Source organism: Gymnogyps californianus, chromosome 1, assembly GCF_018139145.2.
Source record: "Gymnogyps californianus isolate 813 chromosome 1, ASM1813914v2, whole genome shotgun sequence".
In the NCBI taxonomy this organism is placed as follows: Eukaryota; Metazoa; Chordata; class Aves; order Accipitriformes; family Cathartidae; genus Gymnogyps; species Gymnogyps californianus.
The window spans coordinates 64,710,801-64,782,889 of record NC_059471.1 but is presented as its reverse complement, the minus strand read 5'-3'; the positions used below and the strand labels follow the sequence as shown (position 1 = coordinate 64,782,889).

At 43.0% G+C, this 72,089-nt stretch overlaps 1 protein-coding gene across 1 annotated transcript; it reads left to right on the top strand.

Moving 5' to 3' along the window:
* The first annotated feature begins 28,173 nt into the window (after positions 1-28,173).
* IRS2 (insulin receptor substrate 2) lies at positions 28,174-57,458 on the top strand. The gene is given in 4 exon segments (XM_050905923.1): positions 28,174-28,255; positions 28,258-30,155; positions 30,158-31,751; positions 57,293-57,458. Coding segments are annotated over 4 exon segments (3,531 nt in total). The 5' UTR covers positions 28,174-28,221; the 3' UTR covers positions 57,298-57,458.
* Positions 57,459-72,089: the final 14,631 nt, after the last annotated feature.

The following is a 72,089-nucleotide window of genomic DNA, read 5'->3' as shown; positions in this document are numbered from 1 at the left end:
AGAGAAATGTTTTCTTATGCAGCTAACTGTAACTGAAATTCACGATGCAGCAGCTATAAATCAAAACTAAGTAAAGAATTTTGTTTAGTGTGTAGACATTTTTCTCATGCTTCAGGGCCTTAATACTGATTTCTTTTATGCTGACCTTTGCTCTTGTCAATTGGCTCTTCTGTCAGTATCTGCCAGTTTTCTGTAACCGTTCATGCCACATATACTGTCCTTTCTGCTATATTTTCCAGCTGTTCCACAGTGTGTTTCTTTCTCCTCCTCAACTCTCCTTCTCTGAAAGCCTTGAGGAAGCATCTGAATAAAACTCCAAGCTAAGAATAAGTTAACTGCACCTTTTTTTTGGTCTCCTGAAAAGACTCAGAATTTCTATCGTGTGTTCATTTAACTTGCTTCCTCTGCTTTTTTTGTCCCGTTTTTTGTTTTCCTCTGTTTCAAACCAGTCCATGTTAAGGTTTATTACTTTTTACTTAATGAGCTAAAATGTTGAGACAGATATGTTGAGGACTTCAAGAAATCTGCACTGAATTTTGTGCATAGGTGAATTATGTTTTTTCAGTGAAAACCAGGTGAAAGACAGCAGCCTTATTTAATTTGATAGGGATTTCTCCTGAAACAGTCAGAAAATGTTCCAGTTTTCGCCATCCTCCCAAACAGAACTATGTGAAGTACTTTTTTATTTTCCTGTTTTGAGCCAAAGTATGTTCTGAGTTGCCAAACAGGAGAATCAGCGTACAACTAATATTATTCCAAAGTAGATTGCTGAGTGACATTTTGAATTATATATTCCCACTATTGTGCCTAACCCCCTTCCAGTCTCTAATTGTGGGTCCCTTTTTGTGCATGTTAAGTAGTTTTTCATCCTGACTGAATTCTAATTTTATCTGAACCTTTGCAAGTATGTATGCTAATTATATAAAAAAAATCATTTTGCATTCATTTTGAAACTAGAACATGTTTTCAACAAAATGTTTCCATTTCATAAATGTGAAATTGCAACTACTCCTAGCTTTGTCACTCAAAAAGATTTTTTAATGTTATATTTTTAATATATTTATGAGATACACATTAAATTTATCACTTGTTTTCTGTAGTTTATAGTAGCCTTCTTGTTAATAAGACAAAAATAACCTAAAAAATAGATGTATATATTTCTAATACAAGTTACAGAATAAAATACAAGACAAAATGAATATAACTTTTTTATTCTAGAGTAATTTTAAGGAATCTTTTTGCAAAAATAGTCATAGTGCTCCTTTTATTAATTTATTGGAGCTATGAGATGTAATTCTATTTTAATTTTATATATTTAAAATGATCCCAGTCTACTTCTGATTACACACATCATAGTAGGTATTATTTTAAAATGAAAGGAGCTGCAAAGAAGATAGCTTTCTAATTATTTCTTACCTAGCACTGAAAAGGAAGGACAATGAAATACAAATGATCATTTGAAGATTTAAGTGCTTAGTTATTAAATGATTGAAAGTGTAAAGGAGATGATAACTAATTTTAAAGTCAATTTGAAATGTAATTCCCCATTATGCCATCAGCGATCCAGGCATACTATGATTTACCAATGAAAAATTCAGCCTCACATTAGGAAAGAGAAGACCTATGTCATTAGTCGCTACACCTCATTTGCATTGGTTTTCAACAGAGATAACTTGATGCAAGTTGGATGGAGTGCATTGTTTTGAACAATTCATAAGTTGTTTAACTTTATTACAGAGGTATAACAATAAAAAAAAAGCTGTTGATGAATGCATTATCTTTCAATCTGAGTTAAGAAATTTAGGTCTTGCTATTGCTACAGTTCTTTTGTAACTAAACTTCACCTAAAATTCTCTTGTAATGAGAATTCACAGTATTCATCATAGAAAACATAAATACTGCAATGTCTTCCCAGTGAAATGGGACAATGTGCTGCAATTCACCATTTCATGAAATCAAACAACTATCAATCAATCAGGACGATTGGAAAAATAAGGGTCTGGAACAATATTCTAATAGGGATAAGTTGGATTAATAACCTAAACTGTTTTGAAGAAGAATGCCAATGTAAAATGGGTGATAGTGTTACCTGAGAATCGTGATGAGGTTTTTGTGATGGTAGAGGATCCTGACAAGAAGACCCAGGCAGGTTCTCCACTCCCATGTTTATACTGCCAGTTTTTACAGTGAGGAAAATTAACTCAAACACATGTACTCAAGTAGACTATATGTTATAAAAGTTTCTAAGCCACAGAACAAACAGTGTTAAGCACAACAATGACTAATAGATGAGAATCTGAACAGTGTTCAGAGAGTAAAATAGTAATTAAAACCTATTTAAACGTTTTCCTTGTGAAGTAATGGTACCTTTGAGCAATATATTATTGATTTAATATACTTTTGGCCAGCCTTATTCAGGGCCAAAAGGACAAGCCTAACTCCTAACTTGGCTACTCCTGTCATGAAATTCTGATCTATCAATGCTAAAGAAGTACTCTCCTGGCACCAGATATGCTAGACAGAAGAATTACCAATATAATTAGGAACTCAATATTGATCTGAGAGTAGTTTAACAATTGTTAATTGTATAAGCTAATTGCTGACAATTAGCATAAAGCCAGCACACATGCATAAAAGTCAGCCTGAATCCCATTTCGTTTTTTCTGAGTAGTTCAACAGTTATGATCATGGGCCCATAACTGATGTAAATCACATCTCCTTCACTGAGTGATATAATAAAGGGAAGGTATAGTATTTATTATTGTGGAACAATGTCATAAATATTCCAAGACTTAGAATATTTAGAATTCTAGTAATTTTTGGAAAATTTTACAAGTTCTCTAATTGTTACATTGGAAAGCATAGGGCTTATAAAAAGCAACTTGAATACAGAGTCATCTTTTAAAAAGTGTTCAAAAGAACTTTTAACCACAGGCAGAACAGATTTCTTTGAACACAAAGTCACTAATCAGTCATTCTGTTGGGGTGGTGATCTAAGACTGCTCTGTTCACAAAAGTGGTGATTTTGTCCTGACAATGCATTCACGTCTTCTCCTCCGATCCAGCTGAAACACAACCTTTTATTTTTGGTAAGCTCAGTATTTAGTGAGATCAGCAAACTGATCCATGTCACTTTGTGTGCCAGCGTGGCAGGGGCAGCAGGCACATGTGGCCAAAGGTGAGGAGGAAGAACTTGCTCCATCAGTCGCCATGACTTTTCAAACTGGCTTAAACTGGTTATGATACTGTGCCTTTGATGTGGTAACAGCCACTTTCTCTAATCGTGTGAGGAGTTTCAAACTTGAGTTTTGATGTATCAGTGAGCCCTTCTCCTGAAGGTAATGGGATCTCTGCCAGAAGAGTCTTTTATTCATCTTCATAGACTGCCAATTCATGGACTGAACTGAAATAAATTAATTGATTGAAACCTACCTGGTAGTTTTAAGAAGGTTTGGGGTTTTTTTTGTCTGCCTGTGTTCTAAGGAATGCTGCCCCTGATTTCTCTGAAGCAACACCTGGTAAGGACCCCTAGCTAAAAGTTTCCCCCTCTCCTAAATGTGAAGAGAAGAAATATGTGATGTTCCTATCCAGGGAACTTGGGGAGGAGCACTCAATCTTCATAATGAAGAAGGGAGAAACCACCTGAAACATGTTAAATATGTCAGCTCTGAGGTGGCCACTCTCTAGTCAACAGAGTAACCACGGATGGCCTACAGAAACCGTTTTCTCGTAGCAGTGGTCATTTCCCTAGTGTTTCCCAGTCAAAACATATTGTGTAATGGAAACAAGGCTTGTTGTACTTCACGTTGTATCAGCTGACTCCTTGGGAAGAAGATACTAACGTATCTTCCGCTATGTCTCCGATGCACGGCTTCACATTGCTATGGTTACACTGAGAGCAGAGTACCAGACCCACATTCTGGCTTGGGTATGGCTGCACCAACTGCAATAGCAGTAGCTGTGTTTACACAGTATCGCTTGGAAAAAGTATGTGATATCAGCCGAAAATGCAAAATAGCAGCAAATAAAAGAATTAAACAAAATTAAAATTGACATTTTCTAGAGGCTCTCATCTAGTTCATCTTCCCTGGCAATTTAATCCATCCTGTTCATATATTATCTTTCCCAGTAAGAAGTGTTACCCGAGTTGCCAATTTACTCTTAATTCTAGACTGTACAAATCCATTCTGACTTGTCTAAGGTTGCACTTAGAACTGAACTGTATACCTATTGCCCTTAGGCCAAGATAATTCAAACTGGTTTATCTGCACCAGTATAAGTACGTCCTACATACAAGCTCCACTCTCTAGCAAAAGCAGAGAGCGGAGCTTGCACACTAACTGTGCAATGTGACTTAGGACCTCTACACAATCACGTGATGTCCATTTGATCCTGTTCTTGCCATTAGAAAATTTAGAGGGATGACAAGTGAATTCTAGCATTTAAAGAGGCTGTCACCTGTAGCTGTTTGGTCATCCACCCCTCCTTTTTCCCCTGACCAAGGTTACAACCGCCTCAGGAGAATGGCAACAGAGAACATGTGAATGATCCTCAGCCGGTTTACAGCAGAGTCAGTGAGCTCAGCATAAATTTTTGATACAGGTGGACTTAAAATAAGCTGTCAGGTTTTGGACTGACATGGTAACGTGTGGACTCGCATTTGATCCACCTAACTCCCGGCTGGGAGCTGGTTTTCTGGCTGAGCAGTTGTTGCACAGGTCACGACACTGCTTATAATGGACTTTGTTTTGCAAACAGCAGCACACTCTGATAATGTTTTAATCTCCTGGATCCTCAGTATCCTCTCAGGAGAGCACCCCACTGTTTTCGCTCATTACCTCCTTTAATCTTTCTTAGGTAAAACTGGCTTGGTTAACAAAACTTGCCAATACATGGCTATGGATGATAGTAATTTCAGACACCACAGACAGACCTGGAAGACGATGCGTGTCCACAAGATAAGGTCTTAAACTGGGGAGCAAGAGTGACCAACATTGGGCAAGATAGAGCATTTCCCAGATGCAGTTCTCCATTCCCACCTTTACTGCGAGGTGACTAAGTTATGAATGAAGTTGCTAATGGCCATGAATTAAAGATCTGCATACCAGCGCTGGTTTATTTTGACAGGCCTAAAACTTTGGGGTTATGGCTGCTTCCCGAAAAGCCTAGCCCATCTTGCAGTGGAGTGAGTAAACTCAAAAGAGGGGAGAAAGCTAGACCAAAATAGATGACTGTGAGCAGGAAACATTACAGCCACGCCAGCATAAGCCATTCTTGCTCCTGAGTCAGAGTTCTGTGTGAGCATGAGTCAAATCCCTTAATTGTGGCAGCACAACCACGGAAGATTTCTAGCTATAGCACCTTATTGGGGCTCCTAAGCAAAGCCTAAAGTAGGAAAAAAATATGTATTTAAAAATTAAACAGCTGGTAGAACTGAACCTTTTCAAACAGGAGTAAAACCAGGTTAACATCTAGAAAAACTGTTACCTTACAGGTATGCTTTAGTGAGGAAAACTATCTGAGGACTTTTGTTTAAAAACAGTCACCTTCCTGTATGTAACCTTTTTTACTTTCCCATACTTCGTACTGCTGGAAAATTCCTCAAGTTCTTTAAAAAAAAAAGCATCAAAATGTGCCTGGATACTGACTTGTCACTCAGTGATTGTAGTCATTTCAGACATACGCACACAGAGAGAATTGCATATGTAAAATCTACTCAAGCTAGCATGATGAGCAGAAAACCAAAAAAAGAATGGTGTGAAAAAAGAAGGGATGGAAGAAATGTAGTGATTTTAGTAGGCATGCACTGACTGTGTATTTTCTGTAAAATATGAAGGGATAACTTTTTCTGGTGACTGTGGGTCACCTAAACTTGAATGAGTTTTTCATATTCTTGTGATTCTGTTTTCCATATGCAAAACTGACAGTTCTTAAAATATATGTAAATAAGTGTTATTTACAAAGACAGTCCGCTCATAGACGTAATGAATCCAAATAGATTTAGCCTTAGCTCAGTTGAGTGTTATTTTCCAAGCTCCTCTCTTCGCATGCAAGAGTCTTGCATTTAGAACAGGCTGCCTGAGGTCATAGACAGGATTTAACGAGTGCAAGCCTGCTTAAGGAGGCCGATTTGAACTGAGTGGATACAGAGCCTTATTTATGACACAAACATAATCTGAATGAAATTGGTTTATGTCTTGTTCGTGTTTAAGAGTACTGTGCTACCCTTATGCAATATTTGCATTGGAAAATAAGAGATTTGCATGGGAGTGAATCACTAAAATTATTCACAAGGCATTACAGGATTTTACAGTGGATCTTTCATAAGGGAATCAGGATGGATACTGTGGCACTGACTTCCAAATAAAATTTGGATGCTATGTGTGAAATTTTGTTAATTTCTTTTCGTAAAAAGACTGTCTCACCATCATTTTGAATTTAAAATATAAAATCTTTTACCTTTTAAATAACACCTTTTGCTCCAGAACACTTGCTACCTGTCTATCTGCATCATGGTGTTAGTGCAGGCATTGAACATGGAGAAACGATTTAGGCAGAATGAGAAAGCAGCATTTGGAGCACATAAGGTCATCTCTTGAATAGGAGGATTTTCTGCTAGCAGCTGCCACTGCTGAATCTGACCAGTGACTGGAAGGCATCATGCCAGAAGCTAGGACTTAAAAAGATCTTCAGGGTGGGGAGAACAAAATTGAAATGGAGAGGAGCTGATCAGCTTTTTTTCTACTTTTAAAGATAGGTCAGGGAGGTGAGTGAGGCAATGATTGATGGGGTTGGCACTTCTCAGTTTGTCTACGGGGGAAAGCTGCACTGAGGTAAATTTAATTAGCTTTGAAGCCAGTCTAGTTACTGTAGTGCATGTCCATGTTATGTACCTTCTTGGAATAGGAGGAGGTTTTTCATTTTCAACCTGTCGGTAATATATTCAAGATAAATGGGAAAAATCATTCTTACTCTGTCATAGAAGTGTACACATGAAAGTTTGCTCTGGTGCAAAGTTAGGACCAAATCCATGCCAGGAAAGATTTGTCAGAATAGCCTTCCCAGCAAGCCCTCTTAAGACAGGGAGAGCCTGTATGAGCAAGAAAAGTGCTTTACCTATGTAACATACACCAGTCCAAAAGTGCAAAATAAGCTGTACCACTTCTGTGCCATGGCAAGTGGGTTTCCCCTCGGGCTTTTACCAGTATAAAAAGGATGCAAGACAAAGCACCTCACTGGCCATTTGTACAGCTGCCAAGGGTATTTGTTACGCCAACCTCTATGTCTGCTTAAATTCACATCTACCTTATTTTATACTATGCCATTCTCAAGACTAGTGCTGCATAAAGCCACCATCAGCCACACTAATGCAATGTTGTGTCTATACCACAGCTACTAATCATGTTCTAATGCAATAGTGAACACATAGAAGAACATAGGTAACACATGGTTTTGCAGAGATACCCTAATGGAGATGACTCTATTGATTTGGACTTTTCTTTGCTGCTAAAAAGATTAACTAATTTATTTTTTTTAACCTCAGAGAAACCAACATGCGTCAGCTCTCCTGTGCTAAAAACATAGTCAAGATAAGGTGCTTTAATTTTGTACTGAGGTGAATTTTCCAAGGTCAGTCCCAGGCAAGAGGGCAGGGCTGACCTTGCTGAACTAACCTTGTGGTAAAACTAAAGTATCCAGCACTTGGCTGTGTTTCCAGTTTGGTATATCTGACATATATTAGTGATTTTTATACAAAAATATTGTATCTTTTTTTTAGCAGCAAAGACCTAGTCTTTATAATCTCCTTTTGTGTTACTCAGAAGCAATTCTGTAGTCCACCCTCCACACAGCACAAAGCTTATCAGAGAGACCTAAATTCTACATACAACAGAAATTTGCTGTGGACATCTGTATCTACAAGTCCTCTGAAACAGGGAGCAGTCTGTCCAGAGTGTTTCATTATCTTCGGTGATGCAATTTGCATTTGGAATAATCATGTCTACGCAGTGCTCTGGAATCGCTATGTCTACACAGCTGTTACAACACTACTGCTTTGCATTCTTGGAAGATTCCACGGCTTATTGCTTTGCCCCTCTGGTTTTTTCCATGCTGCTCATTGTGAAAGATCCCACCAGAAGGCAGTGGAGCATTTCCTACGATTTCTCTCGTTTCATCACAACGTTCGAAGTGAGCTCCATTTTCAAAGGATTGTTGGGCATCAGGCAAGAAGCACTGAAGACCACTGGGAGGTTCCTGGTGCTATTTGTATATCTTCAGGGACAGGGACATGTGCACAGCTGAAGCTGAGCAGAGACAACTGACTAAACTAATGCATGAAAAGGTGATGCTCAGTAGTGATGCAGAACAGGGACAGCCAGTAATTTCAACAGGGTTTGGGAATATTAACTTTCAAGAGCCTTAAATGGAGAAATTGCCCCCCGACTGTAAGAATGGAACAAGTCATAAGAATTTCTCTTGGCACAGTGAAATATACTCATCCATTTTCATCTGAAGGCTCGCCGTTCTCATTTGGTAACCATTTCTGCAGAGAGAAATCCACAGGAAAAATGGTCAGGATTATTGTGAAGGAGTTATGTGCAACAACTAAAAAACTGTCTGGCTTATATGAGCCGGCAACGCACAGGCATTTATTGATGAGTTTAAGTATTTGAAGGTAGCTAATTGTGTTTAGGTCATTAATGTGACCAATAAGGCTATTCTCACTTCATATGATACCTAACAGAAGGCAGCATTTTTCTATGATGTAGCAAAGACAGATGATCACCATGGGAGACTTACTAATATTAGAATGATGTGATGGGTATGTCTGAGAAATCTACGTTCTTATAAATGCTGGGCTATTTAATGCTATTTTTTTTCTTTAAGGGCAAATATAGAAAACAATAGTGCTATGATTATTCTTGTCTGTTCGAAAGACATAGCATACCCATACACCCATGGTTCCCCTGTTTATAAAGCCTTTCACTGGATGCTTAACTAAAGAAAGACTCATTTATACCCAACCAAGTGGGGTGATTTTAGATTGTGCATTAACAATACTCAAAAACTGCATGCTTGATTGGCAATACCTGCCTCATGTGAGAATTATTTCCTCTGTCTTATGCACATTCTTTCACAGCAAAGTAAACAGAGAAACACTGAGACATTTTGAGTAGCAAAAAAGGTAGTGATGGTGCACTCCTCCGTCTGATCAGGAAGACAACAGTCAGGGATGCCCTACAATTCAAATGTGAAATGAGTGCAGATTTGTGAACAAAATGGATGCCCTCTTAGGGCAGGAGTAGGGAAATTCATATACATGAAGGGTTTTAATATATCATACACAGGGATTTTATTGAATTCTGCAAAGCTTTTTATATAATCAAGCAATGTTACGAAAATCATTTCAGCAGATGTAAGTTAGTTAGGGCAAGAGAGCAGGGGAAAATATTCTGTGGAACTGTAGAAATACAGTATCCCTTTGGGCAGATGAATGAGTTTACGGGGTCTCACACTATGCACATTTTATTTGTTGCTTTGCAATGTGCAATGTGGAAGGACAAACTTGTACCTGCAAACTGCTGTTAAAAGGTGCTACCTCAGTAGATATGTTGTTAGAGGAAGGCTGACGGAATCAGAAAGCGGGGTTTTGTCTTTGAAAAAAGCGTATTTAGACTTACCTGTCTCCTACAAAAGCTGTTTCTGAAGGGTCATGACCATTTTCCTCTACTCTCTCTCCTCTTACTCATGCTAAATCTAACTTTCTTTCCATTTCTCCATCTTTTTATCACTCTGTTGTGTTGTGTACACAAAATCAGTAAACATGCCATCCTTTGATTTCCCTTCTTTCTTGCGTAGATTGGACAGGTGTTCATCCAGTGCAGGCACCTGCGGCCATGGTTGCTGCAATGTGGCATGGGTGGGAAAGATAAAAAGGAACAGGTAGTCATTGTCCAAGAAATAGCCTCTGTGCCAAGAATAATAAAATATTGCTCTTTCCTTAATTGCGCAATATCCATTCCAAAATAGAGTACTACCTTTGCTGAAGATTTCTTTTCTAATACCCGTAGGTCAGTATAAAGTCATCTGTTAAATAAACAGAATTCTGCAGTCACCAAAGATAAAAAATACTGAGAGTCTCTGTAGTTATTAAAATATTTGTGCAGTCAGAGTAGGGTGACTTATTTTGTAACAACTCAGTCCAAAGCTGAAGGCATAATGAAAATAAGCCAGCAAATTTATTCTATCATTTTTTTTTATCCTGTACCTGCTGTTACAATAAACTTGTCTTCCACTTATTAGGCCACACAGGGTTGCCCCATTGGATATGTATGACTCCGAGGTAAATGGTAGAATGGGAGAGAAAGGTAACAATGGTGAAGGGCTGTTCAGCAAACTTCATCTGAGAGTTGTTTTACATTCACAAGAAGTGGGACTGAGGCTCGTACATTGAGGCACTTTAGTGTTCAACTCCAAAGTTAAGTAAGTGCTTTGCTTCTGCTGTGGGTTCTTCAGAAAAGAAAATTCAGTGTCAACTGTCATTAACCAATAGTGAAGTTAGACACTAGCTATTCAAGGAAGATGACATTAGTATGGAGGCCATATCTGTTACAGAGTCAGAGATGGATGGGAATCTTGCTATCCATCAGGACACATAAATTCAAGAACTGCTGTGAATTTGTGGTGAAGTCTACCCACAGTCAGCTCAGCTAGGAATATGTCATTTGGGTCAAGGAACCAAAAGTGATCAGATGATACCATGATGCACATAATACCTCTTGAATGCTCCTAACTATGAAAGGTAGGAGCACTCCAGCTAATCCTGGAGGCCATATAGATGTGCAAAAGTCTTCTTGAAGACTGTGTGTAAAATGGTGATGCATATGTATTTTGTAACCTTTGACAAAGCTTCTATTATGGTAGAAAAGCTGTATATTAGATATGAAGGAATGTGTCTTTATAAGATGTGGCCATGCATTAATTCTTAAATGTATTAGTTCTTACCATCCTCATTGGAAGAGGCAGTATGATCATAACCAGATAAGCACATGAAGGCTCCAGTGTAAGTATAGCCAATACTGAGAGAATCAGGAGTCAGTAGCTAGCTGTATAAAAAAAAGAATGCTGTACTTTATAAATGCATCAACAAATTCAATTACTTTTGAGATCTACACCATTCAGATAGGTGGGTAGCCCTTGGCATAATGCTTTATGCTTCAAAAGATATCAGAGGTATTCAAGCATTTGGCATAGCTGCATGACTTGTAACAAATGATACACGTCTTAAGACGCGTTGCTTGCTTCAAGTCCTTGGTTGTTAGAGACACATTCACAAGAAGAACCTCTGATGCTGTGCATGGTTAAGCCTTTGGGGCATTCATTTAAAGGCCTGCATGCCATGATTTCCTGTCTATGGTGACAGGTAGTGAGAAAGTTTTGGCTTGTCCACAGGTTTTGTTGGCATAGCCCGCATAAAAAGAGGGAAACTGGTCAATATTGCAAATGCCTTAAATAAATTATTTTATTTGAAATGTTTTTCAATCCCTAGAGCAGACAAGCAAATATCATCAATAGGAAAGGTATTTTATAACACTTGAATTTCACTTAAACAATGTTTGCAATGTATTGTTATTTCTAGAGGTCTCCTACTTGATGATCCAGGAAGAGTACTCTTTGTTCAAATTACAGGCTTAATAGCTGCACTGATGATTATCAAAAGTATTTCAGTAAGGCCAAGAATGAATTTAAAAACCTGTGTTGCAAAAAAACAGTTTCTTTTGAGGATTTCCTGTCTCTCTCACTAGAGCAGAATTCTCAAATGCAAAAGAAGTTCTTCACCCACTAGCAAAAGTCTTTTTGAAGCAATCTGTGTACCCACCTAGCTATTTGCACCAAGTCAGCATGTTGAAATCTTTTGCCAAATTGATGATTGGTAGGTTAAGATGAGTTTTTTGAAATCAGCTTCAACACATCCCTTCAGATAGCTCTCTTACAGATCGTCCATGCCATTATGGTTTTACTGTAGAAGGAAACATTCATTTTAAACTTTAAGTTTTGAACACATTTTAAATCCTTAAAAACTTACAGATTAACATTTTCAAGTGTAGTAAAAACAAAAAAATAATATTTAGGTAAAGCAAATAAAAAGAGATTAAATGAATTTAATTAATAGCTACCTGAATTAGAGAATGCTGTCTTGATTTATTTAGTCTGATTCATTCAACATACAGCAACCTTAAATATCTACTTATAATCATTACTTCAATGTAAAGCTGTTTAGTTAAGAACTTTAAGTTCTTTCATCAAATTTAACTAAAAATAATAAAAAAACCCTCATAGAATCACAGTCTAGCTTGCAATTTTGGTAAAGAAAAAGAAGGGTTTTAAATAATTTTTGTATCTTGAAGATTCAGAGGCTCAGCTGCTTCTTTTCCTCATGATTATATAACCAACTATTATTTTTCAGTTAGGAAAGAAAAATGCAGTATGGATGGCCAGATGTAGAAGTCTGCAGTGCAAAGAACTGGATCAGGACTAATCACCCTAGGCTCCTTTTATTGTCTGTGGGAAAAAAAAAAAGGAAACAAAAAAAGAGAGAAAAAGCACTTTAAGGCATGATTCATACCATCCTAATGTAGGCATCTAAAATAGGTCAGACTCATTGAGCCTTAAAATGTCTGTTTTTCTCTATGGACAGAGGCATGGTCACCCTAGGGAATCACTAGCTTAGATGTGGATATCTATGTTATCAAGTAAGGTGAGATGATTTCCACCCCATGTAACTTTTGTGACCAAGAACAAATATCTATACAGAAAGAAACATTGCCTCTATAAAAAGGCTTCTAATACAATATGTGCTAAAGCTCTTGTTCCATGTTCCCTACAATGCCCTAGATCCTCTAAAACTTAAAGATTGAAATTTCTATCACAAAGGAAAACATGTTATAATACTGCATTATCCTTCATTCTGACCTGTGAAAGTGATTGCTCACTAAACTTAAAACTAACACTTGCCAAGAACTACATAGCAGTGTTCTAATTAAAGATGTGCACGCAGAATTCAGTGCTGATTAGTATGTGTATTATAATTAGTGCATACAGCAGTACATCAGTATATTAGTGTATATATACATATATGTGTATATACATATACTAATAGAATGCTTAAAAGACAATTATAGATAATGATTGTAGTTAAGAAAAACTGAAATCCAACAGACAGTCATATAAATTAATAAATTTAATACATTAATAAATGCAGTATATTGGTACAGAAACTAAATATATCTATGAAAATGTAGGGATAAAGACAATAAGAACATGTCTTTTTTTTACTCTGAGTTCTGTAGGACTATTCAGGACAATAGAAATCCTAGTGATGACATAGTTCCATTGCTAGCTGTGGAAAAGAAAAAGCATTCATTGAATATTTCTGTTTTGCATTTAGAAAGGAAAATAGGGTCTGCATTGCCAAATTATCATCTATTCTGGCATTCTCCTAAGTGGACGGTAAAGAGCATCTATTAATTTTTTTTTAATTGGCAGGACCAGATAACTTGATTTAAAGCTTTTAAAAGGAATCTTGTACTGCTGCTCATTGGCAAAAAGCTTTGGCATACTGGAGAAGTCCAACAGGCCTGGAAAAATCTAATGCCGTGTTGCTATTTCAACAGCGTAAACAGGATGACCAGGGTAACTATAGATGAGTTAACTTGACCTTGGTTCCGTGTGAAAGAATGGAACAGCTGATATGGGACCCTGTCCATAAGGAAATAAAAAATGGTAACATAATTACTGCCAGTCAACATGACTTTATGCAAAACAGGTTAAGTTAAACAAACTGCATCGTACTTTTATGAGATAAGAATTTTGATTATTTGATTTGTTTAATAAAGGTAACTATGTTGACAAAACAATGTCTTTCAGTCTTCTGTTAAGCACTGATACCACATGACACCCTGATTAAAATATTAGCACCAGAACAAAACCAAGAAAACATATATTAAATGAGACTAATCTGTATAACCCAGAAATTCAATCTGTAATAGTTAACTAAAACTTACCAAGTGTTGCCAGTGTGGTGCTACAGAGATCCTTTCATGTCTGAGACACTGTTATTCAATGCTTTTACCTATGGCATGAGAAAAAAAACATAAACTAAATTCTAGTAATACCTCTAAATTATGCAAATGACAAAAGAAGGAGAGAAATTATGAGGACAGATTACAAGCAGGAAGTGATTTAGACAACTTTCTAGCTAAGCAGAAACAATATGGGTATTAATATTGCCAATTAAAGGCTATCTATTTTGGGAGGAGGACATATAGATTACACTTGCAGGACTGAGGAGTGTAATGGCTCTAAAAAAAATGGGAAGGCAATGGTTGATGGTCAATTTTTTAGTGTAAAACAGCATGAAGTTGACTAATGTGATCCACAGTTTTACTCTGGAAGGGGTCAGAGATGGTCTTCTAATGGGTATGGTGGTCAGACCAAATTAAGCTCTCCATAGAGAAAGGCAGAAGCAATGAAAGCTACCACCCTACAAACACACATTACCCTGTTTTGGACTATATGAACAGAGCAATTTCTCTAGGATATATTGCAAACACAGTGGATGGAGAAATGGTTAGCAGGGGTTAAGTACATCTGCATAAATAAGGCACAGAAGAACAGCAGGGAGTTTTTCCTTGCCATGTTCGGGAAACAAGACTTTGGCTACATTATTTGTAAATAAGATTGCACAACTTTGCTAGCCCTTGTGGTGTCTTTGTTTTTGTTTTGGGTTTTTTGATTTTAGTAAGCAGAAAGCAGGTCCCAGAGTGAATCAAGAAGCTCGAGACAGTGCTGAAATTTTTGCGATATTTAGTGGGAAACCCGTCCTGACCAGTGTCCTGCTTATGTTCCTGTCTCCTCGTCCCCAGAGATTTGCTGTGTAAGAGGTGGAATGCTCCCCTGGTCCCCTCTGGGGCAGACATCATTGGCATGGGAGGACAGAGCTGTCTGTCCACCCCCCACCCCACCCCCAATTCCCCCCTCTTCCTCCGGTCTGCCTTCTTCAGGAGCATCAGAGAAAGACACTAATTTTCCACTCCTTTTCCCCTTCCTGGAATGCTTTAAAAGCGAAAGATGATAAAGAATCTCTGTAGGTCTCACCCCACTCTTGTAGTTTGGAAAGGAGAAAGCATATACAAAAGCAGTTTGATGCTGACTTGAGAAGCTATACCAGATTGCATGCAGCCAGCCCCAGGACCCTGGTCTCTTAGTCTTCCCCAGTCTCCAGGGCTAGGGTTTCAGATGGAAACCAGGGAGCAAGAAAAGGGGCCACTCAGTGTTTAGGTTTCATTTCTGTATGGAGCCAAACCTGAAGTTTGAAGAAACTGCTTGGGATTTGCTAACCTGGTAGGGTTAGGTAGGCTGCTGTAGGGAAGCAGAGATGAATCTGAAGAGAAATAAGTGGGGAGATGCATATCTGTTGGTATTACTCAGTGCCTGTGGGTAAGACAGTAGTAATGGCTGATGCTGTGATGGGGAATCAGACTGGTGCATCAGGTCATGTTGTGAGGCAGCAGCCCTCATGCTGCCCTGCAACATGGGCATATACCCCACACACCTAAGGGTGCAAAGTATCTTTGGTGACTCACTACCTTACGGTCCTGCAGCCTTTCCTCTCTGATCTGACACATAATCCTATATCTGATCAGTAAAACCAGGGGTTTGTCAATCAGCTGCATCTAGTACATCAGCTCATGGAGCAGAAGAGCCTGCAGCAAAACTGGGTGAGATGTGGGCCAAATGGAGAAAAGTGTCAGGCAGGAGCAAGAGTACAAATCTCATGGTTAATGCATGAGATCTGGCAGGCTGGGAAGGGAGAGGCAAATGTGGGGCAGGACTGATATCGGGGCTGGGAGACTGCAGGAGTCAAAAAATCACCTAATCTAATAATCACTGAAATTCGTATGGAATGTGAAGATCAATATAGATGAAAAGGGATAAAATGGATAGGTTATAAATAAAGGACTGATGAATAACATCCCTGCCCCTCAGCATCTTCACCACCACACTAAGGACACTGTGGACTTCTGTTTTTAATCCCTCTTCTAAATAGCCTGTAATTCTGCCCTTTCTAAAACAATGACCCAACAGCTGGTGTCTTCCTTCTTTCTCTACCATCATCAACAGACTGTCTGTGAGGAGGGAGAGGGAAAAAATGAAATGTCTCCATTTTGCTCCCCCCCGGCTTCCCTTGCTGGCTAAGCGTCTGTCCCACAGTTGTCACACAGTACTCGGAGAGCAATGAGCAACTTTAAAGTACAAATGTCTTCCAGTTTTCTAATTTTCAGCAAAATCATCAGGGTTTTGCCCCATAATGCCTAAAATGTTTCCTGAAGTTTTCTGATAAATTCCAAAGTGGTCACATTGTATCCAGAAAGGCAAGCAATCAAATGCGTATATTCATCTGGGCCATCTAAAAGAGAGGGGGCAAGTGTAAGCTAGTTCTCTGGAGTACCTTTACAGCAAACGGAGAGGGACAGTTATTTTCTAATGGAAACATGTCATACCTTTTTTAGGCCACTGTTTTGTGATCATTAATACCAGAGCTGCACACAAATGAACATAAGAGATACTAAACATATCTTGAACACTTCTTTTAAAATAAGAAGTTGAATGTTTTTGTTAAGTGAGCAGAGCACACAACATTGAGTTCATGCTGGCATTAGGGTTTTATGCTGCCTACAGAAGCTCTAAAGATGCCCTAACTGGCATGAAGGTGAGTGCTGAGAGTGGATGGTATCTGACCGGGCATAAACTTCCTGGTACAAAGTTAATGTCTTAATTCTTTGTAAAAAATTTGAATTAGTAGCTGCAGTTGTACAAATCAACACCTGCATCATATTACCCCCTCCAATATTAACAGGAACATAAACCCAGATTCACTACATTGTGAATATACTCACTGTTAGACTTCAGATCTACCTCAAGAAAGGATGAATAACTCTCCCTTCATCACTTTGGAGGAGCTCTAGAGGCTAAAATGCATTAGTCATCCAACTCTTAGATAGCTATGCTTAGCTGAGATGAACACCACTTCACCAAGTATGCAGGGAGATTCAATGCAGCTGAGTTTACAGCATCTCTTCACTTATCCCATCAGTTATGGATGTAACTTAATGGCCACTTGAGGCCTGTATAGGAAGACTTAAATATTGTAATCTAGTTCAATCACAAGTTGTTTGTGCTGCAGAGGACATCAGATCACTGAACTCTCTACAGTTTGCTTTAAAATCCATGCTTCTGTAACAAATTCAACTCGAATTGTGAATATCTATTCTTAAGTGACTCGTTAAGCCTGAGAAAAAGTACAAAATTTATCCAAGTAAACCAATAAAATACAATGTACTTGTTGAGAGAAAATAGGTCTTGTGGATTGTGATGGTTTTCTACAGATACAACATCACTTCTGGAAATGCAGAGTACAGCTGCTGCATTTACATAAAATACCCCTGGTCTATACAGCACTAAAAAAAATTATAATGAGGGACAGAGATTAATTTACTGAAACTAATGACCTTGAGAAAAAATATTGTCGATTCTGTGGGGTTGTTTTCAAAAAGAAGGGAGCCTCATCAATTGTTGTGTGTTCCTGAGTCTTGCTGAAACAATTCAGAGAGAATGTTTGTAAGATTTTAAGATTTTTTAAATTATTGAAATCCAACTGGAGGCAAGATATCTGTTTAAAGTAATATGTTAATTTGATGTGTGTGTGCAGCGTGGCTACAAAGTTGAACCTGCACATGGAAAAAACAAATCAAAATTAATTATAGACAGCCTTCGAAAGTGAGAAACGGAACAACCTACTTTCTTTTCCCCAACTGAAAGTAAAAAAACAACTAAAATCAACAAGTCATTAAATTGGGTTGTAAAATTATTTCAGTATTATCAGTCTAAAGGATTGGTAATGTAAGGATGTCTGAGTGTGAATGTTTTGGGGAGTGTGATTTTTAACTTGTTGGTATTTCTTTAAATATAGCCAACACAGGAGGGTGGCAGACAACTGTTGTTTTTAAACTTGATTATCCTGCAAAAATATCTAGATCACTTACCCACAGGCATTTTTCAGCAAATGTTCAATTAACAACTTGACAGCCAACCATTGACTTTAAAACTATCTGATCTTTCCACAATCAATAAATCGCATCTGCGTAATTTATACCGCTGCAATGCAGTTACATGTTTAGCACATTTGTTGTGCTTAGGCATTTCTAAACAAAGCAAAGAAGGTAATTTTGTCACAAAGAGGGACACCTTCTCAGAAAATCGTTGCAGAGAAAACTGTTGGGTAGATACATCGGCTGGGAAAGGTAAACCAAAGGCCAAACGACAGTGCAGCCCAGGGATCTCTCACCAGGTCCAAGTCAGTTAGGACAGAAGAATTTTCTGTTAGCAAACCAACTCAGAATGCTTTGTACCAGAAATGAAAGGCCCTTTCAGCTCACTGGAGGGTGTAAGAAAAAGATAGCCCAAGAAGGCTTCATCTCTGAGGCTTCTTCCAGGTCCTTATACAACTCTAGCTGAAGAAACAGTTTGCTTTGGTTTGGTCACCATGAGGTAAGGGACTGAATCTTAGCTCACTGATCCACTTCCATGGCAGCTGCTTTCAAGAGATGACAGCCAACGCTTGCAACATCTGAGTTTGGAGTTATTCACCTTGAAAAAATCTGCTTCCGTAGCCTCGAAAGATTTTACAAGTCAGCAAAAAGTCTCTCAAAAGAGAAGCATGTAGGAATGAAGTGAGGCACCCAGAAACATTCCCTTACTGTATGATTAAATGCAACAGATGAAATTAAAAACATGTTCATTTGCCATGATTACCTCATTCTCTCCTGTTACGAATGCTGTTCCTTTGCTTAATCAGCAGTTTAACTGAAAGCACATTCTTCACTTGTATTTGATTTTGTGGTCTGCCACTACAGTAATGAAAATGTAATGTTCACATGAATATTTTATTAACATTAAGTGACCATTTTGTTTTGTGTCCATGAGCACTCAGCAGAACATGCATGAATCTTTCTTTTTTCTTTTTGTGGAAATTACTTGACAGTAATTTTTTTAGCAAGTTATTATTATTATTTAGACATATAAATTGCCTCCCATCACGGTAGTGCTTGCCACAACAAGGATCTCGGAGATACCCACTCCTCCTTCTTCTGCCCCACAATCCAGCCATCCATGACAGAGTCTGTACCAGTGGGTGCGGTGTTTGAGCCGTGATGCCCACCAACTGGGAGGTTTTTTTCAACCTCTCTTGTAGGCACATGAAACTGCATAAATTTCAAGTGCCAGCAGTTTTGTACTCACTTTGTTGTGATGCTTAATCTTTCTGAAATTAATAGTTGCATCTAAGCTGTATGTCTGAAAAAATATGCTTCCAAAAATATATTGAAAAAGATACTCCACCTCTTCCTTCAGCACACGTGTTGCTTTTTGTGCTTTCCCCGTGCATATGAGCCCACCAAAATATGGAAGGTTGACACTTTGCAGCTCTTCTTTAAATGCTGAGCATGCCTGCAGTGCCCATCAGTTAGGCAACTGGCAAGCTGAAGCCACTGCTTGTCAGCCACCCCGTTCATGGGACTGCAGAATCGCCTTTCTCCCATTTGACTCCCCACATCAGCAATCTTCCTCAACTCATTGTATATGTACAATATATACATTAAACAAAACAGAAGGAGGCCCACCGTTACTTACTCATCTACACAATGTCTAGCACAATGGGAGCCTGAGGCTCCAGTGAGTTTCCCAGACGCTGTCTAAATAATGCAGATAGATGACAATTCTCCTTGAAAGCAGTCAGCCCATTCTGAGGGCAAGCCTTCCTCATTTTGTTCGCATAAAACTTCCACTGAAGGGGTACATCGAAAAAAGCAGGCAAGATTTTCCTCTGTAGTGACTCTATTTCCCCAAACGTCTCTTTATCTCCCTGGTGGTCTTGTGCGTGCACAAATTAGAGCAGCAAATGTTTTGCACGAGTAAGAATTGCACCACTAGCTTATCCCAAACAGTAAGAGTAAGCGACGATTCATAATCATAGTTTTATACTCTTTATTTTGCACAACCAAATAAGTCGACAGAAAAAGAAAAAAAAAAAAGAGAGAAGACTGTTTTTTTCCCCTTCAGCAGTAATAATCCCGGGGCTATTTATAAGGTGTATATATCATAGAAATCCAATAAAACAGGACTGGAAGTAAACATGAGATCATCTAGACTATCACACTGCCCTGAGTCAGGACAACTGTACTTGTGTCATTCCCGATAAATATTTGCACAGCTTAAAATGCTCCAGTGATGGGGACTCTATAAAAATCCCTTGACAATCTACTCCAGGACTGCATTACCCCTGCTGTTAGGAAAATTGTCCTGATGTCAAGACAAATGATGGAGGAAGTTAGGCTCCCTTCTAAAGTTTAAAAAAAAAAAAAAAAAGCTGGGAGAAAAAGAGTTACTACCTAAAGCAGATGCAAAGGCCATCTGAAACAAAGACAAATAGCCAAATGAATTGTAGGGCAGAGGGGAAAGCTGAATGCCTGGGATTGTTTTGCTGGGGAACAGCCTCCAAGAGTAGTAAGAAACAAACAGAAAGAGAGGCTGGAGTAACCTGCCTAGTGAAAAAAGTAAATGAATAGATTTTCAAACAGAATGCCACCTGGAAAGAAACAGTTGGAAAAAGCAGACACAAAAACCCCCCTCTTCTGTCGGGAGTCCTATTGAGTTTGGGCAAATAGGCCTTTGCAAATTTTATGTAAATATTGCATCAAAGAAATATTGAATTCTATCATCGGTCTCTTCTTGAACAGAAATACCTTGAAGGACCCTAGATCTTGGCTATCCATGCAGGTCAGGAAGGTACCTTACAAAATCTCTTTTAAAATAAAAAAAGAAAAAAAAAGGACATTGTTTTCAATGATTCTTAGATATTTACATGTTCTTCTCACACGCAAGAGGGGTATAAACTTCATCTATTGTTTGAAAATATTTGGCTCTACAGCTTCGTGAACCCTTGTTTTCTAAAACGCGATTGGTTATATTCTATCCGGCTTTTTTCTTTAAATAAACAACAGTATTTTTTTAAATTCGTGGTGACTCCAGACGGAACAAAAGAGACCATTCCCCCCCCCCCCCAAAACAAAAACAAAACCAAAAACAACCAACCAAAAAAATACAATTTAAAAACTATTTGCTGATACCCGCCTCTCAGAAGAGCGCCTACGGGAGGGCGGGAACTACTGCCTGTCCCCGCTCCCGACACCCCCGTTTCACTTTCCCGCCCGCCCGAGCAGGGGCGCCCCCGGAGCCGGGCGGACTGCGCCGCCGGCCCCGCTCCGCTCCGCTCCGCTCCGCACCGCCCGGCGCAGGCCCCGGCACCCCGCGGGGCGCCGGCCGCGCCGCTGCCAGCGGGTGGCAGCACGCACCAGCGCGGCGCCCGCCCCTCGCGGAGGCGGCGGGGGGGAATTGGGGGGGGGGGGGGGGAGCGGGGCGCACCCCGGGGCTCCCCCCCCGTGGCGGCGGGGAGCGCTGCGCCTCCTCCATCGCCGCCGACGCGTTTGGGAGGCGGGAATGGGAAGGAAAACAAAAAACAAACAAACAAACGAACCACCCACCCCCCCCCCCAAACCAAACAAAACGCCAAAACAAAAAACCCCCGAACCAAAATAAAACCCGCAACCAACAACAAAAAAAAGATGTTCCAGGAAGAAAATCCTGGTGATGGCGACGCGCTGACGCAACTCAGCCCCCAGTGCGTAATTTTCGCACCGGCAGCGTAGCGGCGGGAGCGGGGCGGGAGCTGGTGCCCCCCCCGCCTCGCCCGGGATTGCCCCCGGGAGGTTTAACAAAGACAATGATCAATGATTTCCACGCGAGACAGCAAACGCGCGGAGCCCACCGGGAGGTAGTTCCGGAGGCTCCCCCCTCCGCCTGGCGGGGGGGGTGGGGGTGGGGGGGTGGAGGGCTGGCTCGAAGACCCCCCGCCTAGCCCGAGCCAGCAGCCCGGAGCACCGGCCCGCCTCGGGACACGCTGCTGAATCAAGGCGTGTTCCCCAAACGGCCTTTTTTGGGTACACCTGCCCCATGAAGAAGAATCGTTTCCCTGTTCAGACCACAGGAACTTTCCTCAGTGTTTCCTCCAAAATACTGCCAGCCTATCGGCCTGCTTGGGGACTGCGGGGTTCTGAACCTGCCACTTGAAATACAGATTTTGAGGAAGAAATGATGTAAACGCAGAAGAATATCCACGTCTTTGTCAAAAAATAATAAAGTGGAAATAAGGAATGCTCCGGATTTTCCTCAGCTTTATTCCCGTCCCATATAAGGATGTACAAGCTAATAACATCGACGTTGTTTCCGTATATATTTAAAATAATTAATAAAAGTATTATTAGTTTCAAGAATTACTGAATATGCACAAAGTTGCATAACTGTAACCCCAATTTATTTAACCTGGAATTCTCTAGAAATCCGTGGGTGCAATATTCACTCAGGCAAGTAATCTTTACTTAAGAAAGAAGTATTTTCCACATCTATGATTTCTGAATATCTCTCCCTCATGTACAAAGCCACCCATAATTGTTTTCACAGGACCAGGGGAAAAAAAAAAAAAGGGCAGAAAATTGGCAGCCCCAATTTAAGGGGGTAGGGCAACTATATCCCTTAGCATTACTCTTGCTATAGAGGGATAAAGCATGCTGTTAGGAGTTACTAAACAAGTAGCGTCAACAAACTATTTTATAAAACTATCTGGAAAGATGGCCTGTCCTCCCTTCCAAATAACACAGACTTCACAACTGGGTAGTAGCGCAGTCATGGTACATTAGCACTCAAAGGAGCTGAGGAAGGTTAGAGAGAAAGAAGTTGATGGGAGTTCATGTCCTCTTACAGTAAGGTTATGAAATGTATAACCAGAATGACACTGTATCAGATGTATGCAAATAAATGCACAAGGGAATAAACTGACTTCACCTGTTTATGTAGAAGTTCAAGGACATCAAAATATAAATCACTCTATTTTGTTGGAACAGATAACTGTACTCTTGATAATGTAAGAAAGTGTTGCTGACGCACATAATCTTTCGCTACACTTTTTTCCCATGGCTTCACTACCATCAGCACTGCGATCCTGGCAACAGGTAGAAGGCAACGGCCAAGCCAAACATCAAGCACATCCCTTTCAACTGTTACTCCTTATCCTGAAATTGAAAGATATTTCAAAATGAGATTTAGACTAAGAACAAACAAAAAGATTTTTTCAAAGGATGGGACAAATTTTGAAATTCAACCTACTCATGTATCCAGCCTCTCAGAAAGTGTTTTGTGAGCAGCCTGGCTGTGACTTTGGGCAGTATTTAAATACAGCTACATATTCACAGGGCCTGGTCCTCCAATCTCCCTAACGTGGGAAAAAAAACCACCAAAAAAATAACTGGATCCTGGGTGTGCTGGGCTTGCAGAATCAGGCTTCCACATGTAACTAAAAACAGTTGCATGCCCCTAGAGGTAATACTTTTATCTGACGATTTAACTACTATTCAGGGAAACAGTCTTCCCAAGTAAAACTCAGTGATGGCTTGAGAAGTTCACTGCTTGCAAAATGTACTGTTGCTGGCCACTGTTTATCATCTATCCATATAGTTCAGTGACCAAAACACGGAGTTTAAATACATTAATACATAAATGAAATAATCACACTTTTTTTTTTTTTTTTTTTTTGACATATAGCTAAGGAACCTCAAGTACTTGAAGCATGGAAACATGAAATCAGTAGGGCTCTGTGCCGGCAAAACTGTATTTGCAATATCTAAACTAAACTTCACCATTTTCATAAGCAAGGTCTATAATTTTCTAGGCATGTCTCTGCCAGTTTAGGGTGGACAGAGGTAACATTTTATGACTGACATAACTGACGGCAAATGCCCCTCACATAGTATATTTTGATAAATCTGACCATTACCCAGCACAGTTTATTTTTCTTGGAGGAAAAAGGAGATGGCTGGAGCAAGGTATGCTGGCAACACATAGTTCAACAGGCAGGAAAGATGCTAACATTAGCACTATTTTGATGGTCTACTTTGTATATTACCAAAGCATTCCCAGCAGAGACCTCAAACTAGAAGATAAACGTGGTGAAATAGCGATGGGGCAGGTTGATATGACAGGAGAAAAGGAATGGGAGAGGTAAAACGAGATCATTTTTTCTTTCATCATGATGGAATTATTCTGTGGAGATGATTTAAGCAAACATCCTCTGGCAAATATATTGCAGTTACTGAAGATGCTGCTGTCCCTATTTGTCCACCCCTGCGTTCTGCCTGAAATTACTCGGTGGAACAAGAAAGCACGTGCTATGCTTCAACCATCCAAATTCACAGCCCACTGTATCACTGAAAACCCACTTATTTCAGAAAACAAAGCTAGTATGCTACACGACACACGGGAATAGCTGAAGCATAAGACATGCCAGCCCGTAGAAACAGTGACCTGTAGCTGAGAGGTGGGACGGACAAGTGGTGTTAGTGCATTTATTTTAATTAAATGCCCCTGTAATTACACTGAAATGACCAGGAAAATTTTCTGGTAGGGATATAGTTTTGAAAAGCAATTCAGAAGAGTTCAGAGAAAACTCTGAATGAGAGAGATCACCTATGTAAACTGGGGTCATTCGTTCTGGAGTGTTGGTCATGAAACAATAGTACTTTTTAACTTTAATTTTATGCACACCTGAGTCCCATTTCTTGTGCTCTGTACCCCAGTTATGCACTAAAAAACAAACCCCAAACATAACTATGGCAAAAATAATACTTCTTATGAATTGGCCACTGCTAAAAATGAACTGCTAAAGATGCTCCTTATATCAATGCCAATACAGAAATAAAAAGTACAAACTTCAACCTTGAATTCTAGTCTATTCTAATGTCTTTGTCATAGAAATTGTTTTCAGACTTAGTTCTGCTGCTACAGCCAGTATATCAAATGTGTATTGCCCACACAGTCAAGAATAACATATATGGAAATATCAAGTAGATGAATTAATATTCATCTTTTTTACATGCCAGACCTAAGAATGCTTGCTGAAGGTCACCAAGCATATTTCATAAATATCTGGAAAAATCTTTCCAAATTTCCAAGGGGTTTCCAGACAAAAGGCTCCTCTTGGTGTTTATGGGCCCAGATCGCTCAGAGTGGCAAGAAATTGTTCAGATAACTAACTCCCCTTATGTCTTCAGTAGTCTGAGTACAGCAGATAGTCTGGCCAGTTAGTCATAGGCAGAAAAACCGCTATTCCTGAGTTTTCATATGAAACTTTCCTCACTGAGATCTGTTATGCAACCATTACATATAACGTAAATTTACAATTACCTATTCTATGCATTTTTCCAGATACATAAATCAAAGAACATCACCAGGACAGTAAAGATTGTTAAGCATCGTCTTCTGCGAGGAGTCGCACAGGTACAGAAAGGTCACAGGTACCTTGCCCAAGGTTACGCACGGAATCAGCTGCACGTTGCAGGCGCTCTTTTCTTGCTCCTGAGGAGAGGTCGGTGCCTCAGATCTCCAATTACTTCTCTCCCCCCGCCCCCCCTTAAAAAAAAACAAACCAAAAAACCCCAGGTAACTACTACCTTGTATGTAAATGTTAAGATTTCCCCGTAAGACGAAGGGAGAGGTCTTTCTTCAAAAGTTGCTTTATTGCAGCGTACCGGTATTTACAGTGAAGTGGTCTTTTCCAATCACGCCCCCTCCCTCCCTCCCAGTTACAGCTGTTGATTTCTAAATGGGTTATTATGACCCAAACCGCGGAGAATTTCGGGCAGGAGAGAGCGGAGCGGAGCCGGGCAGCGGCAGCGAAACGTGCGGGCTGCGGGCGGCCCCGCCGCCTCCGCCGGGAACACGGGGAGCCCCCGGCCCCGGCCCCGGCCCCGCACGGCGGCAGCTGGAGGCTCCGCATCACCGTCGTCTTTTTTTTCTCCCCCCCCCCCCCCCCCCCCCCCCCCCCCCCCGCTTTACACGCAAAGCCGGCTGCTTCAGCTTCGTCGCAGGCCGACAAATGAAAGCATGTCCCGACGGCATTCAGGGGAGAGAAAGGAAAGGGGGGATGGATGTTTGCGTGACCCCAGCCTCACTTTTCCTCCCGGGCATGTGCAAAGGGAGGCTTCCCCAAGCCGCTCTCGGGGCGGGAGGGGATGGGGCTGCGACTAGGAACAGGCTGGGCTGGACGTTTTCAGCACAGCCTTTTCCTTTCATCCCCCGACTTTTATTATTGCCGCCCTCCCCGCACCACGCTGCGCTCAGCGCCGCACGCTTCGTGAGGAGCCGCGACTGCCCTCACCGAGGGGCGGTAGCCGGGCATCCCTGCCCCGCAGCCCCCTCCCGGGCCCCCTGCGCTCCCCCTTCCTTCCCCCGCTCCCGCCGCACACAAAAAAATGGGGACTGGCGAGCCCCCCCCCCCCCCCTCCCGCCGACCACCCCGGCCGGGGCCCCTTCCCCGCCCGCCGCCGGAGCACGCCCGCCGTCCCCCCCCCCCCGCGGCGGCGAGTCGCGCCCCCTCCCCTCCGCCATTCACCTCCCTCCGGCGGCAGGGAGAGAAAGGCGCCCGTTGATCCCCGGGCGCGGCGGGCACGGCCGGCCCGGTGACTAACGTGCGGGTCCCCGGTAAACAAGCGAGACGCCTCGCGCCCCGCACGGCGAGCCCCCGCCCCGCGGGAGGGACCCGCGGAGACCCCGCACGCCGCGTAAAGGAGCGCGGGTGCCGGCGGGGGGGGAGCGGGCAGCTCGGCGGTGGGGGAAGGCTGGGGGCCGCGCTCCCCCCTCCGCCGCTCGTTGCTTGATTGCCGTGATCCCCCGGCGGAGCCGGGTTCGTTTCCAGAGGAAACGCGGACGCTGCCCTTATTCACCGCTAACGCGAAACGCCCGGATAAATGATTTAATTAAAACCGAGTAACAGCGCCCACCCACCCCCCCCCAGGTGGCATTTCCTCGCCGCACGTCAATAGCCGCTGCGGGGGGGCGGGAGCGGCGGCAGCAGCGGGTGGGGGACGGCGACTCCCCGAGTGTTTCGGGGCGGGGGAGCGAAATGGTGGCGCGTGAGGTGGGGGGGCCGTGGGGGCGGCCACGCACGCCGTGCCGCGTGGGCGCGGGCTGACACACCAGGTGGAGGAGTGCGCGTGCGGCGGAGGGGGCTGGTGGAGGGGGGTGGGAGCCGCCGTGCGTGCGTGTGCGAGGAGGGCTGACGCACACACGCGTGTGTGTGGGTGCGCGGGGGGGAGGCTGGCGCACACGCACGCCCGGAAGCTCCGCTCCGGGGGCGGGGGGCCCGCGGCAGGCGGGTCGGCAGCACCTGATGGCCGCGGCGAGCTACGCCGGTGCCCCCTCCGGCCCCGTGTCCCGCCCGCCCGGGTCTACGATGGATGGCGAGGGACAGCACCGGGGCTCGCCGGGTGTACGGGCTCTCCGCACCGTGCCCGCGCCCCCGGCACGCTCCGGGCTGTGTGCGCGGAGAGCAGCGGCGGGGGGAGGGGGGGGGGCTAGGGGGAGGGGGGGGAGGCGGGTCCCGCTGCGCCTGAGGGGAGCCGGAGGCTGTGGGCGGGAACGCGCCCGCCGCGGAGGGGTGGGAGGAGGGTGGGGGGCGAGGCTCCCGTCGCCCAGCGGCGCCGCGCCGCCTCGCACCCGAGGGCCCGCCCCGCCGTCCCATTGGCGGGCGGAGCCGTCCTTCGCGCGGCGCGGCGGCCAATGCGGGGCGGTGCCGCCGGCGGCCGCGCTCCGCCCCGTCTCGGTGTGTGAGCGTCTCGGTAAGGCGGCGGTCACGTGTTGTTTTGCTCTTTAGTTGGGGCACTCGGTGCGCGATGTGTTACTTACGGCGAAACTCCCGCCGGCGCCGGCAGCAGCCGCGGCGGCACCAGCAGCGGCAGCAGCGGCCGGGGAGCGGCAGCGGCGCCGCCGGTACCCGAGCCGGGGAGGACGCCGGGCGGCCGCCGGCAGCACCCGCTGCCTAGAGGCGACGGCGGAGGACCCCGCTGCGGCTCCGGGCAGCCGCGCTCTCCCTGCGGAGGAATAACTTTATTTTACCCGCTTCTCCCCTCCCTCTCTTTTTGCCGCGGCGCTCGGCGGCGGCGGCGGCGGCGGCAGCAGCGAGAGGAGCCGGGCGGCGCTCCCGCCGCGGGGTCGGGGATGGCGAGCCCCGCCGTGCTGGGGCTGCTGCCCCCCTGAGCTCCCCGCCCGGCCCCAACCTGAACAACAACAACAACAACAACCAGGGCGTGAGGAAGTGCGGGTACCTGCGCAAGCAGAAGCACGGCCACAAGCGCTTCTTCGTGCTGCGGGGCCCGGGCGGCGGGGAGGAGGCGGCGGGCGCGGGGGGCGCCCGGCTGGAGTACTACGAGAGCGAGAAGAAATGGAGGAACAAGTCCGGGGCGCCCAAGCGGGTGATCGCCCTGGACTCCTGCCTCAACATCAACAAGCGGGCGGACGCCAAGCACAAGTACCTCATCGCCCTCTACACCAAGGACGAGTACTTCGCCGTGGCGGCCGAGAACGAGCAGGAGCAGGAGGGCTGGTACCGGGCTTTCACCGACCTGCTCAACGAGGGCAAGGCGGCCTGCCAGGGGTCCCCCCACCGCCACCTCGCCTCCCCCTTCTCCACCTCCTGCAGCGCGGCCGCCGCCTCCCTGGCCGCCGCCGGCGAGGACCTCAACTACGGGCTGATCACCCCGGCCGCCGCTGCCTACCGGGAGGTCTGGCAGGTGACGCTGAAGCCTAAGGGCTTGGGGCAGAGCAAAAACCTCACTGGGGTCCACCGGCTCTGCCTCTCGGCCCGCACCATTGGCTTCGTGCGCCTCAACTGCGAGCTGCCCTCGGTCACGCTGCAGCTGATGAACATCCGCCGCTGCGGCCACTCCGACAGCTTCTTCTTCATCGAGGTGGGGCGCTCGGCGGCCACCGGCCCCGGCGAGCTCTGGATGCAGGCGGACGACTCGGTGGTGGCCCAGAACATCCACGAGACCATCCTGGAGGCCATGAAGGCGCTGAAGGAGCTGTACGAGTTCCGGCCCCGCAGCAAGAGCCAGTCGTCGTCCTCCTCCTCCTCCGGGGGGGCCGCCGGGCCCGGCGGCAGCGGCGCCTCTGCCACCCACCCCATCACCGTGCCCGGCCGCCGGCACCATCACCTGGTCAACCTGCCTCCCAGCCAGACCGGCCTCCTCCGCCGCTCCCGCACCGACAGCCTCGCCGCCGGCGCCGGCACCAAGTGCACGCCGTGCCGGGTGCGGACGGCCAGCGAGGGCGACGGCTGCCGGGTGGGCTCGGTGGCCGGCAGCCCCATGAGCCCGGGCCCCGTGCGGACCCCCCTCAGCCGCTCGCACACGCTTAGCAGCGGCGGCGGGGGCCGACAGGCGGGGAAGCTGCTGCCAGTGCTGGCCGGCGGCGGCGGCTTGCAGAGCAGCCGCTCCATGTCCATGCCCGCCTCCCACTCGCCCCCCTCCGCCACCAGCCCCATCAGCCTCTCCTCCAGCAGCGGCCTCGGCTCCGAGCCTGCCCACCCGCATCACCCGCAGCGCCCGTCCAGCGGCAGCGCCTCCGTCTCCGGCTCCCCCAGCGACGCCGGCTTCATGTCCTTCGACGAGTACGGCTCCAGCCCGGGCGGCGACCTGCGGCCCTTCTCCTCCTCCTCCACCGCCAGCAACCGCAGCAACACCCCCGAGTCGGTGGCCGAGACCCCCCCGGTGCGGGACCCCGGGGGCGGCACCGACCTCTACGGCTACATGGCGATGGAGCGGCCCCCGAGCGGCCGCCTCTGCTACCGGCCCTGCCCCGACGCCGCGGCCGACAGGGGCCATCGGAAGCGGACCTACTCCCTGACCACCCCGTGCCGGCAGCGGCCCGCCCCGCCGCAGGTCTCCTCCGCCTCCCTCGACGAGTACACGCTGATGCGCGCCACTTTCGCCGGCAGCGCCGGCCGCCTCTTCCCCTCCTGCCAAGCCGGGGCTTCCCCCAAAGTGACCTACACCCCCTACCCCGAGGACTACGGGGACATCGAGATCGGCTCGCACCGCAGCTCCGGCAGCAGCAGCACCAACCTGGGGCCGCCGGCAGGGGGGGAGGAGGAGGAGGAGGAGGCGGGGGGGGAGATGACGACGGCTACATGCCCATGACCCCCGGCGTGGCCGCAGCCTTAGGGCAGGGAAGCCGGGGCAGCGATGACTACATGCCCATGAGCCCCACCAGCGTGTCTGCCCCCAAGCAGATCCTGCAGCCCCGGGCGGGGGTGGGTGGCGGGTCCCCCGGGAACAGGAGCATCTACAAGGCCAGCTCACCCGGGGAGAGCTCCCCTGACGATAGCGGGTACATGCGGATGTGGTGCGGCTCCAAGCTGTCTGTGGAGAGCTCGGACGGGAGGCTGAGTAACGGCGACTATATCAATATGTCCCCTCGGGACCCACAGCATGGGCCCCAGGCTCCCTCCCTCACCCCCCCAGACTTCTTTTTTGCCCCTTCAGGGCACGGGTCCAGCGAGCCCCCCAAGCCCGGCTGCTATTCATACAGCTCCTTACCCCGCTCCTACAAGAGCCAGGGCCTGGCAAAGGACAGCGACCAGTACGTCTTCATGAACTCCCCGGGGAGGATGATCCCGGAGGAGGCGGTGTGCGGAGCGGGCCAGTCGCCCGCCGGCACCTTCGCCCCCTCCAGCCACACGGTGCCTTCGCCCCTGCGGCACAGCCGGACCGAGAGCTTCCTGAGCCAGCGGTGCCAGCGGGCGGCCCGGCCCAGCCGCCTCTCTTTGGAGACCTTGCGGACGATGCTGCCCAGCATGAACGAGCACCCTCTGCCGCCCGAGCCCAAGAGCCCCGGTGAATACATCAACATCGACTTTGGGGATGCTGCTGTCTATTCTCCCCCCTCGCTGCCCGCTGACAGCCCAGCCTCTTCGCTGGGGTCGGGCACAGGGCAGAGGCGCTCCCCTCTCTCTGACTACATGAACATTGACTTTGGGTCACAGTCGCCCTCCCAGTCGGGCACGGTCTCGGTGGGATCCCTGGAAGCGCTCTCACCAGGCTCTTCCTCCAGCACCAGCCAGCCCGACGGGCGCTACCTGAAGGCGGCTGTGGGGGTGGCTTGTTCCTCCAGCCCGTCTGATGGTGGGGATTACACTGAGATGACCTTTGGCATGGCCACCACCCCACCCCAACCCATCGTTCAGAAGCCAGAAAGTGCCCGGGTCAACAGCCCCGCGGCTGGGGTGAAGAGGCTCACCCTCTCTGGGGTGGAGGCTTTCATTCTCTCCAGCCCTCCCCCAGACCCGAACCGAGGGGCCAAGGTCATCCGGGCGGATCCCCAGGGGCGCAGGAGGCACAGCTCGGAAACTTTCTCCTCCACCACCACTGTGACCCCCGTGTCCCCCTCCTTCGCGCACAACCCCAAACGGCACAACTCGGCCTCGGTGGAGAACGTGTCCCTCAGGAAAAGTGAAGGCCTGGAGGAGGAGCAGGGTAGCAGCCCCATGTGCCGGGAGACCTCAGCTGGCTTCCAGAACGGCCTCAACTACATCGCCATCGATGTGGTGGATGGGACCCTGGCAAACTGTGACAAAGCCAGGTCAAAAGCCAGGCACGTCCTGAATGGAGGCATCAACGGAGTGGAGATGAGCGCCTATGCCAGCATAGACTTTCTGTCTCACAACCTGAAAGAAGCGAGTGCTGTGAAAGGTGAGTAGCTATGTCTGACAGTGCCTGCCACGCGTTTTTGTGCATAGTGTTTGCTTCTCACTGCGGGGTTGTGTTTTGTTGAGTAGAGCGCTGTCCCTCCTTGCTTTCTTAAAAATCTCTCTTCCCCCGACACGTCCTGTAATAAACAGTCTTGGAGGAACTCGCTGGCTTTCTGTATGAGAAAAAGTTTAATTTTGGGATATTTCTTCACGTTTGAATTCTACTGTGCTATTATTGTGAGTGTATACTTCTGGGTACCCCAATAGAAACTGTTTACACAGTTACTATGTTTGAGCTGTACTTCAGAGTTTTCTTACGTAAGATTTTGGAAAGTGTTTGGAAAATGTGACCAAAATAGTTTATGTTAATGCAGCTTCTAAATACTATTTAAAAATGTAAAATGATTGAGTTAAAAAACAGGATTGTTGGACTAAGGACGTCAGATTACAAAAAAATCCTTGGCTCTCTAGCTGGGAAGGTCAGTCATACCAAAATGAGAAGGATAAATTTAATGTCTTGGTTTTGAAATGTCTTATCTCTTGCAAAAGTTTAACAGTAAATCATGGTGAGCATGGAATGTGAATTAAAAAAAAAAAAAATTCTTTCCAGGAGTCGCTATATGCATGAGCTGTTGCGTGTTGTATTGCACATTTTACTTAAAGGCCCACCCTATGGTGGCGTGTAACTGTGTTCCAGCTGGCAGCTCAGTCCCAGCACGAATGACCAGTTGGTTGGCTTGCTTTTATATGGATTGCAAATGCTGGGTGTTCAAAGACAAAAGCAAACTGAAGAAATCTGAAACTTAAGGTGAGAGAGAATTTAGGTTTTAATTATGTAGCTGTTCCTTTGTTGAGGTGCTAGTTATGCTGTTGGGGGGGGGGAAGAAACAAAGAAATACAGACCCCCCTGCCCCCCAAATAGCAACCCGCCTCCTCTTAGCAAGTGAGAATTTGTACACAACTGGGGGCTGGTTGAGGAGGGCACAGAACAGCCAGTCTATCAAGGATTAAAAGTTACTGATGAGTGAGATACCATAGGGATTCTCTTTGCTCTTGAATTTATGTGAGACATGGTACTTTAAACCTGTATGCATGTATAGCTGTAATACATGTTTACGGGCCTAGCTTGGTGAAATGACGTACCACGGAAAAGTAGTTGCTTGGAGGTGAACAGGTATTGCTTCTGTATTCACAGTGCTGATAGAGGTCATCAATAATAAGCAAACAGCGACAGTTTGTAAGAGCCACTTGCAGTTATTTTTTCTTCTGTTTTCTTAGTAGGTAGTTGATTTTGAAGAAGAAAATATTTTCTCTTTTGATAGGAAGTACAGGAAGATGGAAAAGATGAGAGATCCACCGTTTGCGGAGCAAGCTTTGCGCCTAATTAAGACGAGAGGATTGTTCAATGAAATGTCAGAGTTTGAAAGGATGAACGCTTATTCTGAATGACTGGAAGGGTTGAGGGCAGAGCGTTATTTGTCTGTTGCTTGTAGTTTTGCTGGGGTCGTTTTCAGGATCCCTGTGGCTTGACCTAGACCGGTGCGGATGCTGCAGTTAACCTCTCTCCTTGCCCAGCCGTGGGATTGCGGTCCCGGCCACCAACAAACTGTCGCGCCCCTTGCTTTGCAAAGTGACTTTTCACAGAAACGAGGAGTTTTTCGTGAGCCACCTACAGCCCCAACTGCAAACCAAGCCCCATGTTGGGAAAGAGCTATTTCCACGACATTCCCCAAACTGCTGACCCTAAGGCGGCCGGGAGCGGGAGCGGGGGGTGGGGGGGAAGGGATGCAGGGGGAGGGGAACGGGCACCAGTTACTGAGAAAACCTGGAGTGGATGGGAGCACGGTCACCATCCAGGAGAAAAGGGGGAATGAAAGAGCCGGTCGGTCAGATAAGCAGGGGGAGCCGACTGCTGTCCTTCCCATCCAGTAAACAAAAGGAGAATGCAATAAACATAGCCATGTTAATTTGGTACATGGCGTACAGAGGAGAGGGTTCCGTTCTGCTATATATTTGTCAAAGGGTGGTTTGCCTTATTTTAATATTTAATCTGCATGCGTATTTGTTTTTCCTCTTTCCCGTAAGCTTTTAAACGCAGACCACATCGAGAAGTGGTGCGGGGAGGCTCGTTGAGATTTACTCTCTCTGTAGGAGGCAAGGCTGTCTTCTCCACCACCCTGCTTCCCTGAGAAGCGTGCACGCCTGCTGGGCGCACTCAGGGTTGCGGGGCTCGGGGATTAATGTAGCCAATATCAGGCCAAGGCGGTAAGGAAAAACCTCACATGAGCATCATCAGTCAGCAGCCTGCAGGGTTGGGTACCAAAAACGGGGTTTCAGGTTAATTGCACTTGTGGCAGGCAAACTGGAAAAGTCATAGCATGGGGAAGGAGAAATGTATCACAAAGGACTTTTATCAGTGTAAGTCCAACTTTTGCACATTTCCTAGTTTCTGTTTTGGTTTTCGTTGGGATTTCACACCGAAGTTTGTTTACAGAAGGACTTCTGCCTGCACTGTTTAAAAAGATCACCAAGTATTGTGCCAGTGTATTTGAATTTCAAACATTGTGATTGGGAGACTACTAAGAATTTCATGTTTTACAGAGAAACACATGCAATTTAAAGAAAACTGTATTTTGAGTGTAAGCAAGATTATTTTAACACAGTAGTAATTCAGGTAGATTTGAGAGAATCTAATTTTGTAAAAATTAATGGTTTGCACAAGAGATAGCTTATATATGATCAGCATTGTTTACTTAGTTGTTTGCACCTTTTTCAAATTTTGTTTTTAACTATATTAGCAAAGTGAGGAGCTTTACTTCTGCAAAAACCAAGAGAGGTTTCTAGCAATTTTAAAACAATGGAGAATCCACACATATTTAATACTTAGAACAGGAGAATCTCAGAGATACAGGGTATACAAACAGGCTCCTTGTAGTTACCTTCTCAGTAAATTAGTATTTCGATTTGTGTAAAATACATGTAAAAAAACCCCAGTTTGGATTCTTCCTGAAGGTCTGTAGCAGTAGATGTGTTTTCCTGTGGGTAAGTGTTTTAAGGGAAATTACTTGTATCATTTAAAGGTGGCTGGTTTTCACGTGTAGCTTGTCTCTCTGCTATCAGTAACTTGCCTCTGCTGCTGTAGAGAGTGCTGTGCTTTTGGAAATCTCCATCCATATTATCCTGTCGTGGCAAGTGCATCCACAGCTGCTGTCAAAACAGAAAAATTAAAAGGTTGCTTGAAATTATCGGTTCGTTTGGTTTTACTGTGTTCTGAAAGTGTGCAAATATTTAAGAATTGGAGAAACACTTGCCTTCATCTGATATGTAAATAAAATAATACTGTTACTGGTTGGTTAAAACTTGTTACTTGCTGATAATTAGCATTTGTTCTTAAATTATGACCGCTTTTTTGCTTAAAAATGTATGAACTGTATATGGTTTTCATTATTTATGGAGACATTTACACTCATTTTTCTCATATAGTGTAAATTCCTTATTCCAGGATATTTATGACAGGTTACAGCCAATAAAGATGTGACTTTTTATGGTGGACCTTAGTTCTGTTGAAGTCAAATGGGGTTTTTCTCTCTGTTTTGGTGGGGTTAAGATTTCACCCTTTGTGTGTAATGAAATTCTTAAGTAAAATTCCCATTAAATTTAGTGGGTGTGTAATAGGGAATTTTGCTTAATTGAAAACACCAGACTTGGGTGGGTTATCTTTAATTTTGTTTTCCATTAACAGAATGCTCTGTAACTTGTAAATGTTTCTAGTAGTTGGTCTAGTTTTCTAAAATTGAACAGATACTATGTGTAATGGTGCGACAAAACCTGAGGGTTGTTTTCCTCCTGTGTTAGTTTCTTTTGTCTTGATTTATTTAAAGAAGTCATCATCTGTAATGCATCTACTTAAGATTGTAGTAAGGTGATTTTTGATAATAATGACCCCCCACCCCCACCTTGTCAATTAGCTTTTACTTTTGTGAGGGTTTTATGATTGCACCTAAACAATAAAAAGCCTATCTTAAGAAATCTCTTCCTGTGTCTTTCTAATGGCATTTTAGATAATTGAAGAAATAACCCTTGTTTCCTTTTTCTTTGGGATTACTTTGCACAATGAATTATATTAAGTTCCCCCCCAATATGCCAACTGCCATAAAGTTTTGGTTCTCAGAGCAGCATGATAATGTTTAATTGTCTCTTTAACAAAGCTTGTATTCATTTTAAAATGACTTAAAAGTATTAAAATAACTATATGCTGTGTTAGAAATCTATACATCTTCTAAAGTCTTTTTTTGAATAAATTAGTTGTAGTGGTTTCTCTTACTGATAAGTTCTCTGAGAACATCAAAATTAACAGCAGAAAGAACTGAACTACTTTTAATACCTTACATAGTTGATTTTTTTTTAACCTCTTACGCTTAGAATTAAAAATTTGAGGTTTTCTTTTACAACCTCTAGAAACTCACTTGTCTCTCAGATTGCATTTTACAGCTGACCAAACCAAAATGGTTAGGTCTGAACCTAGCAGTGCCACTCGTGAAACACAAAATGTAAACTGAAGTTATCTAAGATTAAATGAAGACTTTGATATTTTAAATTATGTTGATTATACGGATGTCAGCTTTTTACAAGCAGATAGAATATTAAAATGCGTAACATTTATTAGACTTTTATTTTTGCTTTATACTTTAAATTATGTTTAGCTGTACTGCTCATAGAAAGAATGTCATGGTTACTTTGAGTCATTTAAGATAAATTGTTACAGAGCAAGTTGAATGGTGGGTTTGTTCTAAAATGAACCAGTACAGTCATTGCTCAAGGCAGAGGAAATGCTTAGGTTGATGATTGCTTCTGATTACTTGATTTCTTTCAAGATAGCTACAGAGACTAACGTTTGCTTGTAAGTAAAATGGATAAAGGAATGTTTGAACAGAAAGAGTATTAGGACATGTTTTATATGGTGGGTTGTTTGGTTTTTTTTTTTTTTAATAAGGAATGAATAACATGGGTTTCTTTACACTTGATTTACTATAATTTTTAAATAGCATTAATTACATTGGAATGCTGAAGTGGTTTAAAAGTTGAAACACAGCAAGCATCCACAGAAAAATTAAGCTAGAGTTAGTGTGTGTAATCTAACTTTCCTCCCTATTCAGCAGTTAAATGGCAACATAGGTACATCCAGGTATTTTCTGTTTATATCAGATTTTTTCTAAAGCACCATTAATACGTTTCTTTTTAAAGTAATAAACACAAAGAAATGGCTCTATCTGGGGTCTTTTTTTTCCCAATTTGTTGAGGTATAGTATGCTTTTATACTGGTCATCCATATGTTTTCTCTTTGTGTCTAGGTGTGTTGTGTATTAGTCATGATATACTTCAGCAGAGTTTGTGGAAGTTTTAATGTTATGTTGGTGCAGTGTGTATAATAGCAATTTAAAGTGAGTATAGCAACTGATTTGATAAATTGGGACGTGTAATTATGAGGGTTTCACAACTCTGTTTTTTTGTTGTAGTTTCTTAACAATGTTTGCTTAGAAGCAATCTGTGTATACATGGAAATCAATAGCATCCCTTGAGTTTTTAGAAGATAGTGTAGTGACCCCAAAGTTCAGATATGTTTTGTTTGTGTGTCTGTTGTCTGGCGTGTAGTTATTTTTAAAGTTTTTGTGCATATGTGTGTAGGGGGTCAAGAGTGGCAGCCTCGAAAAGCCAAGTTGAGCTGAGTAGTCCCCTTGCTGCCAGCTGTTGAAAAGGCTGGTTTTCCTCCCGCAGCCTTTCCAAAGGAAAACTTTTCTTGTTTTTTTACACTTGTGTTTTTCTCAACTGCCTTTAGCTGTCCAGCATGTGGGCATCTTGGGTTAGTCAGTCCGCCAGGCGCTCTTGAGAACCAGCAGCAGTAAACAGAGCCAGCAAGGGTGACTGCTCCCACGTCTTTTAAATGCAAGTTACAAAGTAGCACAAGTTTTCCCTTGCATCTCTGTCAGCTGTAGCGGAAAGCAGGATTACTGGTTTAGATGGTGTTTGCAGTTTCCACACTAATTTAGGTAGGATGAATCCCTTAGTTGTAGGGTTTTAAGTGTTTGCATTTAAAGCAAGCTTTTAAGGCTTAGGTATTATAAGCCTGATCCAAACCACAGAGAAATCAATGTAAAGATTGCTTACGTCTTTACAGAGGCTCATCTAAAAAATACACTTCACGGAGTATTAAAGTGCTAACACATATAGTAACATTTGAGGCTCACTCAAAGACAGCAGTAGTGTGTAATCTCCTCTGTGTTGCCACTGAAACAGTAACGAATAACTTCCCTGAAGAATAGGTATGATCACAGCGACTAGTCTGGTAAGTGCATGCACATTGGCATGGAGTTATGCCATTGCTTGGTAGCTGAGGTGAAAAATGCGTCACTAAACCAGCACTGTTTAGGAAAGATGTTCAATCTGACCATGATAAATCACTTTGGAAATCGATTTAAAAGACCAAAGACAATACTCAGAGTTCTGTTACTATCCAGGTTTTTTTTATTTTCAAAAAAATTTTTTCAAAACAGATGTTCTCTTTTTTTTTAATCAGTGATGATGGCCCAAAATTGTGTATAGGTGTATCAAAAATGGTTATTAAAAAAATCCAGTTCTTGCGCACAGTGAAGGGCAATACACTGGAAAGAGGTACGTTACAAGTTAACAGTGGGGAAATACTTTCCAAAATAAACATCTTTGATACTAGGGTGGTTTTTTGTTTGTTTTCAAATCCAGATTTGCTTGTCTCAGTTAAATAAAAGTTATTTTAGAGTGTGTTTTTAATCACAGAAATAGTTAAGAGGAAAAAAACCAACCCAAGCCCAAGACCTAAGCCCCCACCTCTGATGGCAACATCTACATTGCAGAAGAGTAATGCAATAGCTTGATTCCATAGATTAGGAATGATTCAGTGTTTTGTTTACATTATTTGTCAATCTCTTCAGCATCCTAGAGGAGAACACTTCCTTCCTGGCAGATGGCAGCCCCAGGGCCATGCACCTGCCATTACAAGCACTACGCACTAGTAATCTACCCCAGCATCGCTGTTGACAAGAGGCTAATGATTGGAGACTGTCTGCCTGACAGCCTAAACAAAATAGGAACATATTTGTCCTTCAGTGAGGGTCTGAGAGATCTTAGGAAGGACAGTCAGGACGGTACACTGAAGAATTATAATGGAATTTAATTTAGACGTTTTTGGTAGTGTTTGCAGTGCGAACCACTTTTAAGATAATGATGCTGCAGAAAGCGAACGATGTCTCAAAGAAGGGATTTTCTGTTTCTCCGGCGGAGCGATAGCCGACTTTATATAAATAGCTCTGTGTCGATGGGAGGAAGGCTTGCGTGATTTAGCTGGCTGTGCCACAGACCTCTGCAGCAGAGTCTGCCCTCGCTAGAAGTGGGGGGTCGGACGTACTTGCGCAGGGCTCTGTCTTGTGCTGGTAAATGGGGCCAAAGTGGTGTTAGAAAGTCAGAATGTCTCTTTAATTGTTTGAGTGGTGAGTTTGGTGCTTGCATAATGCATTCCCGTTTCAATCATTTGATTTGTAATATTATATGTTTTTATTATGTCATTAGATCAGGATCTATTATTTTATCTTTTGTTTATTTCTCTTATGCGTTTATGTGTGTTTGCTTTTCCTCTTTGAAACGAGCGTGGGTGACGTTTCTAGGGGACGCTACCCAAGGCGAGGGTATCTTTGAAGTAGGCCAGGATGTTCTTTGCTAAATTTAAAAACTACCCAAATATTAACCAGAGTTTCTAGAGTATTAAGCAGGATTACATGACGCACGGATTAGACATTGTTGAGCAGCTTGTTTTTGTTTGAAGGGGTCAGAAATGGAGGCACTGGGGCTTTAGTGTGATGCCAAAATAGCAAACTTGCTGATACCAGAAACAGCAGAAGTTTCTTAGAAACAGTAGAGCACAGTGGAGAATTTTCCAAGCCTTTCGAATTAGTAAAATTTGTTTGATATGTGCTGTGATGATGAGTGTAAGGTATGAAACTCATTGTTCCATTGGATCTCAGTTTCCCAATGTGTTTCACAAATACTTTAAAGTAGACTGAGAACAACACTGTAAGTGCGACTTGAGGCGGAGGACTTTGCTTCTCTTCAGTCAAAGACAAATCAATAAATCATTCCAGTAACAGTGGGAAAATCACGTCAATGAAATAAGATCTAAGCAGTTTTAGATTTGCCTCTTGTGTTGTGTCCTCCCAGGCAGTATATTATTTAAAACCAGTGTTTAAGACAGTCTTAATGTCCAGTTTAACCCCTCATTAAATTGGGTAGCATTGTCGAACTAACGTATGGAATGAGAATTCAGAAGACTTTTTTTCTTTGGGTCTAGGCTTTTGCTCACCAGAAGTCACAAGACTGATGGAACAAGACATCTGACAGTCTTTTGGGGGAGAGTGAGGCTTAACTCTTACGTAGGAGACAGTGGTGTTGAACAGTTGCTCAAGAACAAGAAAACAATAATGATGCTGGCATAGCCTGCCTTTACTGATGGAGATAACTGAGGCTATAGAAAGTTATTTGCAATAACTGGTAATGCTACATTTTAGTGTTATTTAAAAGAAATTAGAATAGAATTGACAAATGGATGCAAACCTCATTGGTTTTCTGGTTAATGCAAAACCCCTTTACATCACCAAGTTGACTGCTTCAACTATTGTGGTCTCTCCAGTGCTTGAATTATTGAGAAGTTACGGTGTGAATTTCTTCTGTAGTCTTTTTACCAGTTTCTCTGATACTGATTTTTTTCAAAAACTCCAATGAGTGGTTTTAGTTTACTTTAAAAGGCAGACCAAATGTCAGGTGACTTGTCTAACAAAAATTTTCACTGATACCCAAAAAAGACTTCTTGCGAGGGAATTATGAGATTTGGATCTGGAAGGTGGAGGTAAAATTCTCCTGTAAGGCAGTTGCACTCGGTTGTGTTGTAACATCATTCGTTTGTGCAACATAAACATTTGGAAAGGTTTATAGGAGGGTGGACTTGCATCTTTTACAACAAGTTTTGGTCCTGAGCAATTATTTCTGCCAAAATTAATGAAATAATACTGTCTCTTTAACATTACAAAAAGAAAAGGTACGCTTTTGTTGTAACAATCTTGTACAGAAACTATTGATAAAGATTTGTGATGGTGATTTAATATTAACAGTTGTTTGTGAACTATGAAAAGTCACTTTATAATTATTTACAACTAATTAGTTTTGATCTAGCATAAAACTTTGAACGCTTATGTTTGAATTTGGAATCAAACTTGTATAACTTAATGGAAGGGTACATAATTCCCTCAATGGTGAAGTTACAGAATTAGTGTTCATGACTTTAACAATAGTTATAGAGAAATGACTATGTGGAGGAGCATTAGGAATAGAAACACACACACACACACACACACACACGATCCTGAGGCACAGAATACTTGAGAGAATTGGCCATGAACTTAAAATGGGTAGTGCTTATGACTTTATAATCCCAATAGTCTAGCAGTTACTCTCACAAATACCAGCAAGAGATTCTAACATGCGCCAGTGAGTGCTAGAATAACATTGCTTTCCTTTGGATATCTACAGAAAGGTAACTTATTACGCTGTTCCGTTTTAATCTTTAAATGTCAAATGAAAATGCTGTCAAGATAAGCTTTTAACTTTAACCATAACTGGTGTATTTTTAAATAAATAGTACATTGCGTGGGTTCTAAATAAATAAATTGATAGTACTCAGTTGTTGAATGTTAGCCAATAGGATGATTTCCAGATATCAAATGCACCAATGTATTTCAGCACTGTAAGTGATTTCTAGTCCTGGTCCTCTCTTAATTTTTTTTCTGTTAGTATGGATGTTCAAGTGACAGTAAACTAAAAGCTTTGTAAGATATGGTAACATGAGATAGTCCATCTGTTATTTAAAAAAAAAAAAAAGGTCAGAACTTGATAGTAGTGCAATAGCTGGACTTTTTTGTTACTGATTTTTAGTAGAACTAGAATTCAGCCCTCGGGAAATAAGTTGATGGACTTTTATTTTAATAAATGTATACTTGACTATGCTACAAAGTGGAAACAATAGACTTAGATCTTGCAGCTTGAGTGAGCATGGTCAAACTGGTGTGCCTGAATGCAGAGGGAGCTGGTCTGTGCTGTGAATGAGCTATGTAGGATGTTTAGATACCACGCTGCTGTTTGATGGAGTCGTTGCGAGAGGTCATTTAGAGAGCCTTCTGCAAGTCTGAAATTATTCCCTAAGTCCTGAGTCTGCTTCATCGGTCACGAGCATGGCAAGCTTTAACTTGCCATACTGGCCATGTGGATGCTATGTTGTCATATTAAGAGAAAACACTGCAACATTTTCTATTCCTCTCACTGCTCACAATGGAAAAGTAGGTGTTTTCCATTTTCTTTGTACTCATAGATTGGCTGTTGACGCTTTTACAAGGTGATAACATTTCAACCATACTATTTTAAAAAACATATTGAGAGCTATTTACATGATATTTTTGGTCATGTAGACTCAGGCTTGTATTCTACTTATTTTTACTTGGACAAAGAATATAATTGCATTGATTTTACTAATAATTTCCATATCGTTATAGTGCAGCTTGCTATGTTTCCTTAATGAAGCATAGGAGAAGCAGAATGCTGAAGTGTTGGGGGGAGGGAGGGGGGAAGGTGCTGGGACTTTAGAACACGTACCTGGGAAATAGTGAGCTCTTTTGAGGATTGATGGGTAGGAGACAACTTCAGACTCTCCACCCCAAGTGGAATGAAGTGTATACATCTTGTCCTTAGTCAGGTATCTTAACTCTAAAGATGTTCTTAGTATTTCCTGTTAGTTTGCTTTAGATCCCAGCCCCTTTATCAGGCACTGATTTTTCGCTTGTTGTCTTGAGGCATTTTTGCCATACATTTTGTAAAGGGCTACTTGAGGAGCCGACTCTTCTTCATTCCACTCTGGAGGCAAAGTTCTATTAAGTTGTGCTGAAGATGGCAAAACAGTAGACAAATAAGTCTTTTATTGAAACTGTATGTTAAATTTCGTCTTTGCAATCTTTAAATATTTTTAAAATCATGTAAACCCATTGTTTTATTGGAGTGTGAAGTGGCTTTATATTACTCATTAGTGTAGCTGTGTTTTTGTCCATGTGTGTGTTGTCTCATCAGTTAAAAAAGCACCGTGCTAAAAAGAATTCTATTTGGTAATTGTCAGTTAATCCAGGAGCGGGAAACACTTGTCCAAATTCCGTGATTTACTTTAGGAAAAACATTGGAAATAAGCGGTACCCATATTAGTACAGGATGTAGCATAGTGGGGCTATGACTGTAACTGTCAGAATGAACAGCATTGCCATCTGTCTTTTAAGTCTGAAATTCTGTTTCTTCATTGGATAAGATGCTACTGGAGTTTTTTTTCCCTAGTATGTGTGTTTGTCTTGGTGTATATGGTGGCACCTTTCTTAAACTTTTCCTCTGCTTCTGTAATGTGGTAACTTTTAATTTGACAGAGGTTTCCAAGATTTTTCATAGCAGCAACGAGATATTAATAGGGAGGCTTGGAACCATTTCTCTTCTTTCTCATGGATTGTCTTAGGTCCCATTTTGGGCCATTTGTGACCACATAATACCTTTCTGGAATAGTAATAATGAATTACTTCAATTAATTTTTTCAATGTACTTTAATTAAAAATAGCTCTGGAAATAAGGACCTCTGATACAGTATAAAGTAGTCCATGGACTGTAATTTGGAAAGCTGTGATGTGGAGGAACCAGTCATTTACAGCCTGTTCATGTTGGGTTTATTTTATATGTGTTTTATGGAAATGGTTAAGTGATTTTGCCCAAGTCTTATTTCTGCTGTATAGGAAAGCGTATCTGTGGTCTCTTGTCTCAAACATGGATTGAATCTGGCTTTTTTTTTTTTACTGAAGAGTCTTTTTTGATGACAGTTGGAGAGGCTGAGGCATCAAAGTGGAAGACGCTGTCAAAACTGTTGTGCCTTTTATTAGTGCCCCAGGTTGGTTGGTTGATTTTTCTTCCTCGTAAACAGGCATCTTGTGATTGCTGCAGAAAAGTTTTGGTAGGATTGTTTAGCACAGATGGGATGGGATTATTTGCAAGCCGAGGGAGGATATTCCAGAGGAGGCCACTTATCCGTGTTTTTCCTGACAGGTTTTGTGGAATTCAGCTGTGTGGGCTCCTATTTTGCTCTGATGGGCAAAAGAGTATAATTAAAAGGCAGAAATACCTTTGTCTGAGGCCACAGGATGAGCACAGGACTTCAAAGTCTTAGGGGACCTTAATGTAGGTGTTCTGAGTGAAGCTGCTTAAAGCCTTCTGTGTTGCAGATTCCAGCTCAGGTGTCTCCAGTATGTCCTAAGGGTCCATGTTCCTGTTTTAGATTTCCACATATATGGTGGTTTTTTTCATCTAGCCAGTGTTCTTGCACTTTACGTAGAACTGAGAGGTTTGGCCCAGTCTGTAGACACCTCATTGGTACATTATTGGGAGCCTACCGAAACAGTCCTCTTAGAATAAGAATCTGGCTTCCATAAGTAGTCACTGGAAGGATACAGGTGCCTTTTAAGTGTTGAAAAGGCTGGTTAAAGCCAGACTTGGAGATTGGCACAAACCTGTCTTCCCTGACTACAGAGGGAGCCTATATGCTTGGCATAAATGGAACATCTAACTTCCAGAGGTCTGTGGCTTGTGAAGTCAAACTTGCTGTGTGGAGTCTATTTTAAGCAGAAGGACTTGAAATGAGACTGATATTCATATGCGGATCAGCTGGCGTAGCTAAGTATTCTTGCCTGAGCTGGACTGTGCTCTAGTTAGTTGGTGATGTATTGTACTTGTTCAGTAAATGTGAAATTAAAAGGGATTTGTGTCTTCTCTAGCTATGCAGCTGCTGCACTGTTGGCTGAATGCTTTTCAATATATTTCCTGGTCAATCACAATATGTGAAATATGCAACGGTGTCAGGGCCTTAGCACTTGGAAGCAAACTTGGGCTTTAAAGGTGCAGATGCCTTGGGGGAAATACTGGTATTTTGTAAAGTATTTCTTCATGTGCGTTGTCTGTGATCTTTTCTGTTCTTCACAGCATGTCCTTCTAGAACAGCATCTTAACTTTATAAAGTCTCACCTAGTGCATGGTATCCTACAGGAAGTTATAGTTCCTTAATGTGACATCCTGAAGTGTTCATCACACCTATTTGAGATGTCCTAAGCAGCTTTAAAGAGCTGGGATGCTGGCAATGGGAGAAAAATACACGCAAGTCTTTATGTACTGGAAAGCCTCCCTGAAGTCTAGGGGAATTCTATGTGGAACATCATGGGACTAGAGCCAAACTCTTAAGTATCCCATCTTAAGTGACAAAGATGGTTTTTAATCTGTTTTATAGAAACAGTCCCAGCAACATAATACAATTTCAAAAAGATAAGTGTCAGTTATATAGTCGTGGGGTCAGATATATTGCTATAAGTAAAATGTATTTTTCAAAAATGCTATATGAGGTACTGGTGAGCCTTTTTCAGAAAATTAAGCATCATTGGTTGCTTATAAACATATTTACTGGCAACAAATCAGGGGAGCCATAAAACAAAACAAAACAAAGACACCTGTGTGAGAGCACTTGGGAGAGGAGGAAAAAACAGAACTGGTGAAACAGTAGAGTACAGCTCTGTTTGTGTAAATATTTACTGAGTGCTCTTGTAATTACAGAAGAAGGTGCATCTTGCTCTGGACTTAGCAATATTGCATGTAAATGATGCTAATTTTCTTTAAAAGTGTCAAGTTTTGAAAAAAGTGCTGTGAAAGCACAGCGTGCTCTGACAGCATAGTATTTTTCATGTTTTAACAATTTTTTTTTCTTGGGGAAGGTAACATCTTGTACTGCAGGTCTCATGGCTGAAAAACAATTAAATAAGTGCTGTTTTCTAAGCTGAGATTCATTGCATGTCTCAGATATTCTTGTTCCTTAGGGTAGGTAAAACTTGGCATTTTGCATTCACCTTCTTTAGCTGCCTTTCTTTAAAGTGAAGCTTTAGCATCTGTTTGGTCTTGCAGAGCTAATGAATGTGGGCTTGCTTCACTGTATTTCTGCAGTAAACTATTAGATGGGGAGGATTCAAGGCGCATCCAGTGAAGCTGGGAACAGTCTCATTCATTCAGTACAATCTGTGTTTCTTGCTTGAGAAAGAAAGTAAAATATGAGTAAGACAGAGGAGGTAATTACTCTATATGCTTTCTGCTGTCACAAGTTATTTTATGACCTGCTTCCAGTTTTGAAACTGGTGTTCTCAGAAGATAAATTTTAACCACCAAAATTACTTTTCCCAACAGTTTACTAAGCTTTTTGCCTCTGCTTTCCAACAGAATATCAGTTAGCCTCCAGGAGTAATATGTGGCTAGTATTTATGATGCCCATGTGACAAAAATACTTCCTCTTGTTTTGTGTCTTAACATAATACTAGCTTCTGTATGCAGTACAATCCATATCAGCTTCAGAAAGAAATGCTAATTCATCTCAAGACTAAATTCAGAGCAGAAAGTTACAGGTGCCCCTGTTTGTTTTAAAAATGCAACTTTTTTTTTTTATTTTTCTAGCATTTCTCAGAAATGCATTTGATGCAGTTTGTAAATAAGAAATCTACAAATAACGTTCTCTGAGACATTGTTTTGCTTTGATTACTAGGGTGTTTGTTTATTGAAGAAACAGTAGGAAATGTCTGCTGGGGGATTGTGTTGGAGAAAGAGTGGCTGTTTTCAAGGAGATTTAGGGGGTTACTGTAGAGTGGTAAGTATTAAGGCTCAAGCAGACGAAGGTGTTGAAATCAGCAGGGACAGGGCACCTTGCTAAACTTGTGAATCTGGCTTTCAGACAGTATCCACTGTGCCAAGCGTAGCTGTGGGTTTCAAGCCTACAGTCCCAAGGAGGTTAATGAGAGCTCGGCTCATGGTTGTTAACGAGCTGGCTAGGAGTACTTTTATAAACATTATCTGGAGAGATCATCATAGCTCCATTGTGTACCTGAGAAAAGGGTAAGATGTTTCGATTGTTCTCTGTGGAGGTATTATAAAGTATTTGCTTAAACTCAACTCTTTTGGTTCCAAATCCCATGTCTGAACTATGGGACCAGGACATTTTCCAGGTCCAGGGTTCATGGCATGGACACCCAGTCACCTTCTGACTGCATGGAAGATGACAGAAAAAGGCCCAGGTTTGCATCATCTCCCAGCCCCCATCCTGTCCCCTGATACTCATCTAGGGGGGAAACCCAGCCTCAGGCAGGGAGGGAGGCCCTGAGCACTGCAGTGGGTTCTCTGGTGGCTTCCCATAACAGTCTTGCTTACAGCTCAGGACTTCAGGGCTGTCGGACGAGCCCACTTGCCTCGTTTCAGGTGTAGCCATAGTCATTTCTGAGTATCTTAAATTGTGACTGTTTTCTCTTTACCTAAATCTGTTTCTAAGACTGAATTTATGTATTTTCATTTTGTGTTACATAGGTCACATTTAACAGGTGTCACAGGGGCAAGGAGTATAGCTGAATACAGTAAGACACATAAATGATTATAAAATAGCAACTGTAATACTCTAATGAGCAGAAATAGATCTGTAAATGTTTTTGACCAGCGATAAGCTAAACTTGTAATTCAGACAGTCAGAAATAATGTTCCTGCAGAAATATTTTTAAGGCTTAAAAAAAACCTATTCACAGAAAATAGGTAGTTTCTCATCTTTGTGTAGTGTGTCTGTGATAGCATACTGAACCTGGCGATTGCTGGTGGCTGGGTGTCACAAGCAGAGTAGGTACCAGGGTGTGTTGCAGATGAAGTGAAGGAACGTGCTCAGGGGTGATGCAATGAGGAACAGCTTGCTCTGCTTGGAGGAAAACCTGCTGGTTACGGCTTGAGCGTCAGCTGGGAGCCGCATCCCTAATGTGTGATGAACTGGTAAGGCTGTGCTTTGGTTTCAGCTCCCCCTCATCATGAAAGGTTTGTAAGTGATCTGGTAGTATAAGAAAGTTCACCTTTTCACAAGGTTTTGTTGTAATAGCTTTTTCTCACAAATTCAGTCTTCCAAATTCTTTTTGCAGTGTTGTTTCCAAGCACTTTTTTGGAGTGTGTGTTGTTTTGTTTTGTGTTTTTTTTTAGTTCTTTTATGTGTTGCTAACAGGAGCAATACATTTGGTAAGTCATAATCACAATTCTGTTCAGTTAATTTCCTGTGGTTAGCAGAAAAATACATTGTGCTGGTGTGCATGTACAGTGTCTGGAAATATAGGCTCCATTAATAGAGGTTTCTAACAACAGCAATATAAAAACCCCAAAGCTTACAGAATAAAAAAGCCTTTAAAATAAGGAGACTCTGGCTTTATTCATGGAAATATTTTACTTTTTTTAATCCAAATGTTTGTGTATAGAAGCTTGAATTATTGTTTAAGTGCAATTCATAAAGCAAAAAGGTTAAGGGCTTAACCTGGTTTGTGCTACTGTATGAACAACTCTGAACTATGAGACATAGTTCTAAAAGAACAGGGGTAATATTATATGCAACAAGATGAATAGCTGAAGTGAAATATGTAGCTGTTTAATGACTCAGTAATGATACTTCAAAAGATACCAAATTAAGAAAGTAAACTGTTCTTGCATTTTCTAAGCAATACTACCCAAAACGCATCAGCTCATTCTTCTTTCAGTGTGAGAAAAGGATCCTAACCTGGTCTCATGGAAAAAACCTCTTTAAACTTGAACAGAACAAACCTCAAGAAAACCAGAGGGGAAAAAAATCTTCTTCGTGTAAACCTACTGAGAAAGGTTTGGTTGAAATGAAAATAAATTGTAGGAGCTCTCGGTGTCAAATATTGAGAACCTATTAGGAAATTAGGTAAAAAGAGAATACCTCTTTTTTTTTTCCTCTTTTTTTGCCCTAAAGAACAGACTTTACATAAATGGCCAGAATAAAATAGTGACCTTTGTTGAGAAACACTGTACATCTATGGATACTTTTTTCTCTTCTCACAGGGAATTTCTTTTCCCTCCCTCTACCACAGTCCGTGTACACAGTGCAGCTGACTTCCCATCAAAGTGTTAGAAACCTTTTCGGGTAACATGTAGCATAGTTTTTCTTCTCCCAGGGGTCCTGCAGAAAAGTGTTGGCCAGCTGTACACAGCTTTTCATCCCAGTTCTGCAGGGTTGTATAGAAATGCTTGGGCACTGTGTTTTTGAGCCTTTCCATTGTGCTCTCAGGTTTTAGAGAGGAAACGTCCATACAGGGGAATTGCAGTTCCTGTTGCTGTGTGTCTCAATATGTAGAGTAAAGGAAGGACAACATGTGATGATGTATGGACTGTGAGTCTTAACTGTACATGGGAAGTAAGACTTCAGCTTTATTGGGGGCATTAAGCTAATGTGTGGCAGGTTCAGAACGAGCAGAAGGAAATCATTCTTCTTGCACCCTGTAGTTCAGGTGTGAAACTCCAGGCTACAGGGTACTAAAGGCTTCCATGAAGGGAGGTGAAGTGCAGAGGTCCTTGATAGGTAAATCATTAGAAGCTAGATGAGAATTTGGGGAAGTATCTCTGTATGCTTGTCTTGGTTTTTATAGTCTTGCTTAAGCAGCTGCTTTTGACCCACTGTCAAAAGAGAGAGGAAACTGGATTAGAGGAGTCTTTAGCCTGCTTCAGTGCAGCTTTTTTGTGCTGTATTGCTCATTTCACTAAATGGTTTTGAGGCGGTTAGGGGGTGGTGGTGTCTTTTCATCACGGAACATGAAGTCTGCAACTTCTTGCCTAGCTTCATCTCTCCCTCACTCCTCTCTTACTGACTGATTCATGTTGACAATGGTGAGAACACAAAAGATTTCTAGAAAAGCATTGACAGAAGTTGAAAATCATCCTTTAAAATCTTTTTCTATCCTACCACCAGATGCTCAGAGTTTTAAGTGAGGGTGTGACAACAAGAGAAAGCAGTAGGGAAAAGATTGCCCTCCCGTGCATGCCAGGTTGTTCCGCTTAGCCCTTCCCTGCTTTCTTTTTCTATCCCTTCACTCCCCATGTCTCTCTTCTGTGAGAAGCATGTCTTCAGACCTATCTCCTAACTTGAAAGTCCAAAAGCTGCAGCAGCCAGCCTAACGTTTAGTGTGTGACCATCCAGTGCATTTAGATGCCAGGTGAGATGCATAAATGAATGTATGTAATGCCAGGGGTGTTTCAGTCTCCTTGGTAAGCAGTCTGAAAGTCAGTTTGCAAAACAGGCAGGGGTAGTTGACTGTGAAAGTTGAGGAGAGCCTTGTGTTTTAAAACATGCTGCTCTCTGGAAGATAAATGTCTTCCTCTAGGATGGAGGAATGCTCCAGTCTTCATTAAAGACTTAGTAAATCTGAAACCTCTTTTGCTATTAGGTGCCTAAGCCCTTTTGGCAATGATGGAGGCAGGGATCAGTCTTTCAAAGAGTGCCTGGATGAAGTGTTTCTGTTCCCCTGCCCTGCCTACAATACTTATGTGGCTAGAGCACTGACCCAGGACTTACCTTTCTGGGCGAAAAAAAAAATCTCGGTCCTCTTTTCCCCATCCCTAATGGCTCTTAGCCATACGTTCTTTGGTAGAGTGCTCTCATTCTTTCTTATTGAAGCTGTTTTCATGGAATAATTAGATATCAGCTGTAATGGAAAGGGAGAGTGAACATGACTTCCTCCAACTTACATGAGTCCTTATCCCTGTTCCCATGAATATTTAAATTTTTAATATGAATAATTCTTCAATTTAACTGCTGGAAAAGATGGCTTTTTCTACAAAGTGAGAGAGAGAAAAAGCATGCTTTTAAGCTCTTTGAGAGCACTCTAACATGTGTTCAGGCATGTGGATGGAGGTAACCTCGTGGCTCAGGAGAAGCTATTGCACTTTGATATTGGCTATTGATACCTAGAAGGGCAGTCAGGTTCTCACTTGGTGATCTAACCAGAAGTCTGATTATACTTTTTTCCCCCCCTCACTGTTACCTGCCTGAAATAGGTCCACCAACATTGATGGCATTTCAGTCAGCAGTTGTGTGAGAATATTAAGCTCTACTTAGAAGAGCTCCTCTTTCTTGTCAGACCTTGTTGCCCTTGTTAATGACTACTGAAATATATTAGAAGAGGGATAAATATGCCTTTGACATCCCAGCTGAGCAAACTTCCCAGCAATTGTAAAGGTGTGTAAAAGTATACGGTCTCTGCTCCTAAAATGAATACCAACTCATATACCTCACAGACTTGGAGATCTTTCATAACTTGTATTCATCTGAGCCTAACATGAAATAGGGCAGAAGAATTGTTGCTTGGAAGTGCCTGTTTCTTCTCCTTGACTATAAGGAGCTAGAATGACTAGCTCCTCATAGGTAAGTAGGTTAGAGATGTAGAGGTACACACTGGGGATGGCAGAAGTTAGCTGAGTATTGCCTAGTGTACGCTGTAGGAGCAGACGTGCTAATTCAGTTGTTTTTGTTGTGTCTCTGAAGATGGGGTTGGTAGGCGGTTCAGTGTATTAGTCACCAATCCCTTCTTCCCTCGCCCTTCATCACTTGTAAGGTGAGCATGTTGTTTTGCAAAAATTCTGTCTCTTAAGAAACTTCCAGCCTCACTTTGTATGCAAAGTGGTGTTGCTGGAGTTTGGTTATTGCTGTCAGTCTCTGCCTGGGTTGGTGTGGTGGAAGGAGCTGTAAAAATCAAGCCAGCTGCCTAATTGGGGCCACTTTTGCAGTGTTGGGTTTTGAATCTGCACTGATAAAGGAATGGTGTGATGGTTGTAAGGTGGGAGGCAATTCCAGTTGCATGATAATGGTCATCAACCAAGAACGTGACTTCTTGTTCCACGATGGTTAAATCCTGTGCATGTGAAGTGTCGAGTGGCTTTTTGGCTGGCTGCCACAGACTAATCTTTTCAGTGGCAAATTTTCTATAGAGTTTCCACATCTGCTTCTGCATGTGTGTTTCTGTCCATCTTACTCCCAATGGAAGGCCAAAAGGACTAAACATTTTTTTTTTCCTAGTGTTTTGATTGCTCAGAGAAAGTAGCTTGGTTTTGTTTAACTTCATATAATGTTTTTGAACGGTTGTATACCCAGCTTGCATGGGAGAGGATAATTGAACAAATTTCAGATAGTACTATGTTGAGGGGTTTTTTGTCTGATTTATTTTATCCCTAATCATGGGATTAAATCTCATCTATACAAATTTGTTTAATAGTACACAGTGGCTGTAGCTCTGAAATTAAGAGATACAATAGCAACTGTATTAAATTAATCCTGGAAAAATGAGCATGTCTAGTTTCTTAATTTTAAATTTGAAGTGCCTATTTTTATTGTAATTGATATGGGAAATGTATTTCTGGACCAGCACGTTAGCTATAAATTCATTATAATGACATTTGTAAGTTTAATACGTTATTTTCCACATAATTACATTTTAATGTGTAGTTATTCATACTACAAAATCTATAAGAACCTTGACAAAATGATATGAAACACAAATTATATGAAATTCTGAAATCAACTAAGCATAGCCCTCATCGTCATCTGTACTTCTACTGTAGACTCAGCTGCTTAAACTCTAGTGTAAGATTGCAGGTAAAATAAATGTTTGTTGTGTAAATATATGGTATCAAATACAGATTACTTTGATTTTTAGTACCTTTGTATCATTTATTTGATTTTATATCAGATGAACAGCTTATGTGTATGGACAAAAAAAAAAAAAGTATGCAGTGCTGCTGACATGCCGCATCTTTTTCCAGATAATCTAGTGTTTTGTTTCACACTCTAGAAGATAATATCTTTCCCCATGGTTATCTTAATGCAATTCAAGATGTTATGATTTTTAACTATTTGACAAAAGAGTTAAAAGTACTATAAAGCTCATTTTAATATAGATAACTGTGGCCGCAAAATCCCTACTTTACTACTGTGAAGAAATTCAGTGATTTTTTTATTATCAGTCATAAAGATTGTATGTTGACCTGATGCTCGCTTTTCTAAATTCATAAAACAACAGTGTCTTATCTAAATAACATTACGTACTGTTTCTTAGTGGAATAACATACCAAAAGAGCCTAGTTACTTCGGGCAGCATGTCTCCAATTATGATCAACCATGACTTGTTTAAAAAAATAACAATAACATGACTTTTTCATTTCATGTTTTAACTTTTTTTTCCCCATCAAATGTGGAAACATTTTACTTTGGATGGATATTATTCATGGGCCTTGTAAACTGTTAGAGCATACAACTTTATGTTTTCCTGTGAAGTGTTGGTAAGGTGAATGTTAAGCTTTGATTGAAACCTTTTCCTGTGACAATGGCCGAGCTTGGCTTTATTTGGTATGAGCAGTCCTGCTCAGCAGAGCTCAGATTCCCTGGAATTACCTGTGGAAAGCCATAGCTCAGCACATGAGTTGTTCTGTTATCTTTAGCAGGGTTACCTATGTACTTAACTATAGTATTCATTAAATTGCTTAATGAGAGTCAGAGCCAGGTCAGGATTTGGCTCCTACTGTGCACCTCCCCGGTAGCATCCCGGGGAGCAGGCAGGCTGCATTCGCATTGGGATGCTTGGCCAAATTTGTGACCTTACAATGTGTGTGTGTGCATCCTACAGTCTCTCCCATAAAGAAGCCCTCGGAGACTGTGGTTCAGACCATCTCCCGTTGCTGTCGGTGCCAGGTCAGCACGGATTTATCGCTATCAGGACCCATGCTGTCCCTCCTCACCTAAGCCCCTGCCGCCTGCCTCCCTGCTCTGCTTGCTTGCTGGCCCTGACTGCTCTGGGCGTAGGGAAGGTGCTGCTGAGGTGCAAGGCTACAACACGTGCAGGTGCCTGTAAGCCCATCTCCTGCGGGGTGCCCGGCCAGGTACAATGCATGGAGCCGGAGGGTAGAGAGGGCAGTGCAGCTTGCTGGTGGGGGACACGCTTGCTTTTTCTGGCCAGCCAGCTGCTTCGCCCAGGGCCATGCGTCTCCTCCAGGGTGTCAGGGAGGGGCCAAAGACATCTCCCTGCGGCTGGGATTCGGTTCCTTGGGCTGTGCTGTTTAATGGCCTGGCCTGATGCCCACAGACGTATGTGGTGTTAACCTCCAGATTTGGTTGTATCAATAGGACTGCTCTTCCAGGAAAAGTTAGTTAGCGGGATCAGAGCCTTAATCAATTTGGCAGGCAGCGTGGGGAGGGGAAACAAAGGGACAAAGCCACCAAGTGATTTGCCTGGAGTCAGGGCAGAAGCCCGTGGCGGAGCTGGGGGTTCTGTGTCCGATGCCTGATCCGCTCTGGCAGTCGCGCTGCCAGTGGAATAAATTTACTGCTTGTGAATAACCAGCAACGTGTTTTGCCATGAGCCACGTGAATGGCTGTTTCTGTCTGCACGCTTGTTAGCAGATGAGAATTCTTTTTAGGAATTAAGAAAATTTTTATTCATTGCTTACTGACTTTGAAAATTAATAAGCAGACTAGATCTTCTTTAATTGACTAACCATTGTATTCTCTTCACAGTATATTTAACAAGTCTTTGAGTATTTGATAGTTTCCTAGCAATTTGTGTGTTTATTTGATTTATTCCCCAAGAAGCACTAGTGGAATCAGATGACTAAGTAGTTTTGGAAACTCAGCACTGATCATGGATGCTTTTCTTAATACAGCCCAAAACCAAGAGGAAACTTCAGTACTGACACAGTGCTGGACTTTGTATTTTGATTTGTGTGTGCCCATGGAATGAGCTTACCAAAGAATATATTTGTGTCCTGCAGGAATTTTGTTTAGTTCCTGGACAAGGACAACATATACTGGCGTGACTTGCTGTATAAGTGGAATGTTGACCTGAGACTTGAAATAAGTGAAAGATACTAATCACTGAAGTAAAAATTAAGTGATATTAATGTAATTTTTTTTTTTACTTTAGCATGGAACTTGCGACTTTTTTCTTGCAAGTAGGCTTCCTCTGAAGCTGACATTGCTATTATGTGGATCAAGTGGTAGCAGTAGTTATTTTTCCTTTCTTGATTCAAAGCTTATTTGAAACCTGATTCGAAGTTTATTGAAGTCAGAGGAAATTGTTTCATTATCGAAGGCTATGTTTTGGTTAGTTTTTGAGTCATAGGTCAGCATTATAGACTCATTGGATGATGAGTTTATTGCATCATAGGCTCTTAGGCTTGTGCCCACAGTCCCATTGTCCACCTAACAAAACCCTGTGAACCAAGTTTGGAAATGCTTTGAAGCATCAGCCGCTTCGCCTGCTCCAGTTTAATTCTGGCTGGAAAGTACCTGTTGTGCCGTAAAAAAACGGCAGGTTTACTCAGTTGCTAATAAATCCTCCCTGATGACCGCCCTAGGCTGACATACTTCTGGAAACATACTTGTGTTCCTTGCATGTACAAAAATACCTTCCTCTCATTTCCCTAGCTGAACACATGATTATTTTTTTTAACTTTATTTGGGTTTCACTATCATGTGGCCACTGTTGGAAACCTAAATTTAGTTGTCAGGTTAGTTTCCATTTGGAGGAGGAAAGCAGTAACACAGAGTAAGCATGTATCTTTAAACACTCGTTTGCCTACATGATGCATTTATCCTGCTTCCCTGAACAAAAGTCGAAACAAAGTGGTTTGTTAGGTGGCTCTTCCTCAAACGAGGGATCTCTGCTCCCTTCTGAGAGCCATCCATCCTGCCACACGTTCTCCCACACAGCCTTACTGGATGATGATGGCAGTTTTGGGGCTCCCTTGATTGCATCATAAGCCAGTTCAAGTTCTTCATTTGAAACACCCTCCCAGCCCAAACAACGAAAGCTTGTTTTCTGAACATTGAATGGGTAGATTTGACTTAGTTTCTGATCAGAAAAGTGGCAGCAAATAAATGGCAATGAATGGGGGCAGTGAGATGCTCCCCTTTTGGTCTTGGCAAGTTATTAATTCCTCTCAAGCTCTGTCATGAAATAAAATCCTAAGTAATATCCTAAGTATCTGATCATATAGCAGCTCCAATGGACTCCAGCAGGACTAATTCCTTAAGTAAACCTTAGCTCTGAGAGATTCAATAGCAATTTAGCAATTCTCACATATGTTGGCGTACGTCAACCTTTATTTTTGTGTAGGCTTCAAGGAAAAGCCTTTGTATTGGGTTATCAGAGGCTTATATGGATTGAAACTTGCACAGATAAGCACTATGGTTACTTTGACATCCAGGTTTCCTATATAATTTATTTTGGTTTTATGGTCCCAAAGGAATTAAAAATATACAGGAATACTGACTTCTTGTATAAGTACAGTAAAAATTAATGGGTTATGTCCTTTATACACTTTTCTAAGTAACAATGTTAGTTCTCAAAGTGTTCCAAATAACTTCAATTTTTAGGAAAACTTGTGTAATACATCCTCAAACTAAACTTTTCATCTGACTTGTAAACTTGGACAACAACATACAACAAAAAAAATTGTTATAAACTATTAAATGAACTAGACATTATTAATAGCACTTAGGGTGAATGTATATTGCAGCCTGGTGTTGTATCGGGATTTACCTCTTAGTTGGCACCTTTCAAAATGACGTGTCAATGTTTTGTCATGTGAAACTTACAGTCTCGGTGTTTTAATCACTACTGTTTGTGCATTGCTGCTTTCCAAATATTATAGCAGACAGGAAAAATCTATACAATAAGCAACATACTAAGGAAATTTTGATTTTTAATGACCATGTTAACAAATCATCTTAATGTTGTGAGTTAATATAATAATGTCCCTTTATGGCGGTGGCACATACTATCCATTAATTCTTTGCAGTGAAAAACCATGAAAGGAGTCAGCTGCATTCTTTAAAATAGGATGGGTCACTTTGTAATCAGTTTCTATTTTACTGTGTAATTCACCTTAACTGTTTAAAGCAGCTTTGTAGTCAGTAATCTGGAGAAGATTCCTTCCATTTGCATACCTACCCACTTTTTTACTTCTGGAATAATAGTTACTTAGTAAATCAATTAACTAAATTAGAAGAAGGTTCTTTCTATACTTTGCTTATGTTTTTAGAAGACTCTTTCCCTAAAGACCATATAGTCTCAAGAAACTTGTTTTTAATGTCTGGAAATGGACAGCTTTTGATAACACTTAGCTGACAAAACAGTTGAGTTTGTACCTACTTTCTGCAACCCCTTTTCCTTTCCACTGATGCAAACAGTGATGGTCACAACTTGAACTGGGGGGATTTTGTGTCGGGTTTTCTAACCAGTTCTGTCTCCCATGGTTTGCTGGTCTGAAGAGCCACAGCTGAAAAGTTCTAAAAAAAGGTGGTGGTATTGGATTGGGGAGTACTCCCGTTATTGCCTCTGCAATACCTTTTGATGTATACAAATATGAAAGCAGTTATCGCACAGCTTGTTTTTTCCATGGAAACCCATTCTGAATAATCTCTATGGTAGTTTTTATGTTGTTTAAATCATAAATACGATTTTTTTTTTGCAGCTTTTATTGACTTTCTTTCATTTTTCTTTTCAGAGTGAAGGAGTTAGTTTTCTCACCATGACCTCAAACAACAGAGTACAACATTCAAAGAAGCTGCTCGGCATATACCTTTTTTGTTTGTTTTGGGGGTTTTTTTGTTGGTGGGTTGGGTTTTTTTGTTTTTGTTTTTGTTTTGTAACTGAAGCTGCTTAAGGTCTACTTTTTGTTGTTATTGTTGGTCCGGACAGTTACTTCACTGTTGTGGACTAAACTGTGCAACAAATCTGGGAGGAAGGGAAAGCAACCTGCCTAACTCATTACCTGTCCATGGCATCTACAGTATCATTTTGCTGCTGTTTCGACAGAAGTTGGCGATGCTGTTTAGATCGTAGAAACTTTTCTGCCGGCCTCTTTAACTAACGGCCAATGCCTTCATTTCCTTTTTCTGCAAAGACAAACTGTATTTATTCTTCGGCATATTAAGGGATTCTGTAACACCCGCTGAAGCAGTAAGATCTGGTATTTACTGGCATAATTTCAAGCCTACCACAGTGCTACCTCAGTTCAAAGTAAAGCCGGATTTGCGGTGTTGGTGTACGACAGGACCTCCTTTATCTCTATGCTGAGTCTCTCAAGAACGGTCGTCAGCCTTACTGAACTTGCAACGCGTACAGCTGCTGCTGCTGCTGGGTTGTGAATCACTAGCCGCAGGGTTTACTTCTCAGACAAAGCCTAACCAGGGCACTGAAAAGTCTAAAATGGGATGAAACTCTGTGACTCGGACTTGGACAGAGGATTCAGAGTAGTTAAAAAATATGAAATGTGTAACTGAAGCAACGTAAGTTAAAAACATCAAACTGTATTGGGGGTATCTCTCTGTACCTTTGACATACTTGTTTAATCCTCTCTATGTAGGTGTTTATGTAGGTACTTAAGATTGCAAAAGCCTTTTCTCCTATTTACAAGCTCACTTTTGTCAGCTAACCCTGTTCTTAGCTGCGTTTCTTGTAACCAAAAATCCACATAGGCATGCTAGGAATGCAGGGATGATAATGGGTATCAGGCAGATTCAAGTGCTAATATTAACACAGTATTATCTTGCCATCTAGAAAGTCCTGATATTTGCCTTTTACCAGGAAAGCACCATTGCAGCTGCAGGCGTTATTACAGGGAAGAAGAACCATTGCAGTCACGTATCCTGAGCTCTTTTCAAGGCTACCTGTGCATCACATTTCCAGTAGCCTGAAAATCCGAGTGATGTGGCGGCTACTGTCACAAATGTCACATACAACTGTTGCACCAGACTAGCAGAATGTCATGCCACCTTGTTTCTCCTTCGATAAATTTGATGAAGAGTTCATATACATTTTAAGGGTACCTCCCCAGGCCTGCTCTGATAGACATGTAAGTATTACTAAGTTATTTGAGTTACGTGAGACTTTTTTTTTTCTTTTTTTAAATCATTGTGCTAGGTGGAACCTGTACTTCACTCTTAACAATGCATTATCTTTTGGAATTTTTTTTCTGAGGAAGACGAGAGTCAATGTCTTACGAATATAATGAATGGCAATGCAGTCTTCCTGCTTACATGCTGAATTTTTAGAACTGAGGATTGTATTACAAGACAAAGATGAATGTAAACTTAATTCCTTCCCTACCCCATGACACGCTTTATTTTTCAGTGTAATTTTGGGGGTCTTAAATCACAGCAATGCATAGGCTAATACAATGTTAGATCTAAAATCAATTTAAATATCTGATCTATCTGTTTGAGGGTTTTTTTAATAATAATGTTATAAATAGTTCTAAGACACTCTAAAATGCTGCTTGTTCAAGTCTGGAACTAAAACAAACAAATACCTTTGACATTTTCTGTCTGAACTCCCCCATAGCACTGAGTGTGGTACCTGCTGAATTCAATGTTTTGAACTTCTATTTTGAAGTAGCCCTCTGTACCAATTAAGAAATCATGCCACTAAATCAAATGGCTGAAATGCATACAGCAACTTCAAAACAAAAACTTGACAATATAGTCAATTCTTCTCTATCCTGTATATTTCACAAAGGCATATGCAATACTTACATTCTTAATTTAGTTTACAGAATGGAACCAAAATGTATAAATGTTATGTTTGCTAAAACTTCACAATGTATATTGGGTCTTTGTACATTTTGCCTGACTTACCTTAAATTTAAAATATTTTTTGCTATATAACCTTAACAGTTATTAAGCAGTGTTTTCTTTTTGGGTACGTATTGTTTCTGGATATCAAGATGTTAAATATATTTCTTGCTATTGTGATATGACAAGAGACTTAACTTATCTTGCTGTGTCTTCCAATGTACACGCTGTATATAAGGATAAATGTGATGCTGCTGGAGACCAGAATAAATGGAACTAGAGTAGTGTATTGTATTTAGTCTGTATTGATCATGGATGCTCTCCTTAATAGCCATATGCAATAAAATACATTATTTATGAAAGGAGTAAAGCATTTGTGTGCCTGTTTTCTCTAGGGGTGGGGTGGTTTTTCTGGTTGTTTACATAAAATCAGTTTATTCTCTCTTTTAGACAGAAACACACTTTCTCTGAATAAATCTTATTGCTCTGCACATACTTACCTGCTTTCCTTTTAATGCATATAACACTCCTGAAAAAATAATGAAATAATTTTAATCTTGTTTAAGAATAAAAAGATCAGTATTATAAAGGTGAAGTTTGTGTATTTGAGGAAACAACTAGGAGCAGAATTTGGTCTTACTTTTAAAACTGGAATTAAAAATTGAGTGGAAGACTATGGGAGTCCTTCTGGCAGCCTATTTAGTGGGAACAGACTTGCCCTATACATGCTGTATAGTCACTTACACTGGTACAAGGTGAACAGGAACCTAATGCTCTGTGTAGGTACCTTCATCTGCTGGCTTGCATGCAGGGGCTCTGGGGCGCAGTCATAAACACCATGGGGTCACTGTAGCCTGATCTGCTCCTGGTCAGTAGGAATGTCCCTTATACCTGTGTAAATGACCCTTTTTCAATGTTCCTTGGACCCAGGTAAATGACCTGTGTGAGGGTCACTGACTCATGACAGGGACTGTGGTGATGAGAGGCAGGGGACGACAACAGGAGGTTCATAAAAAGTTTGATGTCCATTTCACAGCAGAGTCTTGCTGAGATCTCCTTTGTTTAAGCTGAGGAGTGTCTGAGTGACACATCTTTGTTGATCACATGCAAGGCCTGCTGGTGCAGGAGGAGACATGATCTCTCTGTGTACCACATTTAAAGTCATTTGGAGTGAAATCCTGTCTTGGGACATGTATGTTACATTCTCCTGGCCACGTCTACCACTAAGCGGGCTGGTACTTTCATGGTTACCTTATGTTTTGGGGATGTTTGAAGGACCATACTCATACAACTTTGTCTTAAAAGGACAAAACCTGGCTCATTGTGGCAAGCTCAGGTTCTTTCTCTGAAGGTGGCTTGAATGGAAAAGAGCAATTCTGTCTCTTGCTGCAGTAGGATCATCCTGTGGCTGCTGGAGTGTCCATATAAGCCACAGAGTGCAAACATAAATCACAGATAATGTATATGCCGCACAAGAGAGAACATTCAGTTCCTTCTCTCATCTGTCCTGAGTTATCTTAGCTGCAGGCTTAGCTAGGGGAGGCAAAATGGGACATTGTGGATCTTAAGGTGACTACATCCTTGAAGAGAAAGAGCAATTGCTTTAGTCTTTGAAATTGCTCTGGACAAACAGAACTATCCAACAGTATCTTCTCCTTTTCTGGTGTCAACAGGGTATGTAAGTGGTACCTTATGATACCATAGAAGAAGGTGTTTGATAAGACATGTGGAAATCCAGTGTCAGATTCTCTGGTGGGTTCAATTTCTGATAATCAGAGCATAAAGGAAACCTTTGGATACTCAGCCCACCCGCAGCACAGTTTGGTGTCATGTAGGCTGCTTCCAAACAGCAACATTTGCAATGATCTGAGAGTGGTGCTCGTTAAGTCCTTGTCCAGTGACTATCCTTCTCAGGGACCTCAAACCCATCCATGGCTTCCGGCCTCCTTGGGAACCTTGGTTTACTTTTTGTGGTACAGGGTTCAGGGAAGGGTTGATACATGTCCAGGTGTCACCCCAGCATGGAATGAGGTTACCTTGAGCACTTACCTGTGCCCTGGAGCTTAGAAGCATTCCCAAATTCTCCAGTTCACAGTGGCCCTGGAGACCACTATAAAAGGCATTATCTTCAGATGCCTCCAGACAGAGCTGCTGAAGGGTGAGGCCGCAGTGCAGACCTCAGACTGCAGGACGTGCCTAGACCTTTCTCCTGGGGTAGGCACAGGCAGCAGACCTGCCTGCAAAAGGTGTGCCCAGGTGGAGGATCTCCTGCAGCAGGTGGCTGAGCTGCAGGAGGCGGTGAGAAGGCTGCGTAACATCAGGGAGGCTGAGAAGGAGTTAGATAGCTGGCTCCAAGCGCAGTCTGCAGCAGACCCACAGCCCATGGCCAAGCAGCCAAAACCTCCGCCACTGGCACACACGGAGGGAAGGGGGGCCAATAATGCAGAAGAATGGAAGCTTGCCATGGCAAGGTCCTGCAGGAAGAAGGGGCTTCCCCCGAAGCCTGAGGTGCCCTTGCAGAACTGCTTCACCGCTCCGCAGACTGAAGAGGAAAGACCCGTCACATCAGGAGAGGCGCTGGAGCTGAGTAAGGCAGCCCGATCTGCTCCCTGTATAACAACCAGTGCAACTAAAAAAAGGTGACGGGTGATAGTAGTAGGCGACTCTCTTCTGAGAGGTACGGAGGCACCCATCTGCTGACCTGACGCACTCTCTAGAGAGGTGTGCTGCTTACCGGGGGCTCCTATCAGGGATGTCACCAAGAGACTACCAAGTGCCATACAGTCCACTGACTATTATCCACTGCTGTTGTTTCACGTGGGCACCAGTGATACAGCCAGGAGCAGTCTGAGGAGTATCAAGAAGGATTACAGAGCCCTGGGAGCAGTGGTAAGGGACTCTGGAGCACAGGTAGTTTTTTTATCAGTTCTCCCGGTCAAAGGGTTGGGGTTTGAAAGGGCCAGTCGAATCTGGTGAATCAACAAATGGTTACGGGACTGGTGCCACAGCCAGGGGTTCGGCTACTTAGACCATGGGACTCGCTTTGAAAAACCTGGTCTACTGGGAGCTGATGGGGTCCATCTGTCAGAGAAGGGGAAGAGCATCTTCAGTCATAGGCTTGCCAAGCTGGTGAAGAGGGCTTTAAACTAAAGTTGCTGGGGAGGGGAACTTCAATCCATCCCGCTCCTACCAGTTTGATGCCAGTGCCAGCAATAGATGCCCAGAGCCTGGAGAGGGATCACGGGTCAGCAGGAGAGCACCTGAAGAGCAGCACAAAGGAATTCCAGCCAGTAAGTCAGCTTCATGGGAGGCCCAACTTAAATGCCTCTATGCAAACGCACATAGCATGGGCAATAAACAAGAGGAATTAGAGACATGCGCATGCCTGCAGGGCTATGGTCTTATTGGCATCAGAAGACGTGGTGGGATGGCTCCTATGACTGGAGTGTTGGAATGGAAGGATACAGGCTCTTTAGGAAGGACAGGCAGGGGAGACAAGGAGGGGGTGTCACCCTCTATGTCAATGACAGCTGGAGTGCATGGAGCTCTGCCTGGGGATGGATGAGGAGCCGACTGAGAGCCTGTGGGTCAGGATTAAAGGGAGGGCAGGGACAGGTGACATTATAGTGGGGGTCTGCTACAGGCCACCCGACCAGGAAGACCGAGCGGATGAGGCCTTCTATAGACAGATAGGAGCAGCCTCATGTTCACAAGCCCTGGTCCTCACGGGGGACGTCAACCACCCCGGTATCTGTTGGAGGGACAGCACAGCAGGGCATAAGCAATCCAGGAGGTTCCTGGAATGCGTTGATGACAATTTCCTTCTCCAAGAGATAGAGGAGCCAATGAGGAAAGGTGCTATGCTGGACCTTGTTCTCACCAACAAGGAGGGGCTGGTGGAGAATGTGAAGCTCAAGGGCAGCCTTGGCTGCAGTGACCGTGATCTTAGGACGCAGTTCAAGATCCTTAGGACAGCGAGGAGGGCGCACAGCAAGCTCGCTACCCTGGACTTCAGGAGAGCAGACTTTGGCCTCTTCAGGTATCTGCTTGGCAGAGTACCATGGGATACAGCCCTGGAGGGAAGAGGGACCCAAGAAAGCTGGTTAATATTCAAGGATTACCTCCTCCAAGCTCAGGAGCGATGCATCCCAGCAAAGAGAAAGTCAGGCAAAAATGCCAGGAGGCCTGTGTGGCTGAACAAGGAGCTCCTGGACAAACTCAAACACAAAAAGGAAGCCTACAGAGGGTGGAAGCAAGGATAGGTAGCCTGGGAGGAATACAGAGAAATTGTGCAAGCAGCCAGGGATCAGGCTAGGAAAGCCAAAGCCCTGATAGAATTAAATCTGGCCAGGGATGTCAAGGGCAACAAGAAAAGCTTCTATAGATACATAGTGATAAAATGAAGACTAGGGAAAATGTGGGCCCTCTCCGGAAGGAAACGGGAGACCTGGTTACCCAGGATATGGAGAAGGCTGAGGTACTCAATGACTTTTTTGCCTCAGTCTTCACTGACAAGTGCTCCAGCCACACCGCCTGAGTCGCAGAAGGCAAAGGCAGGGAGTGGGAGAATGAAGAACCGCCCACCATAGGAGAAGATCAGGTTTGAGACCATCTAAGGAACCTGAAGGTGCACAAGTCCATGGGACCTGCTGAGATACATCCGTGGGTCCTGAGGGAACTGGCAGATGAAGTGGCTAAGCCACTATCCATCATATTTGAGAAGTCGTGGCAGCCTGGGGAAGTTCCCACTGACTGGAAAAGGGGAAACCTAACCCCATTTTTAAAAAGGGAAAAAAGGAAGACCCGGGGAACTACAGGCCAGTCAGTCTCACCTCTGTGCCTGGCAAGATCACAGGGCAGATCCTCCTGGAAACTATGCTAGGGCACATGGAAAATATAAGGAGGTGACTGGTGACAGCCAGCATGGCTTCACTAAGGGCAAATCATGCCTGACAAATTTGGTGGCCTTCTACGATGGGGTTACAGCATTGGTGGATAAAGGAAGAGCAATGGACATCATCTACCTGGACTTGTGCAAAGCATTTGACACTGTCCCGCACGACATCCTTGTCTCTAAATTGGCGAGACATGGATTTGACAGATGGAGCACTCAGTGGATAAGGAATTGGCTGGATGGTTGCAATCAAAGAGTTGCGGTCAATGGCTCGATGTTCGAGTGCTGACCAGTGCCGAGTGGTGTTCCTCAGGGGTTGGTATTGGGACAAACACTGTGTAACATCTTTAGCCTTTAAATATAGCCTTTAAATAATGAACACAGGACAAGCAAGTTGCCTTCTTCAACACCTATTCCTACCGTTCAACTTGCTTTCTGTTCTCAAAGAGGATGGGAAGAAGAAAGGTGTCAGCTCTTTGCTACGCTAATTCTGAACTCATTTGTGAGTATTCTGAGTGAGGAAATACAACTTGGAGTCTGCTCTTGGGAGAGCCATTGCTGAATAGTGCAAAGGGAACAGATTTGGCCAGAGATGCAAACCTTCATGCTCTGTGGGAGGCAAATCACCTACCAATTCTTTCAGTATGTTACTACTGCTTCAGTTATTCCAGGATGGCTTTTCCACCTTGAGGAACTTCAGTGAGCTCTTGCAGAGACATCAAGATGCACTGCAAGACTCACCAGACTTGCACCTGGCTGTTCCTGGGGGTCAAGAGTCTCTGAAAGGGTCTGCAAACAGATTATATTGAATGAATGGCGGTTTTGCTTTTTAGGAGCCCTAAATATTTAAGTTACAGTTGATGATAGATATTTCTTATTTAAGGGTATGATTGTGACATTTAGTGGGAATCTGACTTCTGAAAACAGGACTTCTCTCAAGTATCTCAATGGCCTATCAAAATAATAGGGACAGAAAATGTCACCATTCACTTCTGAAAATATAGGTCCCTGTTTTGTTTTGTTTTGTTTGTTTTGTTTTGTTTTTATTATTGTGATGTGTCCAAGCTATGTATCAGACTAAACATGTTTTACAATGTTCAAGCTAGGGATGGGGAAACTATGGCCTGTGGGATGGATATGACACATAACATTGCTTCTTATGAACCATGGCCTCATTGTTTTTTTCATATTATTAGGCAACATAGTGTCATATGTTGAACGTGTGGCTGCCAAAAGTTTTTGAAAAGTCTACTTGATCCTCAGTATTTCTTTACATCTCTCTTTGCATCTTCTCTTTTCCCCTCTGCTTAAAGTGAGTAATAAACACAGTTATAAAAAATGCATCAGTAAGTGCTAAACTGAATGTAGAAGGTATGTCTAGAAGGTGAGGAGCACTACTGCCAAAACACTAGCTCTTACACAAGGAAGAGGATATAAACATCAGGCTATGTTTACATATTGTAAATGGAGGAGGCAGAAGATGGAATTAGGCACACCTTGAAACATCCATTAATAGGAATACGAGGAGGGTCTAGATAAAGGAACAGGATTCCCTTACTTGGAAACATGCTTGCTGCAGATGGACCAGTCAAATTGAACTCCCGCATTTGAGAGGAATTAGACATCGATATATTATTCTGTCTCAACCTTTGAAATTTCTGCTACTGCTCCTAAAAATAGTTTTCCTTCTCATTAAGTAAGGATCCTGTCTGAAAATGTGGGTGTACCCAACAATGCAGTTATTACTTCCCCATTCATTCATTAGCCTGAGTAAGCTGTATTGCAGAGGTGAACATGCAGGCCTACCATTCTACCTCAGACAAACTCCGACGTGGAAATTTTGCCCAAGCAAAAGGGTCCAGACTTAGACCTTATAATATGACTTGGATCTTCCCCAAAAAAGTGAACTGAAGTGTACCGTTAATTCAAAATATCAGATCAAATGATGAAACTTCTGTATAAAGGGATGAATTTACTACATCTCCACTAGAATATTTTTGTGTGAAAAGTCTGACCTTAAAACAGTAGTTGATATATGCTCCTAATTCCTTTAAAAAGTTTCCCTTCACCCACGCATAATGGCTTTTTGGACATATTTGTACACTAAATGACTGTGGAAAGGTCTCCCAGGTATCCCCTATGAAGTCTCCAAGGCATAGTCTAAATTTGTGGTGCTACAACACATTATGACCCTATTTGACAGAGCAGTTACTCCTGGAAAAAAAAAAAGATAATTTCTGTAACATCTGCCCTTTACTGGCAATTGACCTGATTTAGATGCAGATGTTGAAGAGAAAGGAACTGGTGAGGCTGGTTACTCTCAATTAAAACTCAAGATCATTTGCTCAAGAGTGCTCTTATCCAACTGCAGATGAAACTCCTTATTCAACGTGATGAATCCAAAAAAACAAAGCCACACCATGATCAACTTCTCTGACACTTGCGGGCAGGATCATTTCATATCAGGAGACGCGAATGCTTTCCACCTACCAGGGGAGGAACCGTCCTGCGTGTTACAGAAGACTGGCAACTCCCCCCTGCCGAGGAGGCTCAGGGCAGAGCGGGGCCTCCACGCAGAGCTCCCACCGCTCCTCGGGCATTAGGGGTGAAGCTGGTCAGCGTGACAAAGCAGCCTGTTCTCATCAAACCTTTCAGACAAGTATTGCCATCCTGCAAAAGGACCAGAAAGTGCAGGGGGTGGTGTATTATGCCGTTACTTCAGCTGTGTGATAAACCTAGGTGAAGCTGTCATGGTTCATGTAAATGTGTATATACTTAAACAAGCTATGGAGATAGAGGAGAAATAAGGGATACAGCAACTACACTGCTATATCTATCATTTTACTTAATCTGACCCAGAGGTAACTGTGAGGTGTTTACCCCTTCCCTATGGAGCAGTGATTACCTCAAATTATCTCACACTTGCCATGGGATCGGGGTATAAACACAGAGACTGGGAAGTAAGTTCACACCAAGCTCGCCCTTAGTAGGGTTTCCCGGATCACCTACAACATACCCACCGATTGCCCTTTTACTGCTGCCAATTTGCAGTCTAAATATCACAAGCTGTTGCACGAAGATAAACCCTGGGGCCCTGGTTTCAGTGGCCGCAGATTAGGAATACGCCACCATTGCATTCATGGTGATTTACTGCAATTGAAGCTCTGACTCAGAGTCATTTGGGAGGTTGTTTATATATTTTTGATACTTTGTTTTTTAAACCTTATGTCCTCTGAAGGCTTTTCTGTGTTGTGGTATAAGACTGCCTTTGAGCAGTACCTCAAGAAATGTAGTTATAGTCAGTTATTTATCATGTCTATCAAGCTGTTCCATATAAATATGTTGATTCTTAAGTGGGATACATGAAGAACTTTTTTTTTTTTCCCCTAGAATGCCCAGCCTCACAATGACTGCCCATTTTCTCGAGGCTAAACTGCTTTTAAATGACATTTTTTTGTTCCTGTTCAATGTGTCAATGCAAGCAGAGAGGAATTTTCACGGCTAGTCTGTGCCTTTAGCCAATGAATCAATAAAGCAATCCAATATTAATTTCAGCTGCAGATAAATGAATGTTTCTCTAAGGGCTTCAGAAGAGTAAAGGTTAAAATTTAATCTTATTTATCTAAAGAACAAATATTGAAGTGTTTCTACTTTGAGTAGAGTCTTTTCTTAGTAACAGACTCGACAAAAGAGGAATAATATTTTCCTTCTCTGCCTTTGATGCAGCATGATTAATATCCCAGTGCTGGATTCTATATTATTTTAATCAAATAATGGTTTTACTATTTCACAGGAAATACTTGGACAATATAAACATTTCATTACTTTATTGACTTTGTCTGTATTTCTCAGAAGGTAACAGACCCCAGGATTTTTCTGTTCTGAAGGAATAAAGAAAATGAGATTTCTAATTGAGCAGCTGTAGTCCAATGCCTTCAAAACCAGAAAAGCAGTACTGCAAAGAAATGCAAGACAGCATAATTTTCATTTTGGAAACCTGCTCTTTTGTTGTTTAACAAGCACACTTGTTATGTGATGTACCTGGAGAACTCCATTGCTGCGTTATATCTGTGATCTTCCCTCTTCATTTACAGACATGCAGATTAGGAGAAACATCATGGGGTCATGGTCAGAAGAACCTCATTTATGTTTGGACTTGCCTTTACACTCTCCAGCTATTGAACTGCCTGTCCTGTGACAAATTATAAGCTCCATCAATTCTGTCATTTTACACTGTGATTGTCCTCAATTTGATGTGTAAAGCACTGATGTACCTTCTCGGTGTGTGAGGCGTATCATCGCTCTGTGGGTGAAGTTCTCCCCTGCTGTTCAGCGAAATGCTCTGGTTCTCCTCCTCTGCAGAAGCAGCACTCCATTTTTATCAATGGATACCGTGCTAAAGGCCTAATTATACTTGTTACTACCCAAGAAATCTCATGTTTTGTGTGCATTCAAATATAGCTTGACAGATGTCAGTGTACCAATTGACATGTATTTGGAGGATGTTGTTTGTTTGTTTGGTTTGGTTTGCTAATGAGCAGGCGACTATTTTACTTGTCCTCTAGCACCGAAGATCCACAAGGTGAAAATCTATTGTCCCCTGAACGAAAACAGGAATTTCAAACGGACCTCCAACTTTTGTCAGCCACCAGACTTCATCTTCCTGCCTCAGAGCTTGAACCATCGGCTGCGTGCCTCTCTTAGCGCGTCCATTTAAATTGTCACATTAATCCATGTGACTGAGACGTACTGAGGGCGAGGGCTCCGCGAAGCTCTTTTTGAACCCCTGTCTCACTGCATTCATCTGCAAGGTGGCTCTGGAAGATGACTGGCTCAAGGAAAAGAAAAGTGAGACTTCTCGTATTTCCTTTTGCATTTCAGGTTTTTCAGGAGCCTTTCGAGGGAAGAAATAAAAACCTCCAGCTAAGCACAGAGCGGCGCGCATCATTACACAGGAAACACCGTAGCCTTTACGGTGGTGGGTACAGAAGCAGGGTAGAAATGGACGCCGGCCTCCCTGGCCGCTGGGACGGGGAGAGCTAACGGGATGAATGCATCATCTGCCGGGCTCCGCTCCCGCCGCTCCCGCTCCAGCCCGCCGCGCCAGCGGGGCATGTCACAAAGCACCAAACTCAGCCGCGGCCGGCTCTTTCCGCCATCGTGCTCTCCCCGCTGAGAGGGCAAGAGCGGGACCCTCGAGCTGTGTTTTAGCGCCTTCCGCAAAGGCGGCTGCTGGAGGAAAGCGGCCCCCGGCAGCTCCCCCCCCCTCCCCCCGCCAGCCCCCGGCCGGGCTGCGCACGCCGCTTCCCCGCGCCGAGGCGGGCCACTCGCCCGCCCGCCCCCCCCGCTCGCCCCTCCGCTGCGGGTGCGTGGCGCAGCCGTCGGTCGGGTGGCGTCTGCCTCGTTTGCAGCGCTGCAGAGGCTTTGTCGGCTGCTTTGCTGCTCTTGCTGGGATCCCCTGCTTGATCGCGGTGCGTGCCTCCTTGGCGAGAAGCCAGCGTTTTGTTTACCTCTTAAAAGAAGATTCATTAATATGTTTTTCCTGGTCTGGTTTATTTGTGTGTAGTTTACCCTGCGTAGGCAATTTTGCTGTCCTAGTCCTTTTTTTTTGCTGTTGGCTGGGGAACGGGGGAGGTTTGTTTTTATCATTGATATATTGGTGAGTTAAATAATTGTTTGAAAAATGAACCACGTACTGTTTGTGGTTTAAGGATTTCTTTTCTTTTTTTTTTTTAACTTTCTGAGCCAAGTTTTGCTAGCAGTTATTTTTATGCAGCCCCACTGAAGTCAATAGAATTGCTTAGTTATGACTGAGCATCGTATTAAGCCCGCTGTAATTTTCTCTCAAGCCTTGTTTAAAAGGGTGTATTTATGTGATACATCCACCACTGCTAGCACTGATGGCCCCGCAAAAGGACTAGATGCAGTGTGAACATTAGCAGATGAAGCCCCGTATTTCTAAACTGCCAGGATAAGATAACCTGAGAAATTTAAAAAAAACAATGCTGAAGATCTCAATCTGCATTAATATTACACTGCTGCCAAAAGTGATGGTGCTATTTTAGCAAAGAAATCAGATTCAGGTTTTTGACGGTGTAGACAGGCTGATCAAACAAAGTGGTGAGAAAGTAATAATTTCACAACTTTCACTGCACTATCGTACAGAGGGTGTAACTTTTTTTTTTGTATTTTTAAATGATGAGATGACAATGAAGTTTTAGCAGAATTCCTTCCCTTTTTGTTGCATGCATCAAATGATTTTTTCAGGCTCTCCGTGGCCACCTTGTATATCCTGGAGGGGCTGTGAAATGAGAAAATGCTAACGAGTGACTCTGCTCACAGTGCAGGTAGAGCTGCTGCTTTTAGGGAAGGGAGCGGTGGCTGGGGCAGTGTGGCAGGCAGTGAGCAGTAACCTGTCGCTGCCTGGGTTTGGAGAGCCCATCAGGTGGAGGGCAATCAGGGAGGCCAGATGCCCAGCATATTGCAGGAGCTTACAATAGCCCTCACGTGGTTATTTAAGCATAGGAGTTCATACAAAGCAAGAAGTGTAGCACACGCTTTTCCATTCCTCAATCCCGGAGCTTAATTAAGTTTGTCCTACAAACCGTTGTTTTGGGATGGAATTATTGTAATCATTTAATCAAATGCATTCAAGGTCAGATTGAGAGAAGGAACTGGTGAATACATTCTGGAAGAAAGACACTTTATGTTCAGTGCCACTCCGTCAGGGAATGGCTGAGATCAATTTCCTCTTCTTATAAAGCCATAACACTGGGGCTTAAAAGATTTATGTTTAAAAAAAAAACCTCCTCATTTCAGGACAGAAAAAATGTGATTGATTGGCTCCCTCAAAGAAAGGAAGTCCTTGTTTAATTAACACCCCTATTTGCTTTCTTTGAAGGTAAAGCATTAGGCGATGCTGCGTAATGATCTTTTGTTACATATTGTTTCCTCTTCTGCTAGACTAGTGAGTCAGGGTCAGCAATGCAACATTTTCCACCGGCCCCGTGACCACAGCGAGGAGGATTTTGAAAGCCAGCTTCCACATTCCCTCCTCAGAAGAGAGACACATTCCAAAAAAGTGTAAGATCTCTTTATCATCCTGACTACCTATGTTTCAAGTTTAAAACCTGTTTCCTTGGTAACTAGACTTGCTAGGCTAGTCTGCTCACACCATGCATGCAGAGGCCACCACATACCGTACAAAGCTTATTGAGCCATTTAGCAAAAACATTTAATGCATTAGATTTTTTGTACTAATTTTAAAGGGCTCCCAAGAGACAAAAGATAAACTTTCTCTGCTGCTTGCCTTGCCCTGTATAAAATCTCCTGTGATGCCGGAAGGTACCGTGACGAGGGACAGCAACAGTCCCTTCGTGAGAGGAAAGTCGTTCTTCCTCTGGACTCGCCTCTCTATTGCAATTCCTTCCTGGATTCCTCCCAAATGTGGTCAGCTGCAACACCACTTTACTGTACTTTTTCTATCTGCGAATGCTGCTGTTATGGAAGACGTTCAAACTTGGCTATTCACAGCATATCTCTGCGCTGTCGTCACATAGCTGTGTGACGGGCAGCTACTTGGATATTCCTGACTGGCAATTTGACTCTCCACACCAGACAATGTACATTCATAGCGTCTTGGTTGCCTGCCACCCAGCCCATCTGTTGGGTTGACTCTTTGCCCATTTAAAAGTCAGTCAGACAGGGGTGTCGGTGCCAAGAAATGTGAATTGAGAAGGGGAGTCTGCATAACACTGCTGGCAGAGCATCTTCAGCAAGAGCCTCATCCTTTGTGGCAGCCATCACTGCCAGATGCCTCCCTACAGTGGGTTACA